The sequence below is a fragment of the Rhodnius prolixus genome, unplaced genomic scaffold (assembly GCF_049639745.1).
Source record: "Rhodnius prolixus isolate KJV_2025 unplaced genomic scaffold, Rpr scaffold_11, whole genome shotgun sequence".
Lineage (NCBI taxonomy): Eukaryota > Metazoa > Arthropoda > Insecta > Hemiptera > Reduviidae > Rhodnius > Rhodnius prolixus.
This window is the reverse complement of record NW_027411625.1, coordinates 11,571,453-11,637,751: the sequence shown is the minus strand read 5'-3', so window position 1 is coordinate 11,637,751 and position 66,299 is coordinate 11,571,453. Positions and strand designations below refer to the sequence as shown.

The window sequence follows — 66,299 nt, the reverse complement described above, 5'->3', positions numbered from 1 at the left end:
TAATTACAATAATTATTGTTTAGGGCAGGCACTTAAATTCAACGGATTTTTTATTATTATTTTTTTTAATGCAACTCTGTTTGAGAGAAGTTATATCTTACGTTTGTAGCTTGCGACTCATAATTCTTTCAGGTGAGACTCGAGTCTATAAAGTGAAATATATACAAAATAAAAAATACAATAGCAAAAAAACTGAAGTAACATGAGAAATAGACAAAATTTAAATTTTTATTAACTAAATAAGGTTTTTTTTTTAATGCAACCTTTTGGGTTAAGATATTACTCAAAGATATAGGCTCGCGTCTCAAAATTTATTCCGAATTGCGCTTATCTGAAAATAAATAGTGAGGTTCTTTCATTCATAATAAATTAAAAAATTGCGAAAGTTGAATGAATTATTTTTCTAGGAGAATGTGCAAAATTAAAAATTTCATCAATTTTTTTTTTTTTTAGATGAGGCCACAATTGCTACCTATTGGATTTGAGTCATTATGAATCAGGTTTGTAGCTGAAGTCTCATGATTCCATAAAATGATGACTCGAGTCGTAAACATGGCAGTTTAAATAGAAGTGTTAATTGAACATATAAATAATTATTAAGGTATATTTAATTCATTCGTACACATTTTTCTAAAGAAGAATGAAATTTAAACAAATTGTTTTGAATGTTCGAACGAAATTTCTTAATGGTCAAAACTAAAAAAATTACATCAACATATCAATGTATTGATACATTTATCGGTCACTTCTTTAACTTTTTTTTTTGTGAGAGGAAATTCGTTTTAAGTACTAATGGTGGGATTTGAAATGAAGTAGTGAAACCAGTAGACAATAACTGCTTTTTCAAAAACCAAAATTGCTTTGAATCACGAAAAAGAGCACTTAAAAACGTTACACTATTTCCTCAGATTGGAAATTCGAAAACTCGACAAGCCCAGTGACAATCAAATTCAGGTATTTATTATAGTATCCTACTTTATTGAGAACTGTTTAAATGAAATTGGTACGTCTACATTTTGTAAGCGATAATTAGGAAGACAGCACAAAATAGGATGATTCAACATCAACCAATGAATTTGTGATGGTATTTATGAATAAACTTGTGTTTAGCATTTCCAGTATTTTTTATACATTCAGGTGAGACTCGAGTCAATAAAGTGAAATATAATATATATATTACATATTATATTATATATTATATAAAATAAAAAATACAATAGCAAAAAAACTGAAGTAACATGAGAAATAGACAAAATGATTTTTTAACATTGAAAATGTTTTATGAGAGGGTGATTTGGTAATAAAGGTAACGTAACAACATGACATGTAACTGTTGATTTGGCAGGGAAACAAAGTTTTAAACCGTAAATGTATTACGCCAGGTCCAATAGGTAAAAACCGACATATAAAACCGTCGAACGATAAGGGGGTTGTTGAGGAGCGTTCGTAGTATATATATCTGTAGATAGTATAGTACACACCCGCACAAAATGTACGTCTTGGATCAAAGTATATTAAAGAGTATAATTTAACTGTATTATTTCTTTTTAGTTCCATGGTTCATAAAAAAAAAAACGATGCTTGACATTGATTTTTTTAGTCAATGAATTGTTCTTAGTCCCATAATAATCTTTTTGTCTTTCTTTTACACCCTAACGGGCATTTTGACTCTTTATGAGCATTATCGGTTGCATGAACTATAGAGCGGGAGTGTCAAACTGGCGGCCCGCGGGCTGCATGCGGCCCCCGAGAAAACTGAAATAAAACCAAAATAGAAAAATCTGTGATGAAGAGAATAGCGCTTAGGGGAGATCGAGGCAATACCATACCCAAAATTCCCTCAGTAACCTTTATCTATTGAAAACGAATATACACGTGGACAATCCAAAAGTGTGCTGCACAAACTATCTGTTATTCTGGGAGAAGGTACTTGTGGTGGCAACTATTTCCGTCCATGAAATTAAATAAAACGAAATACAAAACAAACTTAACTGATAAACAACTACCTGCTTTAATGAAGTATTTTCTCAGTCTTTGAATTCAGATATCAGAAAACTAGTATGAAGAAAGTGCTGGCAAGTTTCTGGTAAAAAAGAATAATTTTAGATTTATAAATACTTTAAATAAAATAAATGTTTAAATAAAAGCAATCATATAGTTATAATTATCCTGACTTCAGAATATAAATTTAAGTAAATTTGTATATGTGATGTGGCCCGCTTGAATCTTGCCAGTTGTACCAAATTGAGTTTGAAACCCCTGCTGTATCATATTAGAGTGCAAAATATAACATTATCCTTTTCTTTCAGAAAATTTCTGACACGCGAAATGCGAAAAATTTATTAAGTATTTTGTTCATTAAAAAAACAACCTAACATACAAATATTTCACCTCAACATTCGTTTGTTACATATAAAATATGGGTGCCAGGTAGCCGCAAATTACAGGAAAGTGCCTCAAAGCTAGAAGCATTGTGTTCCTGGGTACAATTTCCAATCCAGGCTCTGGATGCTATTAAATGTTTTATTGTATGAAATTCATAATGTAGTATTTTTCCGACTCGCCTCGATACACCCCAGATTAGTTAGATGTAAAGACCGCCCGAAAAAATAACATATTACTTTAGATACGATAAATTAATTAGTCTTGCATTACATTACTTTTTAAATTATTTTCTTGATAATTAAAAAATGTAATTAAAGTATTTCTTATTTTTAGTAATTCATATCAAGCCTCTACATTTGTTTCTGTGGTTACGATCTGCAATGTTTTAATTTTCTTATATCTGTGAATTTCAGCCACTTGATTTTTATTTATTTCACTTCTATTTTTGACTTTCTTTCAATTTTATTTTGTGATGAATCATGACTAAGCGTTTGGGTTTAGGTTGGGTTTTATAATTCATTCAAGTGTGGCTGGCTAGGGTCCAAGCATCTGCTGGCTGCATAAATATTCGGGACCTCATTATAAGGAGAGGGTTTAATCAAGTTATTTTAAAATCCTGAAGCCAAATTTTTGGAGAAATAGGCGTAATTCAAAATTTCATCTCTAACTAACTAACATTGTATAAAACCACTTGAATGCAATAAATTTATTAATGCGACTTATATAATTTGAGACAAGGTGACTTATTCACTTTGCTAGCACATATTTATAAAATGTAATTAGCTCTTCAAATATACATGGCCATTACAATATACTTGTAGAACAGATAATGCTATATATTTTTTAACTGCTGTGATATTAATAGTTTGAAAATTAAGAAAATAATATCAATAATAATAATTACTGTGCTTAACACTACTGCTGCCAAACCCGCTCATAGTTTATCAGCGAACTCTGAACTGAAAACAAATTCATTCAGTCTATTATGAATGAGTTCAGCCTTCCACTTGTAATTCAGAAACTAGTCCAGCTTGTAGAAACACTCCATGCGAAATACCATTTTAAATTTTGGCCGACATTAGGTTTAGGCTAAAATTTGACCTTGTGAACCTTATAATGGAGTAAGTTCCGTTTTTTGTTCCTTGTATTATACGAATCTTAATACACGAATTTTAATTTGTATATTACAAGGATGTTAATTCTTCTTTATGTTTATTTTTTATTTCAGAGAACGCTTATAAATAAATATTAATGCCAGAGACATTATATTCAATTCTCGAAAAAGTAGCCAATTGTTGCCCCGAGATCGTCGGTTTTTTGAATTAGTTGCAACTCCCCAAAATTCAATACCGCAGGTCATTCTAGCTTAGAATAAGTCATAATGGCTTTTTTAATACATTAAGAGCAACTTCTTCTGTTAATTTTTTTTTTTTTTATAAGGCAAATAACTTGACAGTTTACCAGCTAATTCAGAAAAAAATAATTAATATATATACTTTTTAATAAACAATTTTTAAGATGAATGTTACGGTGATCTCTTAAATGTATGAGCCGTTCACTACACAAATCGATTAATTCCACTTTTTGAAATATCTTAAATTTAAGTGTCAAAGCACTTGGTTCACACACGTAACTTTTTATTTTTATAGTAAATTTCCCAAATAATAAACATTAACATCAATAAACGTCACCATTTTTTTGGTCATTGAATTATAAATAATTTATTTCAGAAGCCATTTTGATCAATTCTGTGCTCTAAAATAAATCGTTGCTATAATTCAACTCAAAGCTAGTAGCGGGCGCTGAATGAATAAAGTAAATTTATTTGTATTTACGTTATAAACGGAATTTTTAAAAACCATACTGTTTCATTTCTCCATTTTTTTTTTTTATGGAGTTAATCGAGTTGTACAGTGAAAGGCTCATATAATGGGCGAGAGAATGTACAAAAAGTAAGTTTTCAGATTTTGCGAATCTGAAAGTTTAGAAGAAATAGGAAAACGATAATAATTTGCACTCGACGTTGAAGTTTATACAGGGTGACCAGAGTTATATGCTCCACCCACTTTTTTTTTTAACGGCGGGAAATTTCGAAAAAATAAAAAACACGTATTTAATCATTTTTAGTCTAGTTTATTTTCAGAGATAGACCCATTTTTTTTAAACCCCTGTATCTCGAGATACAGCATCTAACTTTTGTTTTTCAAATGGAACGTTATATTTTTTGTTGCATATTTTTATAGTTTTTGAGCCCCTAAAAAAAACAAAAAAATTTTTTTTTAAATCAGTTAGGTTTTTCAAAAGTTATGGTAATTTAAAATCTGAAAAACAAATTTCAGTTTATTGTCAAAATTACGTTATTTTTTTTAAAGAATCTGTTCAAACTGGGCACAATCAACGGATAGGCAAGTTAAAACTTTGGACTCCCACGCTTTGCTTTTAGCAGCACTTATGGTGGCGAAGTCAAGATATAGGCAGGCTAGAGTTATTCGACGTTCAGGTTGTTTTTTCTACAAACGTTTGGTGTGGAGTTTTAGGAAATCAACTAATCAGTCCATACTTCTACAGAGAGAACTTAACTGGTGCAAGGTATCTAACTTTTTTTAAGAGACATTTTGCCAGTTCTGCTTGAAGATGTTCATCTACAACGTCGGCTAGATATGTATTTTCAACAAGATGGTTGCCCGAAGAAGGCAATTATAATGCGTGAGTGGTTCGAGGTTACCTGGACACAAATTTCGATGAAAAGTGCTTAGGGACTCATTGTCCGATTCAATGGCCACCTCTATCTCCGGACTTAACCCCAATGGACTATTTTTTGTGGGGATATCTAAAAAATAAAGTGTACAGTAACCTTAATCCCGTGGCTTCAGTCGATGATCTGAAACGTCGAATAACTCTAGCCTGCCTAGATCTTGACTTCGCCACCATAAGTGCTGCTACAAGCAAAGCGTGGGAGTCCAGAGTTTTGGCTTGCCTATCCGTTAATTGTGCCCAGTTTGAAAAGATTCTTTAAAAAAAAATAACGTAATTTTGACAATAAACTGAAATTTGGTTTTCATATTTTAAATTACCATAACTTTTGAAAAACTTGACCGATTTCAAAATTTTTTTTTTGCTATTTTTAGGAGCTCAAATACTATAAAAATATGCAAGAAAAAATACAACGTTCCATTTGAAAAACAAAAGTTGGATGCTGTATCTCGAGATACAGGAGTTTAAAAAAATGGGTCAATCACTGAAAATAAACTAGACTAAAAATGATTAAATACGTGTTTTTTATTTTTTCGAAATTTCCCGCCGTTAAAAAAAAAAGTGGGTGGAGCATATAACTCTGGTCACCCTGTATACCACTAATGATGATCATAAATAGTCGAAATGTCTGTTAGGATGTAAAATAAAAATAAAAATGTTAATATGAGGCTAATTATTTTTTAGAAGAACAAATAAAATTAAAAAAGCTGCAAGGAAAATTTTGGACAGAAAAAAAAATATTGTGATGTTGAAAAATGGTAGGCGTCAAATGGCTTCACTAGAATGAGCCCAAAATAGCCAGTGGCAATTATAGTTAGAATTAAATTCGACTAACTCACCTAGAATGTGTTTCGGAACATCTTCGAGTGCAAAGTAATTCTGTTTTGAAAGTAAGGACTGAGGCATTAGTAAATCCCACTTAGACAAAATATATTATTTCATGTTTAAATTAATTAGAAAAAATTTTAACAGTAGAGAGAGAAAAAATGAAAATAACTGCAATTAATTCTTCTGTGATGGAGATCTGTAACAATAAAACAGTCTAAAGTTAGAATTAATTGAAAAATAAAAAGGACAGTCTCAAGAGTTCTAAACTGGATGATGATTTCAAGCCCTAGGACAGATGATTTCAAGGTTATGGGCCAACCGAAGCACATAATTCCGAATGTGACTTCCCAAAGGATTGTAAATAGGGATGAACGAAAAAAAAGACAGTTTTTCTAACTAAAAGAAATTTCAAGCCTCAAGTATCTTTAGGCTGTTATTGATTATGTATAGCAGAGGTCATTAATCCAGTTTGGAAGCACTGAAAGCGGAAATCCACGAAGCATATTTGGAGTGCTCGTCAGTAAGATTAATAATAACTTTTTTTTTTTATTTGTCTACATTAAGTAATACGCAGGCATACAACTGTCCGGTAGGTATGTTATAAAAGGGGTGACCGTAAAAACTGCATAAAAGTAGGTTGAAAAAACACCTAACTTTGACAATTTCTTGCTCTTTTTCTGCATAATATAAAATTCTCAAATCTACTTTAGAATATAGGACATACGAGTTTTCTCGTTTCAATCAAATAGATTTCGAGAAAAACGTTGCCAAAAATCGGCTAATACTAAAACTGAGTTTGTTTTATTAAAAAATACCAAAACCAACCATATTAATTCAAAAAACCTGGTCTAAAAATAAAAAAACAAACTTAATTTGGAGAGATAAGTTTATCTAAATTAGTTTTAAAGTAAATCCGGAAAACTGAAGAAACCCTTCGGAAATTTTCACTTCCTGCCATGCCATTTTTTTCGAACTAGGATTTTTAAGAAATCCTAACAGCCTTTATAATAGTTACAGATTATAAGTCTGTATACTGAGTATTAACGAAAATGGAACGAACAGTTTTCAAGCGAAATCCTTCAGAATATGTTCGTACTTCGGTTATGCCACTTTCTTTAAACTTGCGAATTTTAGCAATTCACTTTAATCTTTCTTAAAATATATACATTCAATAATATAAACTACGAGTGGAAAATGTAACCGTAACCTTTCAATCAGAATGAATTGCCCAGGAAAAATATTCAAATAAATGTTATTGATCTACATATATACTATAAGAATAAAATATTTAACAAAAATCTCAGAAATTTGAAAAAGCCATTCAGTATGTGCTACTACCAATTGACGGCTTTCCATATTTCGGAGGCAATCCTTGATGAAACCCGGAATATAAAATTTGGTCTCTCTGTAAAAATACGTCTTTTGTCGTTCGCCACACTCGCCCACACAGATTATTACTAAAATACACTCATAAATAAAAATTATTTTATTGGACTCATTAGGTCTCAAACCGTTATTTCCGATGAAACACGATATTGAAAAACTGAGGTGATCACAGAATTCCCTCTTAAACTAAAAATTGGAGAAAAAAAGAAAATGATACCCGAAGAAGTGCATTGACTACTTCTTCAGGAATCCCAGCCTAACCACACGGACAAAGCTCAATACTGGAACGCCTTACACTCACCCAATACACTGAGGGTCTGATGTGTGGGACTATTCGGGTTTAGCGAACTTACAGGCAAACTCTAGCAAGGCCCAAAATTAGGTGTCACAGGACCCGTGGTGAAGAAATGATGTCAAAAAGGAAGCTTCCGAGGCACCAGACGCTCGCTCAGAGTAAGTAGTCATCCTTATCTAAAGCAAGCTTGGAAGGAAGTGAACTTCCCCAGAAAGCGTGCTCAGTTACCACGTTCTGTGGGAGGGTATGTCATTTCTTCATTTCTTTGGAGGAGAGGGTTTACAGGCCCTTGGGAGTGGTTATTTCAATCTACTTACTGTCCTTTTTTCCTAGATCTCTTCGTTCCCTTGGAATTTCCCTAGAAAGCCTAAAAAATTACAGGTTTAAGTTCACTCCCTAGAACGCTCCAAACTTCGTAATTAGAAGTATCATTGGAATATCGGTGAGAGCTTTGTAGAAAGAGTGCTTTGGACACAACTTCAAGGGCTTCCCTAAAAAGCCTGATAGTTCCCAGTTGTTGGATAGAATATGATCTTTCTAGAATCCTTTTGGGTAAGTATCCTTCAGTATATGTAGAGTTTACATTTGAGGCAAGGGTACAGTTGGCCAAGGGAGTAGCTTTTGCCTCCTATCGCTCTTCATGAATTTTCCTGGAGAACCTAGTTGAGTTGTTTCATAACCTAAAGGTCCTACAGGGTGTGTGGTCTAACCTAGAACCAGTGGGGCTACATAGATTTATTTCGTGGAAATGGAGGTTGTTTTACTCTATAATAGACATTTTACTTATACATCCCGCTAATAATTATGGCAACAGTGTCTCGCTAAGACCCCAGGAAAGATGCAGTTTTTTTTTAGTTTTCTAAAGCAGACTAATAGTTTACCTGGAAGGTGATCGAGACCGCGATCTAGAAGTGGATGGTGATCGCCTTTTATTTTGTGAATAGGTTTCTCTATTGATGAGGTCCCTGTGAGTTTGTTTAACGGACTCGCTGTCATCGCCCCAACCACTCAGGTCGTACTTGGACAGGTCATCGTCACCGTCTTCCTCCTCACCATCCTGCCACAACAATTTCGCGACACTTTAATGAATCCCGCACATTCTAGTCAATATTGCCCTTAAAAAATGCTAACTTACCTCTTCATCGTCAGATTTATCGCCATTGTCCGGATTAGCATCTTTCGTTTTGGGTGAACACTCTTCATTGCCCGTCGAATCGCTTTCAGTATTTTTTGTCTTTCTTTTTTTTCTCCTGCCAAACTGTGGATCATCAAAATATCAAATTTTTAAAGTAATGGTTACACAAATATAAGGAATGCACATTTAAACTATCTCCAGTTACAAGGGTGTATGTTAACATGTCTTTACGTTAATTTTTTTGTTTAGTTTAATGGTTCATGTTTGTGATATGGTACTATTTCACGTAATACTGATTATTCGAAATTCACTATTTAATATTTAAGCAAACTGCTCTCAAAGTGAAGTGAACCACTTTCCAAAATTCAGATTCAACCCATAAAAACTTAAATATTCACCAATTGCACGACTTCTGGGTTTAAAATAAAGACGCCTGTACGAGGGTTAAATAAATATTTTAGAAATGTAAAAAAAAAAAAATTCTTGTACATTTTTTAAAAGACACTGTTCTTATTCGATTTCAGACTTTTTTTGGGAGGGTATTGGGCCTCCTCTGCTTCGAATTAAAGATTCAACTAAGTATTTCATACTTCTTATAAGACTCAATAGTAACGTTGGGGCAAAGAAGCTCATTAATGCATTTGCAAGTGCATCCAAGTTATCTGGACAAGGATAACGCATGTTCAATTGGCGTTGGAGTTCAACCTAAACGTGCTCTATCGGATTCATGTCGGGGGAACAAGCGGGCCAAGTTCATACGCGCGATTTTTCGTTCCTCTAAATAACGTTCAACCAGACCTCTATGAGGTCGAGCACTATTGTGCACGAGAATGAAGCTAAGTTAGATTGCTCGAAATCCTAGCCCAGACCTTTATTGAACCTCCTCCATAAGAACGTAATGGTTTAGTCATACCTGCGTTAAAAGGTTTTGTTCTCTCCACACTCTAAAACGTCGATCACAAAGACAGAAAACCAATTTCGCTTCATCAGTAAATGGATCCCAATCCTCATCAGTCCTATCAACATTTTCACGAATCCACTTGAGACGCTCTGCTTTATGTTGCCTTGTTTAAACAAACCTCCTCGCTGTTCTTCTGGCCCTCAAACCGACTTCATGGAGGAGTTTCTTACTGTCTGCGTCGAAATGCGGACCCCTGTGCGTTCTCAAAAGAGCTTTGTACTTGTCGAACTGTTGCACCTCGTTGCCTAGTGATCTGAATTTGTAAATATCGGTCCTGCTGAAGGGCAGTTTTTCGAACTCGGCCTCCTACCGACATGAGGGCATTGAACGGTGTACCTAAGGGTCTACCAGTTCGCTGGCACCGTGCTCTTCTATTATTGAATAAGAACATCCAAACCATCGGCCAGCATCACGGTAAGAATGACTTAACTCTTAAAGAGCCACTGCCCTCCCTACTTCTTCAACAGTAAACTAAATGAATAACGACAGTGAAAGAGAAATATTTACTTATTTAAGGGATGATTAGTAGTTAATAAACATTACAAATCATCCAAGGAAAAGAAAAGTGGATACAAGAAGTAAAGAATTAATATCTGCAATTTTATAAGTGGTCCATTTTAATTTGTGAGAAGTTTATGTTAGCTAACCCATTCGCAATAATATTTGTGCTGTTTTGAGATCATTAGTAGAGAAACAATCAGTTTCAGTCTCAGACAGTCTGGTGGCCTTACAGGCTACTAGTTGGATTCAATGAATTCTGCTCAAGACTATTGTGGGATTGCTTAGAAACCATGATGAGAATTGTAGTTAAAATTAAGTTCATTCCCAACTGGATTCCCGCTTATTCGGGATATAGGGGCAATCAAGCGGCAAATCGTAGGCCCAGGATTTTTATTTTATTGCCGGAACATATAAAGAATACAAAACGCTAAACTGTTACAATTCCTAAATATAAAATAATGAAACAAATTTTTAAATGAATGAAACATAATTCGCCCACTGAATTTCTCTGAATTTTAACCAACGACAAAAACACTACTCACTTCAGTTCGAAAATACAAATTTTTAAAAAATAAACTCGAATTTTTTAAATTCCAACTGTCTAACACTTATTGGAATTTCATTAAAAATTCTTACTGAAGCAACATTCAGAAGCAATTCTGTTTTCTTTAACCTTGTCGCAGGTAAGCGAATTCTTTCTTTGCTACTAATGTTGTATTGGTGCTGATTTCCTAGAGTTACTGCTTGTTTACTTCTTTTTTGACTTAGAGTCAACTTGTATATAAATACAGAGAAGCCAGGATCTTAATCTGCAATTGTGGAAAAAGCGGTTTCCCGCTTTCGTAAAGTTTTTTTAAGCGCAGTTTGTAACAGCTCTTTTTTGAAGATGCATCAGATGTAAATCCCCATAACTCTACTCTATTGGTCATTCTTGAGTGGAATAGTGCGAAGTAAGCTATTCTTGATACTTTTAAAGGAATTTCATTTCTCAATTTTTTCAATAGGTTAACTGCTTTACTTAGCTCATTATTCGGACAATCAGTATGATTTTTCCAAGAGAGCTGACGGTCCAATATAACCCCTAGAAACAGTACCGTCACCATGCCCTCCTTCATTACAGATGCTGAATGTTCGTTCGTTGTCTTTCTTTCATTTAGTTTCAGCTTATTTTTTCCCAACCACTCTTTCAAACAATTTTTATTTGAGTTGTATGTTGTCGTGATAAGGCCCTTCCTTTCGCGGTGTGTCGTCTGCATACAAAATATTTCTGTTAGGAAGATCTATTCCCATGTCATTAATATACGGGGTGTTCATTTTAAGATGGCTCAAATGCATTTCATGATTAAACGGTTGATCTGAGCAAAAAGCCGTAGGGGAAAAATTTGTTGCCCGCCATCTCTAGTTTCAGAATATGACTTGATTTTTTATTTCTGCATACGCGCATCCAAAAGTACAGAGGCACCTTTGAAGCCATTGTACATGCTGCGTAAAGTGCATTACGGATAAATTACGGAGTAAGTTCGAAGCTTTAAATGTAAGATATTGAACATTTAAATATGTGACTGGAGATTTCCTATTTTTTTGGTAATTAAACTCCAGTTCTCCAAAAAGTACCATAAAAGTATTAAACCTTCTTGTTTGTAACAGAAGTAAAATTATTTGTTAACTCTTTTGATAATGAATGTCTAAAGCTCTTAACATTTGATTATTGCTTAGAAAATCACTCGGAAAGCTACTTATTTCCCGATATTAAGAAAACTACTAGCTTTACTACCTTGACAATATTTTCGGTAGAAGGGGGATGAAAAAATACACAAAACTGACCTATCGGTGCTCTTCTTACTCTTGGATAATAAATTAAAAAATTGAAATATGATTAATAAATTTCATATTATGAAATGGCCTAGCACCTTTAATTTTGAAGATATCGAATTCGGTTTCCGGGTACTTTTATAACTTTTTATAATCTTTAAAGCTGTGTATTTGAAAATGGGGGTTACCCTTACCCAAACCCTTACTTTTGGACGCGCGTCTGCCGCGTACGCGATCAGGAATCTAAAAATCAAGTCACATATTCTGAAACTCGAGGGGACAGTCAATCAATTTTTCCTCAGATCAACCGTTTAGCCATGAAATGCATTTGAGCCGTCTTAAAATGAACACCCTGTATATTAAAAATACAAGTGATCCCAATACAGATTTTTTCGGGAAACCACGCTTCATTTCTTTTATTTCGGAGTTTTCATGATTGCAATGTACGTACTGCCTTCTAGAAGTTACGTATGCTTGAAAAAGTTTTATGTAGTTTCTTTGATTCCGTATTTTTCTAATTTCATGGAACATCATATCGAAGGCTTAGGTAATTAAAACTGACTTTACATCTTTTTTTATTTTCATAGCTTGCAATATTTCTTCTAAAAGTTTAAAAACCGCATCAACAGCACTATAACCTTCTCTGTAACCGAACTGTAAGTCTATAATCAAATTGTTCTCTTCTAGCTGAGTTAACAGCTAACGAGCCACTACTTTTTCTACTATTTTTGATAAGACAGGCACCAAAGCTACTGGACGATAATTGTTGGGATCGTTTAAGTTTCCTTTTTTGATGTACAGGAATCACTTTAGCTATCTTCAATACTGTAGAAGAACAACCTTCTATTATGAAACGGTTCATAACATTACTGAGTAGTGATATATCAAAGTGTACAGTTTTCTTAATAAAGAAATTAGAAAACCCAAAGTGATCTTCACTCTTGTTTTCTCTCATTCCCTTCACTTCCAGTACAGCGTCTTCACTGACTACGTCAATTTAAAATGTACTTGTGCGCGCCGACATGTTGTGACACATTATTGTGTGAGCTGCTACCCAGCACTAAAGAAGAGACTTGTAGGTCCACAAAGTGAGTACTAAACATTTCGGCACTTATAGACGCACAAAGCCTCTTGTCTCCACTGATCAACTTCCATGCCGCTTTGTTTGTTTTCTGAATTAGTCAGTAAATTCCCATAATTATTTTTTGTAGCTTTTTTAGATTTTTCCCTATATGATTTTTTTAATTTACGGTACCTGTCAGAGTGGCCGCCAGTGTTCTCAGATTTGCCTAATTGAAACATCAGTCTCCTTAATTCATCAGTATACCAGACGTTCTCCAACTTTTTCACTCCGGTAGCTCTTCACTCTCGGAAAACTGTAATTTTAGCAGTTATTTAATGTAGACAAAAATAGATAAAAATCTTCTTTTGAGTTACCTGTACTTAATAGTAAATCTCAGTTAATCTAGCTCATTTGGAAAATAAATACTTTAAAATATTCCTCTTTCATTTTAACGGGACTCGAACCACATTGCATTGTAAGTGTTACGATTATACCAAACTACTTAAAATCACCTTGGAATCCCAATTAGCACCAGAGTATCCTTCAATATACAGGAATGTCTTTACAATTTTTGTTTTTTTTGTAAAGGGAGGTTCTTCGGAGGCCATAAATTCAAATTAATCTGCTTTCACCTCCTCTTTCGTTCTAAAATTATCACCCAGAAAAAATGAGCCATGGATTGGAATAAGTGATAGGATAGGACAGAATGAGTAAGTGATGGGATTGAAACGGGGCAGATCCATATTAAACAAAAAATTTTCAAACGAATGTTGGGCTGGTGGGTTCAATTGCTGAATATGGATGAGGTCTAAATTATGTTTTGACAGATTGGCTTCTTTCTTAAATAATAATTCTATTAAAACACCTTCCAACTGGTTTTCTCAATTGAAAATTTATTTGAAAAGTGTTGATTACGATCATGTGCTCGAAGCTTGTCCACGGTTATTTACTATAAACAGGATAAAATTCAAGCCTTTAAAAATAGTTTAGTTAGTATTGATATTCAGGCTATCTTTAACTCTTCCAATAATAACTATAATAGATTAATACGTCCACTTAGTGATTTGGATAATTATTTACAGTTTTATTGCAATTTTAAGAAGTTGCCAGTATTGGCGCAGTTACGTTTGCCTTCTAAAAAGTATCTTCGCTTAATTGTACTTACAGTATCAGTTTTTTTCCTGATAAATACTGTAAATTATGTACTAGCCATCAATTCGATGATATAAATCTTTTCCTGATTGAATTTTCCACTTCATCTTCATATATACCACAATTTTTGTGTAAATATAGTAACTGCAATAATTCTTATTTAGATTTGGTTAAAGAAATTTTGAGTCGTAATAGCATGGAACAGATTAATGGCATTTTTCTTTTTGTTGTAAAGAGCCTCAACATAAGATCAAATTATTTCTTAAATTACCAATTATTATTTTTTGATTTTTTTCTTTTCTTATTTGCTTTTTGTTTTATTATTATTTTTAATTTAATTTCGTTCTTGTATGTTTGAGAAATACATACATACATAATTATATAAATATAAATATAAATATATATATATATATATATGCATAAAAAAAGGTAAAAGAAAGAAAACATTTAGTTAAAATGTAATTTACTTATTTTTGATTAGATGGTAATAATAATAATAATAATAATTAATTTTAATAATATATGTAATAAGAAAACTGTAATTTTAGTAGTTATTTAATGTAGACAAAAACAGATAAAAAACTTCTTCTGTGTTATCTGTACTTAATAGTAAATCTCAGTTAATCTAGTTCATTTGAAAAATAAATACTTTAAAATGTTCCTCTTTCATTTTAACTGGACTCGAACCACATTGCATTGTAAGAGTTACGATTATACCGCACCACTTAAAATCACCTTGGAATCCCAATTAGCACCAGAATATCCTTCAATATACAGAAATGGCTTTACAATTATTTTTTTTGTAAAGGGAGGTTCTTCGGAGGCCATGAATTCAAAACAATCTGCTTTCACCTCCTTTTCCGTTCTAAAATTATCACCCAGAAAAATTGAGCCATGGTTTGGAATAAGTGATAGACCAAAGAAGCGTGGTCTGGGCCACAAGAAGTGTGAGAAATAGGTTAAAACTCCAGCTCATTAATTTTGAGACAGTTTGACGCGAAGTGTGGGATCTTGACTACCATGCTTAAAAAAAATGGTGCTTCTTATCTGAATGCGGAAAATACGATGGGTTTGGTGTATTTTAAACATATTTGAGGAAGGATCGTGCCTTAAGTGTATGTGTGATCCTGGCAGCTCTTTATAGATTGATTTTCCCCACAACGCACGAAATAATCGAGAGACCACGAATATGATAATTTAGAAGTTTTATGCAATAAAAAAATCCTCGCTACAAAAATAGATTTAATATTATCAACAAGGAATGGGATCTGGAGCAGATAATATGGGATTAAATATTAATAAACTTATTAAAACTGTTCGACTGTGATGTTTTTGAAAGCGTTTGAATAAATGTTTCATTAAATAATAAAACAATAGTGAAAACAGTTTACATTAATAAAATCTCGACACTATCTCCTCTCTCACATCAGACTAGTTCACCATGTTCAAATTGTTGAAAAGAAAATTAGTGTTTTAACTAAATAGGAGAAAATATTATTTTGCAATATTAATAACTTAATTAATAATTAATAATAGGAAATAACATTCCAAAACTATCTTGAAAAAATATTGTATTTGCATGTGAATTCGCATAAAGTGCCGAAACGCTGGCAATTGTAAATTACGTACAACACTAAGTCTCTTCAAATTTTCATTTAATTTAAATGATTTCCACAAAAAAAAAAAAAAAAGGAAAAAAGAACGCTGCAAGTTCGACGCTATTTTGAACAAGAAAAAAAATTGCAGGCAGATACCGGGCGCTTTTTTTGTATTATTTTTAATTTTGGCATTGACATTTTATCATACAGCCACATATAATTAAATATTTATGTGTCACAGAGCTGGTAGAGCCGAATTATTCTTCACACATTCACCAAAGATTCCAACCTATCACATTCATACCAATAAATACTCGCTTGCCAATAAATACATCTTATGTGGAATACTTGATATTCCTCGCACCCTTTTATACCTAACTCAAAACATAAACCCAAGATGCATTCAATGTATGAACAGAGAATACAAACAGAAACTACATGCAGGATGGGTTGGTACACCCGACGCTCCAACCAACCCTAAGAACTTAAACCTGTCTCATTCATTCACCTTTCATAACCTCTCATATTAAACGCAAGTATACTGTTTGATCAGCTCTAACAAACCGATCAATACACTAGCATAACCAGTTCAAAATGTATGACGCTCTTGTATCCACATACGTACACGAAAACACTTTTTTCTTAAAACACTTCTTGGCGGCAAGGATATATAATTATATATATATATATATATATATATATATATATATATATATATATATATATATACGATATTAAAACTAATTCTTGTATCCAGGCAAAAGATTGGGTAGTTCATTTTAAAACTTTATTGAATCCTCCATTAAATGCCTCTCGGATAAATTACGCTGAACCATTAATTGAAAATGATATCCTGGATGATCCCTTTCTGGAATCGGAACTACTTGCTGTACTTAAAAGGGCAAAGGACAATAAGGCCCCAGGGTCTGACCGGATCCCTTTTGAATTTTTTAAACACGCTCCTCAGGGTTTTATAAAAAAATTAGTTACTGTGTTTAATAAAATTTTGGAAGCAGGAACTGTTCCAAACAGGTTCAAAGACTCTATAATATTCCCTATTCATAAAAAAGGTTGCACTAATGAAACATCAAATTATAGAGGAATATCGTTCTGCAACACTGTCAGTAAATTATACACTGGTCTGTTGCTGGCCCGACTTGAACTGTGGGAACAACAGCATAATAAACTGGGCGAGTTTCAGGCGGGGTTTCGGAAGACATATTCAACTGTGGACAATATATTCACTCTAATGAGCATTATTAAGATTGTGCTGAGTCATAAGCGGCAGAAGCTGTTTGCGTTTTTTATTGATTTCTCGGCGGCGTTTGATCGCATAGATCGCTTTGCTCTTTTTTATAAGTTGTCCCGATTGGGTGTGTCGTCCAAAATCACAAGTATTCTGAAAAGTTACTACACGGATACTAGTGCGACAGTCTGGTGTGGTGGGGGAGTTTCTGAAAACTTTCGGACAGGCATGGGAGTTAAACAGGGCTGTCTGCTTAGTCCCCTCCTATTTTCCTTCTTTCTAAACGATTTGTCAGACTGTATGAAAGGTGGCATCACTATACAAGGCACCAAGATCAATATGCTCGCGTACGCGGACGATATTGTTATTTTCTCCACGGACCGATTGGAACTTCAGGCCATAATACGATCGTTCGAGAATTATTGTCAAACGTGGAATTTGGTGGTTAACTTGAGTAAGTCGCAGATAGTGGTTTTTAGGAATGGAGGCAGACCGGGTAGCAATGAAAAGTGGTACTTTGAAAATCAGAAAATAAAAGTGTCTAACTCATACAAATATTTAGGTATGACTTTGATTCCAACTTGTCATTAAACGCTCACTTTAAGGAAAGAATTGAACATTCTAAGTTAACGCCTTTAATAAAATACTCTTTAACAAAAATATTGCTTTTTCTTCAAAGTTGCATATCTTTAATGCAGTTTCAAGGTCAATTATCTGTTATGCCGCACAACTGTGGGGAAATAAAATGTACCAGGTTCTGGAAATATGCCTCCGAAGTTTTGTCAAGAAATGCTTCAATCTACCGTTGAATACGCCTGATTTCATTATATATCTAGAGACAGAAATTCTACCTATATTTTTGTACACCATTAAAATACATTTGAAATATGTTCATAGATGTTTTCAGCTTGCACCAACCAGATACCCATGTATACTTGTGAATGAAATAATTAAAAGGAAAGTATTTTGGTATAATGACTGGCAACAATTATGCAAAATGTATGATATAGATTTTGATTCATTTGTAAAAAAAGAATTTAATATAAATGATATAACTGATAAAATGCAAAGCAAAATAGTAAATTCTTTTAAGTTAAAATCAGTAAATAGTCAAAATCATACATTGTATAAATATTTGGAGAAAACCAATTATATTTATAGCAGTATTGACAGCCAGGCGGCAGGTTGGATCATTAAAACTAGGGGAGAATTGTTGTACCTGAATAGATACCGTATGGGTGACTCCATAAAACTCTGTTCTTTGTGCAATAGAAGGGATAATGAAGATGTGTACCATTTCGTCTGTATTTGCCCTATACTAAGAGAGTTTCGCCTACGGTACTTTGGTGCAGAAAAATTATCTTATGTTGAATTTCTGGAGTATCTTAACGGTAAAGATTGGCGCCCATTGATAAATTACTGTAAATCAGCGTGGAATTACAGATATGAGCTCATTCAAGAATTTAATTACACTTGATTATTATCTTGTCATCTTAGTTTTTTTAATATTGCTCTTATTATAGTTTATAATTGTATGTAATTCTATTTGCAAGAATTTTTTTGTTTGTTTATTTCTTCTTTTTTGTTTTGTTTTTTAATTAATGTATACATTTATTTAATTTGAATTATGGCAACTCCTCGGACGGTCCATGAGACCACGAGTAAGCCGGTTGAAATTTTTATTTATAATTTATGTAAATTGAAAATGTATTTTCTTCAATAAACCTATTATTATTATTATTATATATACGATATCGTATATATAAAACTGGATGGCTGGTCTATTTTATTCTTTTTTTATGTTAGATTTGCGGAAATAAATCCATGCTTGATGGAACGAAAAACAGCTCGGGTTTTACAGACTCTAAGGCGAGTGGATTGCTGGGGACTTGGAATGCTTTTGGCTCACGGTGGATTTTAGTAGAGTGGGAAACGCCTAATTCATAAGCAAAACTAGAAATAATGAGTAGCTCATTAGAGTGATGGCTTTATAGTTTTGTTTCTTATAGTATGATGTCAAAATTCAGAGTTAAAGAGACTTTTAGCACACCCCAGTATGGTTCTACGCTGATTAAACTTTCCAAAAACTCAAAAAAGTTACTTACTTCATCATATTCACTATCTGAATCATCCCTTTTAATATACTCCACCACGCCACGGTCATTGTAGCCACCACCATAACCTGTCCGTTCCTCAATTTCACCAAATTTTGGGGCATTGCACATGTTACATTGTTGTCTTCTTGCCCAATTTACATTACCACATCTAGAAGAAGCAAAGAGAATCAATATTTCTCCATAACGTATAATAGTTCTTTATCATAAATCTAAAAACCTATAAAAAACTAATCATAAGGTTTTAATGCATAGCTTGTCCGTTTGTGTGAACCCAAGCAATAACCACAACATCATTATATCGATCTAGCAGATAATCCACTCCAAATCATAATAGGTTCTTGGAAACTTTGCAAGTAAGTCAAAAATCTTAGGAACAAAGACTTCTAGAAAACTAAAGTCCAAACGTATCATTTGTAAACTAAAATTACAATAATAATAAATTTAATTGATCTTTCATTAGCATTCATTAAAATAAAAAAGTAAAATAACCGCACGCCCATATTTCCAGGAGAGCCTCAACATCGAACTACCAAATTAGGTGTCATGGACGGGGGCGGAAGCACATACTTTACTAATAACATTTTTTATAACAAGTAAAAAGAAGCTGCACGTCAGGAATCGAACTGGAGACCTCACACTTATTAAACCACGCTCCATAACCACTACACTAACCCTATCAGACTGCGTTGCATTTGTTACGTTTGCAAAAGGAAGCTTCAGGCACTTGAGAGCAGAAGACCTTAAAAAAAAAGCGTTTCTTTTACCAAAACTACAAGAAATACATTGGCTTCTCCTCTTGATAGAAAAGAATTAAGCAGGGGTTCCCAACCTGGGGTACTCGCACTCCCTGTGGGTGGAGACGATATTCCAGGGGGTGCGAGAAAAGTATAGGTAAATAAAAGGATATTATTATTATTCAAATATTTTTCATATTTTTATTTCTCTAGCACATATTTTAATGAAATTATTATTTTTTGTAAAGTATACTTTGTTAAATACTCCATTTGTATGATTTTTTTATGTTATATTTATCCTTGAGCAAAATATAAATTTTTAGGGGTGTGAGGTTCGAGAGAAATTTCTTTAGGGGTACGGAGCAAAAAAAGGTTGGGAACCACTGACCTAGAGCAATAGAGCAAACTGTTTTTTAAAAGTAGAAATGGCCTCACTGATCCTGTTTGACTGCGTTGCAATCGCTAAGTTTCATTATATGACTTTTTGGCATTCTGAGACCAGCGAGATCTTATCTCAAAAAAACAACTAATGGGTAAGCTCTTTTAAATATGGGAGGTTTTACTGTAGGTATTTGTTGGCATAAGACAAGAATAAGCCTCTTCGGTTGAGTGCTATGGGAAATAAGAATAGCCTTGAGTTCTAATCTAATAAAATCTACAAAAGCTCTACTAAAATACTAGAGTTCATTTCAAACATGTTAAGCATTCTCTAACCGTTTCTAGTTTCAAGAACCATCTCTAAAGTTGTAGGAACTTACACAAATATTATATCCAGCGCAATCATAAAATTTTTTAGTAACAATGGAGATAAATAAAATTATTTGATCTCTCTGAAGGAAAAAAACGCTCTACTGTATTTCAAAGCAGATTGACCTCACAAATAATCTCATCCAGTTTGTGAGACATTGCAAGGTTAGGACTAAACACCCATTTCAGAGCTGTCACAGAATGAGAAGGTGATCTGCTGGTTCTACAGCGCTGGAAAGTATCGTTGATTTATTGGTCGATGCGAGCATGTTTTTATGTTTCTGATCGGTTTCCGATTTTCAGCCACCAAAATATCGTTGATTAAACAGTTATGAATCGAGCATTTGACTTCTACTATATTTCTGTCACTCTCATTTGCTGACAGAGTGTGATCATATTTTTACGTTAACTGGTGATGATAGATGAAAATCCGAATTCCTTTAGAAATTATAAAAACTACGGGCTATGACGGATAAAATCAACGATTTGACCGTATACTCTAAACCTGAGCAGAGTGAGCTCACTAACTAAATCTCCACTATCTAATAAACTAAACCAGTTTGAGGAAACTTTAAGCTAGATTATCACTTTTTTTAGAGCTGACTACTTTGAGGGCAGCCACAAAACCAGAATTGTAACTCTAACCGGTGCCCTGTTTCAAGGTTTCACCAGAAGAGATTTTTCAAGCGTATACAGGCAGTCGTGGTAGAAGCCAGTCCTAGCCTAGAATTCGATCTAATAGTAGTGATTATTATATACTTGTTACATTGCCAGTCGTCCGCGCTGAACAATCCTCGACTCTTGTCAGCCAGTGCCTTGCCAATTTCTTGACCGAGTTTCTTCTTACCGGCGCCATCGGTTCTGTCTGTTAAAAATCGTCCATGATTAGAGAGTTTTAATGACAGAAAATTTAAGGGTGAGCCAAAAAATGTACTTCTAAGCATTGAATAGGTGTCTTGGGTCTCCGACACCTACAGCACCCGAGTAGCTTTTCTAGACTCAAACACTCTTACTACAATTACATGCACAAATTTAAAAGTTACAAACCAACCTTTATGACAACGGTTGCATTTGTTACGTCTTGCGAAATTAATATTAGCACAACTGAAACATAAAGCGAATATTAATAATAAACTCTATTAAAGTATCTGTCAAAGTTCCGTTTAAAATTAAAACCAATTTTCTCCTCTATAAAAATGGAACAATAATTCAGTAAGAACTAATTTTTCATTTCCCAACAGGCGGAAAAATATTACACACAATAAAACAATGGTACTTTTAACCAAAATAGTCGGACGAACATTTTGACTGGAGATATAAAAAAGGATACAAGCGGTTCCTTATTTCCAAAAAATAAAAAGGTCTTTTGAAAAATTTTGTGCATGAATGCAATTGCTTCAGCTATATTTAACAAAAAAAAAACCCAGGAATTTTATAGTCAATATATCGATAATATACTCTCATAGAGGGTGACAGAAACATAGAGGGTGGTCAAAATTCTTCAACCGAAAGTAGATTTTCCTGAAAGGATATTTCAGTTATGCGAGATTTTCTAAGATATTCATTAAATAAGTACACTCGTAACCATCATGCAGATCAACTAACTCATTTGATATTTTCCAAGAAAATTCGATAAAAGCATTTCTGGGAGAAAGCAGCTGGTGTGACTCTACAAAGTACCTTGAGTGTAAAGTATGGTTTTACTACTTAATACTTTGAAGGAGAGTAAAATTCCAGTGTTAAAGAAAATTAGATATTTGCTTTAGACGCAAAAAAAATCTCTTTAGTTTTGTCTGTAAACATAATTTTTAATGATGTTTCGATCAAAAGCGATTATTTCCAACTTTGTAACATTTTATTACAAAACTATAAACTTCCAACAGTTAATATCAAAAAAAAAAAAAAAAAAAAAAAAAAAAACAACCTCTATAAGGTCAATATATAGAAATATTATAGTAGAATGGTTAAATAAAACAAAATACCTGCACGGAAAACCTGCAATTTTTCTTAAATATAATTTATTTTATCTTGTGCTATACAAATTTACTACTTTAAAGAATTACAAAAAACATGACTCATTGTAATTATCAAGATCTAACTTGCCAAAAACCAGTTTGTCTCAGATCCGGGAAATTTTCTAAATGTTCCAAATAAAACATGTTTTACTTTTTATCAACTCCATGTAATAATTATAATAATATTAATAATAAGGGAGGAGATTAGCTATGCAGTTAGCGTAATGGATTCCCACACGGAGGTCCTGGGTTCGAATTCAGCTGCTGGCCCTTAGATTTCCTCTTCCTAGGAGCTGCTTACAGCTCACTGTCCGGTGATGGACAGTGTTTTCTGTAACAAGAGAATAAAAACTGTCCGGAGGCCGGCAGTGCACTGAAAATAGCTACGGTTGCCAATAACCTCAGATGTTGACGCGCCTTAAATCATTAAAGACAAAATAAATAAAATAATAATAATAATACTGTCGATGAACCGAAAATAATAATAATAATTCTTTATTTAAATATTTACATTATTGCAAATATGTTTCTTTTTACATAGTTGACAGACAAATACTCAAGTTCCATAGACCGCCTACGGGGTTACCCCTACCTAACGTCATTCTTTATTATATTAGGAGAAATTAACGAAAAAAAGGAAATAAAATGAAATTGACTCTATTAGGACCAAAACTGAAAAATTAATCAAAATTAAAACAAATGAAGCAAAATAAGCCTGACTTTAACTTAATTAAATAAAGTCATAAACAAAAATAATAAAAATTTGTATCAAAAATATTAGAAGTAAAATAAAATCTTTGACTAAAATAGTTTTTTTTGTTGTAAAATGCAGTTTAAATGAAACGAAATTAACACTATTCTTAATAAAATTTGAACCTAAACAAAAATAGAAAAAACAGAACAAAGCAAACAAAATTTATGAACGAACTTGTTTGAACATCAAATTATATTTGTTTTAGTACTTTGTTTCTATTTAGTATTAAGATCCAGTCAGCTAAATTTAACGAAGTATTGTTGCATTTAATAATTCAATTCCATGACCAAAACGTACCTATAACGCCAGACTTCTTCACAGTAGCAAACCAGACTTTCAAACATTTTCCATTTAAATAATCAAAAAATTCAATATCTGTCAGAGACTTTTTACTAAAGTGACTAATTCAAAATTCTCTAAAAATGGGGCATACTGCTACAAAATGAAGAACATCTTCTTATCTGTGGTCTAAGGTACACAACGATTATAACTTAATTTCATTTTTGAATGTTATTTATTACGATATATGTCGCAGTTCCCCTCCATTGCAGCTCCTCCATTTAATTAAATTACAGACAAGATCGCTCCTGTACACTAGTTGCAGTTGGGGATTTAGCTTTTGGTTAGAATATCCCTTTGACTATTTTGCGCAGAGGTATTGAACTTGTTGATCAAGCTAGCTTTTATTGTTTCTAAAATTGATCTAATTTTCAATTTCTCATCAATTACAAAGATATTGTATGTCAAGCACAATTTCTCCAGCTAAATACACAATTTTTTGGATATAATTTCCTTTAATAAAATAATATGGTACCTGTGAGATGGGAGAGGTAACAAAATCTGGCGTGTTAGAAATAGAAATAGAAAAGAAATTTATTATTCTGGGACAATTGTCCCCTAAGAATAAATACAGGAACAAATAGAGGCCTTAACAGTTTGGCCTGTGATTATACAGAAATTAAATAAATAAATAAGTATTTACAAAAGTGAAAATATAATAAGTGAAAATGAAAGTAAAAATAAAATAATAAAACAGCAGAAATTAAGGAAATAAATTAAAACAATTAGAATTTCGGAGGAAGCTGAATAGAAAGTAGATTACTGATTAGACGGGATTTAAAAATGGATAGGGTAGGAGCATGGCGGACAGATGAAGGCAAGGAGTTCCAGAGAGAGGTAGCACGTATCAGGAAGGACTTGTCAAAGGATGAGGTACGGTGAGAGGGAATATAGAGATCAGATGAGCGAGATCTAGTGTTACGGGAATGGATGGAGGATTTAAACTTAAGGAGTTGAAAAATATAGGAAGGCCTTTGAGACTGGATGACTTGAAAAAGGAAAGAAGCCAAAAAATATTGGCGGCGATAGACAGGAAAAAGCCACTTCAACTCATCGTAGCAGTGCGAAATGCGAGAGTCTCTGGAAATGCTGAAAATAAATCTTATGAAGCAGTTCATGAGGCGCTTAAGCTTAGCTTCAATATCACCAGAAAGACCGCCATACACTAAACAACCATAGTCGAAATGGGGGAATATAAGAGAGGAAACTAGGAGTTGCCGGGTCTTAATTGGAAAAAGGTGACGGGAACTATTAAACTGCTTAAGGATATGGATGGAACGACGAGAGATTTGGGAAACATGGTTTTTCCAGGATAGGTTTTGATCGAAAGTGATACCAAGGTTTTTCACAGAGGAACAATATTTTATTGGGGTATTGTAAAGGAAAAGATTAGGAAGAGGAGCCAATGAGTTAAGGAGTGGGTTGGAGCCAATAACTATAGCTTTGGTCTTTTCTACATTCAGGGTAAGCTTATTGTTCGTGACCCATGCTGAGATATTATTGAGGCCTTCTTGAAGTTTAAATACAGCTTCAAACAAATCCGACGGGGAAAAGGATAGGTAAATCTGAAAATCATCAGCATAGAGGTGATACTGGGAATGAGAGATGGAAAGAGGAAGGTCATTGATGTAAATTGTGAAGAGGGTGGGAGATAGGGAAGAACCTTATTCACTTTTGTTAATGGGCGAAATAAACACCTATTTTATAAAAAAAAATTAGCAGCACCTCAACCTCATTGTACCAATGCATCCCCACACCTGTGTTCCATAACACACAATAGCCCTACTCACAGCGTGGAATATCTACATTTTATTTTATTTTGCGAAAGGCACCTTTTTATTAATAATAAAGTATTAAATGAGTTCAGGGCATATTCTGCTGTCGAAATGTTTTCTTTCTAATGTTACTCTCACGACAGCCTCGATGTTAAATTATCAATTTCACAAATAATTAATATGCACGTCATTTCATTAAACTTTCTTAGAAAAACTTTTACATGGCTAACAATAGAAGAAAACCTAAGTAGGTTAAGAGCTATCATGCCTAAAATTTTAGAGTTAAAAATATACAAACGTTTAAATACTTTTTGTATACTAATTCTGCGGCCTAATGCAATCAGCACTAACACACTAAGAGAATCATACGAATTACCCATGAACCAGAACAAGAATTCTTGAACTCAATTATGCTCAGACCCCCATTGAACTATTATATACCAACTATTTTTATTGACTTAAGTGCAAGATATTTTGAATGCAAAAAATATTGTATAAATTTAAACAACTTGTAAAAGTTCAAAAGCCACAATAGTAAATTTAATATTGAGATTGAATTTCATACTCATAATTTTTTTTTTTTTCAACACAAAATTTTACTATGCAAGTTTAAAGTAGTTATTATAAATTAAAATAAATCTAAGAATAAAGACTAAGAGTAAGATTTATAAACAAAAAGTGATTTCTATAACTCATTAAAACATTCTACGAATGTTTTTTGAGACTCGAACAGCATTATAACTTCAATTTATTCATATACATACATAAAAAAAAATAGTACGAAAACTCACATGATTCTAACTTACAATTCGAAATTTATGGAACAATAAGCATTTTGGCTGCAGTGTCATAGCGAACCGTTTCCGCCCTGAGTACCAATAATAATAAAATTCATAACTTTCTAAGTTGAACTGAAAATAGTTATTTCTGGTTAACTCTTTACAGTTCGTAAATCTTATAACTACACTCAGATGACACTTTAGTGAGAAGTCATCCTCCCTCATATAAGGCTTAAAACCAATTGTCATACAGAAACGTCTCAAATTACAGATTTACTTGTATGTAACGAAATACAAAGAAAATCTCAAGTACCACTTCCAAACAAATCTCAAAAATTTGATAATCCGCACAGCATGGAGGGATTCCCAAATGAGAAATTTTCTTTTAACTCACGAGTTTTACCATCATATTCCAAACTGTACGAAAATGATATTGAGCGTTACTCTGAAAGGCACTTTAAACAAAGCTTAGCCAACCACTTCTTCCAAAAGTGCCTTTATTAGAGTGATCTTGGAAAAGTGTTCTATAAACGCTGTAGATCTGCAAGATATGCGCAATACGTGCAGCAATTAAAGAAAATCATTGAAACCGTTTTCGAAAACAAAATAAAAAATGAGGAATAAACTCAGTTAATTTCGATTGAGGGATATTGATCGCTATCGCTAACACTGTTCACGTACCACTGGAGTGCCCAATCGAAATATAATTAAAAACAAGTTTTTTGGACCCGATTCTGTGAAAACTAGATTGGAAATTAGGCCCGATACCAATACTTTTTCCTGTAGTAAATAGTAAACCTACAAATTGGCATCGGTTTACCCCTCTACTGAACGAAAGGGCAATATTTTGAATAATAATATTACCTGGTTGTTTTTTTAACACAAAATTTCAATAAGATTTTTGTTTTTCACACCACTAAAAAAAATGGCTTAGAGGTATGATAGAAGAAATGGTGCGATAAGGGAGCTTAAACGAATCTACTTCGTAAACAGAAAAAAACTGGAAAGGATATGTTAATTGGTGCAATTTCACAGGATGGAAGGAGAAAGTGCGAACCGTAAACCGTGTGAAGGGCATCCTGGCAACAGTAGATCCAGAGGTATTTCCAGACTGACATAGTTAAAAAGTAAAGGCTGATCTTCATCCTTCCAATGAAGAAGGTATGTCGCAAATAGAAATGGGTAAAAAGAAACAGGGCACTATTTACAAACGGTACCTACAGATGTAGCCCCCTACAATTGGAGCACCTTATTTATTAAATAAATGGCAACATACTCACTGTGGATCACAGCAAACCCAGTCACCATCGGACATCTTAAAACGATTGCCTGTAGAGTCCATTGTTTTTCAAGCTTTTTTTTTTTTAAGAAAAGTCTATTTTAACTTAATTACAAACACCTACAAAATAATGAATGATCAATAATATACTTCGCGTAAAATTTATATTTATTCTAAGATATTTATTCAGAAAAAAAAGAGAAACAGAAAATTACTTAAATCTATACAGTACTAAAACGAAGTTAGCACACAAACAATTAATTCCGTTACTGTTCCCACATTTTCAAATAAGTTGTTTTCTTGTCGTCCGATAGAATAGCACGTAGTTTTTTGATAGTTATTCTAAAATATAGAATTAAACCAGAACGAAATTAATGTGACACATAGAAACGCTACCCTACAAAAATGTATCAATCTGTACTGCATTTTGCATTTGCATTAGCCACAAATCGATTGAAAGTCACAAAATGTTTCTTTATATCGATATGTTATGATCGAACTACTTTTTCTTGCTGAAATCGGAAAGGTCAACCACAAATTTCTCTTTCTCTTGGGGTGGGATGGAAATGGTAGTATCCATTTTTCGGATTCTCGGTAGTAACTCTTCTTTAATAGTTTTAACTTCATTTTCCTTTTGCTAACTTTTCCCATAATCTCTGCTACTCGATCAAATTAATTATGGTCTTAGTTTACCACTAATTTAACTGCATATATTAAATACAATATTTATATTAAGTTTCTTCAGTATAACTAATATTCGGTAGAAAAAGTTTGTAAAATACTTATGAGTTTAAAATTTAGTAAGAATCCAATTAGCACAACTCAATATATTTATAAAATTCAAAATATCTCAAACAGAAGAACAAAGGCTCAGATGTTCCTCTCAAAACATACGCTCTCTCGTCTACAACACGCCTCTACACTACACTTACTGCTCTCCAAAATGCAAAGCAGTGTATCCAAATAGTCAGGAGTTGGCAATTGCAAGTCATGAAGGGAAAATCATTTGGGTTTTATGAGGATCTGCCCCTCAGTTGGAATGAAGGTGATTCTTAACCTGCCACTTCTCCACCTTGTTGACTAAGAGAAAATGGAACAGTGAATGTGCTGTAGAAAAGAGAATCCGCGTATGATACGCGGATGGGTCAGGAATCTTAGAAATATCTTCCAGGTGGAGAGCTGCATAAGTCAATACAGGTCAAACTAGGCCCTTATATAACAATATTTTGTTGGCAACACAGTGAGGAGTTTCTATTTAGCATGTGGGAAGTGAATGTAAGAGATCTGTCCAGAATGTCTCCCAGGTATTTGACCGAGGGAGATTCACAGTACTGTTTGTCAAGACTATTTTGCGGCGTATATTGGGTTTTCTTTTTGTAAAATGCATTGGTTACGTTTTTTTAAACTTTTTTTTTTAGACACTGGTCGAGTGTCTATTCGCCATGTTGACGCATATAGTGTCGTGTCATCCAGCAATCAAGGACAACAGTACTTTTTCTTCTAGAGGCAAATAACTTTAAAAGATAATGAGAAATTCTGTTTGGGGTGTGGTTTTATACCAGTCTTACCATATGTTTTAGAAGTGCTAGGTACCAGACGTGTAAAAGCGCTCTTAATATCCATTAAGTGCAAGCAATTATGCTTTCGTTCTTTTAATTTTTCAGTAATGCGATCAATCAATCGTGTCAATCACTCTGTAGTAGAGTGTTTCTTCAGAAGCCCAAACTGTTTATTAATTAGAGAATTATTTTGCTCCAAGTGTTCATTGATTGTGTGGAGAATTGTTTTTTAGCTACTTTACTGAGCATATTTAGTAAACTGATAGGTCTGTAACTGTTTACCGTCCTTACCAGACTTGCGGAAGACTACAATTTTGAAGTGTTTCAATTGTTTAAGGAAATGCAGTTGTGTCATGACATTAGTACTCAAAATTTAAATAATGAGGCAGTTTTGTAAAATTTATCATCCTAAATCACACAGGTGGTGCTGATCTACAATGTTCATACTTCTCTCTATTTTGAAGAGAGTTGCAGTCTATAAATTTGCTAAAATAGATGGATTTCCGTGCGATAGAAATCGAGATATTGCGACTAATCATTTATGCAATGTGAAAGATTAGTAATATTAGTAAAATTGATTGTTAAGTATCTTTTTAAGTACTGCTTCTAATATGTACATATTTCTCTCAATTGTAAAGATCTTTGTAAAGTAAAGTAAACGCTTATTTTTCAGGCAGGCTCCAATTATGAATTAGGTGACGCGGACTGGGGGCGGAAGTCATCCATAACCTTCTTGTTGCCAACTTCAAATATCTGTGGTGTGGGGACTACAATATGATCAACAATCACTTTTATGTGTAACGATTTCAGTGTTTTAGGGCAATAGATGTAACTTAAAAACATACTTTAACATTCTGAATTGGACGAGGTGAAGTTAAGATGTAGTAGGGTAACTGCTGTTTATCTTTTTGATATTAATTTATGAAAGAACCAACATCCATTGATAGCTAAAAAGTGAAGCAAAATTCTATTTTATTAAAAAATTAATTGGCATAAACAATTGTATTGTAATGTAATGTGGAGTAAGAGAAAGTCGTGTTGTCAGCAAATCAACTGTTGAAGCGTAGTTGGTGAAGATTACGGTAAACGCAAGTGCATTCAGAGAAAAAATGTGGTGCACTCACCAGACTCAGTTTTTTGTTTTGTTTTTCCAATGAAGCATTGGCATCTTGGATCAGTGTCCTCGTGTTGCAAACAGTGAACGGTAATCGCTTTTCTTTTTTTTACAGGCGGGTTTAATGGCTGTTAGATTGGGTGGAAAAAGAACAATCAATGGTACAAATTTTAATTTTCAAAATCAAAGTCTTCTGAGATACAAGCTTCACTGGGTGTAAGTATGGCACAAAGTCTATTTACATCTGAATTTTTTATTTTAAATTTTACATAAAAGAATTAATGAATACTGCACAAAATGTAATCAATAAACTTAATCTAGCAAATATAACCCGGTGCGCATCACCTTTACATTGACTATCAGTGACATTCGACAGCAATGATTGGTAGAGATTAATTTGATCGTAATATTTGTTTTCTTCGATATCGACTAATCCGATGCTTGTATCCTGAAATAGAAAAAACCACAACAAGAATCAAATAAAGGGAATTTGCTAGATTCTTATTCTAGGTGTACTCCTGAGATATTTGTCGAGTAATACAAGTAAGAGCTTCAACATATTAAAGTATAAACTCGTATCTCTAACTAATACAATGACCACAGAGCTTATCCCTTACCTTTTTGCTTAGTATTGATTTTACTTGTAAATTAAAACGGTAAACAAGTAGAATTGCTTAACATTAATTTTGCTAGAAGCACTGTAAACTACAAGGAAGCTTCTTACTGACCTTAAACAATACTTCCTCATTTTTGAAAGGATCAAACATTTTAAAGATGTTGTTATCCTCGCCAATTGCAACTGTGCCGAATGCCTTATTAAGCTCTAGAAACAGTTCGGATATGTCAGTATTGTCTACAGTTTTCTTGAAATCAGCTCTTCCTACAACCTACAATGAGAGTACTGAATTTAAGTTAACCTAAATCAAGTATGCATTAATTTTAAAGTGATTTTTTTTTTTAGTATACACTGTCTAACTTTAAATAGACTGTTCAATTACAGTGTACAACCGGTGAAACTACACTTTGTTTTACTTGAAATCCAAAGATAAGATTCCTTTAACAGTGTACTTACTGCCTGGCATTGGTTTTAAAAAGTACTGGTATTCAGAATTCCGGAATAAAAACAAATTTAGGGCTACCTTCTATGGCGTCACGAGGCTTATGGATTGAATTTCTAGACAATAAATTCCAAGCAAAAGTACAGGTACACTTACTGCAGAACTGGCAGTTTGTATAAAGGACGTGTCAGAGTTGTTCATTTTTATACCATAGGAAACGTAAAAAAGAAGTTTACGATATTGGAGCATAAGAAGTACTGAAATTACTGAGACAGGTAGTTAAATAGTTGGATCGTGCTTTGTGATTAAGCGGCATTTTGTTGGTATTATTATTTTTTTAATGTTTTCGTATGGTTTCTGCCAAAATCTCTTAACAGGAATTAGATATTTCAGTGAAAGAAATGTGATATTTTTAAAATGTTAAGATACAAAACTGCACCTCTGCATTAATTCCCTCTGCAAGTGCACAGTTATCGTCCACAGTCGCCAATCCCACTGCAATAGTGCCATTTCTGCACAGAACATTGAACAGACTTGGATTGATGGTTTCATCAAAAGTTTTTACATCAACACCTGTAAAAAATGTACGTGTATTATCTTAAATTTGATTGACACTACCAGAATGTAACAAAAAGCTGTCCTTTTTTTTTTATTTTTTGCGCAAGCATACATACTGCTGTTTACCTACAATTCCTTGTTAGCTATCCCTTTAACATGCAATTTTATACTTCCATCTGCTCATGAAAAATTTATTGAGGGTGATATAGCCCGAAAAATAAAAGTTTAGGCTAGAACGTCGTCTGTTCTTAAATTTAAGCAATTTAGGCACCGGCAGCAGCAGCGGATTCTCTCACACCAACGCCAGAAAATTAAGTGAATTAGGTGTTTCCACAACAAACATAAACCACCACCCGCAAGTATCCAGCATGCTTCAAAGAAGCATTCAAAAACAAGCTCCGCAAACTAACTGCATGCCAATTTTTTAAAAATGCCGTGAAAAAAGGGATATGGTGCTGGAACCTGGATAATGTCGTTCTTTTTGTGCTATTTGATGTCAGCCTATATTAGAAGTTATAGAGGAGCTCAGTGTGGTTACGATCATTTCCTTGTAAAAGCGAAGTACCGGCAGAAGTTGGTGATAAAAACAAGTGAAAAAATATTGGGACAGACGAGGTTTAATGTCGGTAGGCTAAAGATAGACGAAGTAAAAGAAAGATTTAAGAGAGAGGTGGAAGGCAAGCTACTTGCATCAAACGAGACTTTGGCAATCTAGGACAGATAGAGTAGATTTAGGAATATCATTAATACATCAGCCGAGGAAGTTGTAGGGAGAATGAAAAGAGAAAAAGAAATGATTGGTACGACCAAGAGTGTACAACGGCAGTTAAAGAGAGAAATGAAGCTCCAAAGAAATTATTGCAGTCGAACGCCGAAGAATATTCTAGAAAAAGAAAAGCTAAAAAAAACTGTGCAGGAGGAAAAAGAGACGAAAGGAGAGAGTAAAATTAAGAGAATTGGGGGATGATTTTTAAGCAAAGAGAACCAGGAAGTTTTATAAGGGTATTAAAAATCAGAGCGGGTTTTCAAGCCGAGGGTGGTTTATTGCCGAGATGAGCGAGTTCGGTACAATGAAAAGATGCCAAGCGAATGGAGTAAGGCAATCCTGTGTCCGATCTACAAAAAAGGGGACAAAGCTAGATTGCAAGAATCAGAGGTATAGCCCAGCTCCCAGTGATCTAGAAGGAACTATTCTTTGCCATCAACAAACGTCTGGTAAAATGGGCATAAAATTTCCTTGGTGAATACCAGTGTGGTTTCAGACCAAGAAGATCCACTGTCGACAATTTATTGTCCTACGAATTTAATGTGAAACCATTTATAACCGATTAATGCAACCATAGTCTATGCAGACGATGTTGATCACAGCTCGGATCAAAGCGGCCATAGACGGAGCTTTTCAAGAACTGGAAGAAGCTTGTAAGAAACGCGGTCTGGAAATCAAAAAGGTAAAGACCAAATACAATATATGCAAACCTCGAGAGCCCAGTCATGTGGAGGACAAATCCAATTGAGTAATCACAGCTTGCAACGTGCAGTGATTTTAAATATCTAGTCACTCATTACACACAACAATGATATAACTACAAAAATCAAGGCGAGAATAGCGGCAGGAAATAAATGCCTATTCGATGTTCAAAAGGTTTTGCGGTTCAAGAATTGGCCCCGCAAGGCTAAGATAATAATTATTAGACCCAGCGTCACTTATGCCAGCGAAAAGTGAGTGCTTAGCAAAGAAAATGAAAAGATTCTCGAGGTTTGGGAAAGAAAAATATCCAGAAAGATCTTGGTCCCGAAGTGCGTGAATGGCGACTGGAAAATAAGAAAGAATCAAGAACTGATGGAATTGTTTGGAGAACCAGACATAGTCGCCCAAATAAAATAAAGAAGGGAAGATTGAGATGGTTGGGACAGTGGACACGTTGGATGCCGCGGGGTGTCCAGAAAACTATTAAATAAAAATCCTGGAAGTAGAATTCGAGGGTGCCCTCGTCTTAGATGGCTGGATGACGTAAAGGAAGACCTCTGTCGGGTTAGAGTGAGACTCCAATGGCGCCTTAAGGCCGCAGACCGTGACAAATGGGTAAACTTGTTGAGAAGGTACAGGTCCTACTATAAGGACTGTTGCGCCAAGTAGCAACTGATGTCTGTCTTCACTCACTTAATAAAGCGCTTTTGCCGAAAAATGTCCGTTATTTGTTTAATAAAAAAATGCAGTTTCAAGAAGAAAACGAAAGGTCACAATATCACTTCAACGACCTCCATAAAATTAGAATTTTGAATTTCTTCCTAACCCAGTTTACCAGACACCCTATGAAAGTAAAGGTTTATTTTGCCAGCAGTAAGCATAATTGGTAGTAAGCGAACCTGTATCTGAATTATAAGGTGACAAAAATTCACAGACTTTTCTAATAAGACAACTTGATGCAATTTATAAATATTTTACCTGACAGTAAAGCCTTGAAGTTTACAAAAGCAATATCACCACCATTTTCAGATAGGCATTTCAGGGCTTGTCGATTCTTCTGTACAAGATTACCATATGTAGGGCATGGATCTGTATAATCACACATGTGAGTAATAGGTTATATATAGTCCGCTGATGTTATCATCTACGTATTTCTTAAGATACATAGATCTAATATATATATATATATATATATATATATATAAAAGATCTCACCACACAACATTTGATGCTTACACAGATCTTACCTGAACTGTTCGACTGTGGACATAGAGCGCACATTGAAGAAGGCCTCGCACTTGTGCCGTAAACCTCTAGATTAGACTTAAATGCTCCAGGCACGCAACTACTGCCAAAGAAATTTTCTGGACAAGTGTTTCCAAGAAGGTTGTACTTTTTGGCAATGTTTATAAATGATATCCAGCCTGTAACAGTTAAAATGAAGTAAATCAGATTTGAAAATTGTCGAGTTTGACTATTCTTCTAATTTGTAATGAAACAACAAGTGACCTTATTACACTGAAGACCATTGCAGTGTGAACTCACGAACAAATCTCCAGTAAGTAATAAAGTTAACCAGATTGAAGAACACTGTTGAGCTAGGCTATCAAAAATAAAGTGATATTTTACCTAGACCATTATACTCTGGGAAGCATGCCTTCTTGTTTCTGAGATCTCTGAATGTCCGAATGTTTGTATTTTCCGCCTTTAGTACGGCCATGATCTGATAGTAACCGTCCAGAGTGTTGTCTTCAAACACCACCGTTGATAGATTATACTTACTGAAACAGGAAATTCTAGAGTGAGAAACAGACGACTAATTCTGATTGACATATTTAGTTCTGTAATGGTACAAATACTGTTCTGGAGAAAGTGATTCTCAGCTGCAGTCCAGAAGGAAGTGAATGAAACCTACTTTATATGGAACAAAACCTGTTGGGACATTTGTTCGTCTCTAGCACCAACTGGAAATGCCATTTGACGTCGACGTGGGTAGGATTTCGGCAAAGAAAATCTTTGTCTTATCACTACTCTAAAAACATATATTTATGCATAGCCATTTCTGCAGTAAGTGCACAGTACTTATGCTTGGATTGAATAAGTTGGAAAGTATTTGTGGGAGATAAGAATGTGAAAGTAATGACCATTTTTTAGTCAGGCGGGCTTTATGTTCAATACCTTTCAGGTTTCGTGGACATTCAGGTATCGAGGGAGGTTTAATAAGGCGCGGCTTTAAGCACTATTATCTAAATCTTCTTTATATCTAGCCTTGTACGGAAACAGCCCTCTAAGCGGGTCTTTACACCAGATCAGCTTTGCAGCAAGAGCACCGATATTTCTCGCACTGTTTCCAGTAAATCCTTATAAAGTCACGTAAAGGTCTCACTCTGAACAGGTCTTTTTTCTACAATTACTTTTTTAAAACCCAACAACAGGCAGTAAGCTTCCCCCCCCCAATGCCACACATCATTGGCGTTCTGCCATTAGATGTCTCGCAGCCCAATATATTTTAGCTCTTGAAGAGAGCTCGTCAGTATATGTCGCAGTCAAATGGGACAGGGCTTCGCACTCAAAAAGATGATCTCCTGTCATGGGCCCGTCCCCGCAAAGCACACAGTTCGGGTTGTCAGCTACCCCGATCCTGATTAAGTGTGCCCACAGGTAATCATGTCAAGTGATCAAACAAAAACAGGCCACCGCTTCGCTCTGAGGCAGGTTATTTGGAAGCACATTGTCCCTCAAGATAGCCCATCGTTTGCCCTCTGATAGTGTGGTGTGCAACTCCGCTGTTCTCTTTTTGGCTTTTGTCCGGCAAATTCGCCTTGTGGTCTCAAGGAATGGACCCTTCAGGCTGTGTCATATTTGCTGTTAGCTTAGCGAGTCTGTCAGCTTCCTCATTCCCGCTAATGGCTGGGGATCCATTGTCAAACCACCCTCACATTTTTCTCGATGAGGTCGTTAATTATTTTACGACATCGAATATATCGTAAGAGTCGGTCGCAGCCCAAGTAGTCACCTGCCACTATCGCGCAGTCACCTGTTGCACAGTGCGTCTTCATCAGTAAGCTATACACTGCCTTGTTCCAAGAAGTGAAGTAAAGGTATTATTTAAATATTGTACGATAGAGTCATTCATACCCACATAAATACTCACAGCGTACCAAAAAAATGCATGTATCATTGGTACCTCCTAGCAATATGTCCATATTCCGTATAAATGCTAATAACGTCTTCCTTATTCTCAGAAATCCTATTCAGACAATTATGCACAGTATGTCCTCTATGGCAGGAAATAATGGGTTTCAAACCGTAACTTGCTGCAGCCAGTGACAGCCAATTACATTTCTCATGCTCTATTGCACCTATTGTACACCACCTGACCTTGTTGCGACATTCTGCTGTGCTGCCTTTTACATCAACCCCACCTGTACAAAAATCAACACATAGTCAAACTTAAAGGAAGATATAAGTAGGTTGGCCATCGCTGTAACAAGAGCAATGTGAAAACGGAATGGCGCATGAACTTAAATCCACCTCGAGAATGCAAAAATTGCCAACTTGCCTTTTCAAAAATTCATTTGACACGCGCTTCTTCAAAAGAATAAGATACGTAAAGGGAGTGGATTCACTGGCCACAATTCGAGACAGCTGGTCCCCAGGCAAACGCATTTCCGGTTGTGAGCAAGATTACTTACCCCTATCGACGTAATCTCGTAGTGCACTTGGCAGTTCTTTTCGGTCAAAGCTATACATTTTGTTTGAGCCAATGAGTAACGTTTGCAAATGTTCCAACCAAGCAGTTCCTGGCACCCGTGCATCTGCAGTCAGCCAATTCGCCACCAGTTGCTTTAACTCTGTTGCTATATCACTGGAATACAAAGATACACATTAGAAATTGACAAAGTTGGGTATTTTTCAACGAAACGTTTTTTTGTGCAGTTTTTGACGAACAACCCCTACACAACTGTCCTAAGTTTTAATTTTAAGTTGTTAGAAAGTACTGGGCGATTCTACCAGTTAGTGCGTGGATGGGCACAATCTTCAGTGAGCTATATTCTCTAAATAAATGTCTACGCCTTTTAGGAAAAACAGCCTACACATTAGTTTGTTGAGATGGCCAACGTTTTGCAAAGAAATGGGTATATCCAGCTTTTAATTCTGTTCTAGTTAGATACGACAAAGACTCTACCTCAAATGAAAGCATGAAACGCTCGCCTGAGTTTAAGCTATTTCAAAGATGTACATACACTACCTCTAACTAAAAGATGTCGAGTATTTCTGATAAGAAAGGAATTATTTAGATCTTACCTTCTAGATACGATGACATTCCAAGGTTGTCTGCCCCAAACACAAGGATTTTCCGCCGAGATCTCCATGGTAGTTTGATTCTTGCACAGGTAGACATAATCGTTTGCATTGTTTTTGAATGTCCTATCTTTTAACTGGAAAAAGTTTAAATCTACATGTTTTAATTTATTTTTACTATTAGCTAATCAGCACAAAGTAGGCAAAAAGAGATATGTATCCCTTTAATAGTTAGAGGTTTCCGACCTACTGGCATACTTGCCAGCAAACTACAAAAAAGGTAAAAACAAGATGTAGGATAGTCGAAAATGAACTTACATCTCAATAAAACTTCTTTTTTTTAATATTATTATTAGTTTTTAACACTCCATTAATTTCGGAATGCTAAGGAATATAGCTCTGCACTAAAAAAGATCCAGCAGCCTTTCTGTTCCATTCAGTGCCAAACTGAACCCAACAATGTAACTGTCAACTTACCCCAAAATACTTTTTGACCTGCTCCAACGGAACGTAGGCTACCTCACCGGAATTTCTGGTAAGACATTTCAGCGCAGCTTCTGGTGAGTTGCTGCTGTCCAGATTGTATGTGCATTTACTTTTAGAATCACAAAGACTACAAAGGTTTTGGTATAGTCCTTCTGTGAACAGAAGGTAATAGAGATAAGTATTACGCATGAGACGTCTACAGCTTTCCAAAAGAACTCCATAAAACTACAAAAATATGCCAAAGTTTTTATGTTTTATATACTACAATTTTATATACATAAGTTTCTAGATATACTTGTAAACTGAAAACTGAACTGAAACTTGAGCACTGAAAAAAGCTCTGAGCGTTTCATACCTTAGATATTGACGCGCCTTAAATAAAAAAAAAAAACTTTTATTTTTTTTGGCTTACAGTAATCGAAACTGTAATTTTAAAACTAAATTGCTTGACAGATTTTGGTACGCTGCGTTTTATAAATTCACTATTTCGCAATAGATATTTCATAAAAGTGGTTGATTGATAAGAATGCAGAGTAAATTAGCAATTAAAGTCTTTTAAGCAATGCCACAGAGCGCTCGTTAGTAGCAATCGAGTCTCTATATACTTTTTAAACTATTTTTTCATTCCTTTTGTATGTGAAAAAATTTGTTTAAAAATCGCAAATAGTACAACCCTCGTGGAAATAACCTACACGATTGAATAGCATATGGAAGTAGGCATGTTGGTTTTTAAAAGGTGAATGGAAAATTTGTACCTAAACAGATTCAGAAACAGTAGTTCTGAAATGGGAAGAAAGGAAATATAACTCTGTTGTTAAAAGAAATGAATTATCATTAACTCTGCGAAGTAATGTCATATTTGCTGGGGTAGAGTAATTAAATAATTATACAAATATCAGACTACTGAAGAATTAATTAGAGAAAGAGCGCGCGCACACCCACACACACAAATTCGCTAACGGCAGGGTAGAGAAGTAAGAAGAGTTAGCACCTGTAGAAGAGGGGGGAACGGCGGAGTAAGTCTCTCTTATTCTCAAGAGAGTATCCAAGAAGTGTTATAAGGCACTCTGGTTCGAGTAAGCGAACGCGTTGCAAAGCTGGAGACCGAACTATTTATTGCCAATCGCCACCTTGGCAGTTAGCTACTACTCAACTTACGGAAAAAAGGTATCTTGCGTGCTAACCTAAACTGTGAATTCTGGGCCCAAGACAACGAAATAAACACCTTCGCGAGAGATTAACTGGACATCCCTTACACCTTAAAATCTTGATATACATGTTTGTGTGTGTGTGTACTTGTTTTCAAATAATAAAGGCTCAATATAAAGTTTTGTTTTATAATTGATATTTTCTTAAATGAAATTTATAATTAATTAAGTTTAATTTCTTTTCATTAAAGGAAGGGGTTGGCTCTGTGGTTAAGGTATACTGCTTTCCTACGAGGAGATCCCGAGTTCGAATCCAGCTGCTGGTCCTTTTGTCTTGCTAGGAGCTTCTTACAGCTCACTGACCTGTGATGGACAGAGTTATCCGTAACGATTGAACAGATTCTTGAGTCCGGTTTTAGTACTGAAAAAAGCTCTGAGCGTTATTAACCTTAGATATTGACGCGCCTTAAATAAAAAAAAAAAGTTTTTTATTTTTTTTGGCTTATATTAATTGAAACTGTTATTTTAAAACATAAATTGCTTGACAGATTTTAGTACGCTGCGTTTTATAAATTCACTATTTCGCAATAGATATTTCATAAAATTTGTAGAAGTGCATAAGCAGTCTAAATCACTTCCATAATAACCAAAATACAAACTTAAAGCAGACATAAAACACAAAAACAATAATAATATTGATAATTTGAGTACTATAGTGCAACGACTATAACCTTCAAGAAGCGAAGTAGAATCTCAGTATTCGTTTGTAGGACTGTTTGTTAAACTTAGGCTCATTAGAAAGTGTCACTACTGTTCATAACCTACAAATGATGAATAACCACTATTATTCATCAAGAAGATAATTCCTCTCTTCTCGGCTTGTATATAAAAACAATATATTGCATTGAGGCACCAAGCTAGACGAGCGGTTAGAGGCGAGGCCCGCAAAGCTAATATGTGTTGTGGTACTGGGTTCGATTACCGATCTAAACCTAAGATTTATTTAATAGTTGATATGAGAAATTTACAGTAAAGTAGGTTTGCTAGTCGTCTCCATCCTCGACGCCCAACTGGACGTGAAGTCCGCCTCAAAAAAAAAAGGCATTACTTTAAATTACTTATACATTGAATTGATTGTGGCAACAGCTTTTTATTAAATCAGGTCCTCAAAACGTAATTTCTCTAAATGCACGAATGAAGAAAGTGATAATTAACATAATTGTTGAAAAAGAAAATAACCATGAAGTACTGTAGCCTAAACAGAGCTCGTTTGAATCGGAAATGTAGTTGAATCTATTTATACAATGAAAACTAAACGTAGGATTTAGAATTTAGGCTTAAGATTTCTTATGTATTGAATTGATTTATATATTGAATAAATAAGATTACTTATATATTGAATATTTACCTCAAAAGAATCCCCGTCATTAAGTACATGTTTTTTTTTACTTACTCAGTCTTTTATCTAAGGAGCGACTTTGTGCCCACGTTCCTGGTCTGCAGGAATCTCCAAAGAAGGCAGAAATTTGCGAAATTTCCTCCTCAACATGGCTGAACCATGGTTTGCAGTCAAAATGCAACATATACCTTTCAAAGTACTAAAAATAAAATACTAAGTAAAATACTGAAATAAATGTCTAATAAAAGAACCCTTATACAAAATTACAAAATAACTTTCAAATCTCTAACTGACCTTTAAAAAATGATCGGAGAGTCGATAACTGATGCCAACACCTGGATGGCAGTACCTCTTTCCTCGTAGGTCATTAAAATTCCCGGAAAATTCTTTGCGCATCAGAACAACCATACTCAGAGCAGAGCTTTCTGTGAGACAAATCAAGCTTTAACCTAAGAGATTATTATTACTATTTATAAAGGTGCCAGCACAGCAGGGACCTGAGCACAATTTGCCTTTAAAAAAAAAAGAATTTCGTAAAAAATAATCTGGTGAAGAAATTAAGTTTCTTGCACTTTAAAACTCATGAACTTAAGCATGGTGTAAATTGGAAAATAATGCCCCTAGCCAAACAGTCAAATCTCGACGAGCACCAGTATACTTGCTGCTGAACTCCTGAACAAGTTACCAGGTTTTGGTCCTCACCAAAACATCCCTCGATGTACCCTCTTCAGTTAGGGAAGGGGCTTTAGGCACAGGGAGTAGTTATCCCAATCTACCGGCTCCCTTCTCTGCCTAGGCTTCCGTAGAGGATCTGGATAGTTCCCAGGAGTTGAAGTGGGATACACCCTCCCTGGTAAGGATTCGGGATGGGTTGCCTGTCATCAGCGAATATTTATCCCAATCTACCGGCTCAGTGACTCCCACAAAGCAAAGGAAGTGGACAAAGAAGAAGGCTGTGTCGCCCTTTTCCCAAGTGAAAAGTGAAAGATTTCGGTATTTTATTCGGAGCCTGAAGTATCAGTCCAAAATTAACAGTGAGCTTCTTCTGAAGCAAGGGGTTGAGCCAAAAGAGAAGATTTGGGCGGAGCTTAGACTGCGTAAGAATAATCCATCACCAAATTTATAAGGCTTAAGCTAATGTATAGATGAAATGAATATTCTCCCATTAAATTTCTGTGACTATTTTTTCTTAAAGATTTATTACAATTTTTTGTTATATAAATATCGTACTTGATATTTATAATATAATTATTTATAGTTTTTGTAATATTTATACAGCTTTTCACTGTGGGCTAGCAACACGATCTATTTAGGCAGTATCCTATTTTATTTTAAATGTTTATGTTGGAATGTCTCTCTCTCTCGTTGCCGTTATCTTAGGCTTATCACATGACATTTCGAATTGGAGAAGTGGCAGAAGGAAAAGAGAAGTATATTAAAGAGGTTAATACTCACCGCTAGCTAATGCTTTTTCCCTGACTTCGCCGAGTACCTGCATGTCTGTGCCATTCTCCCGGGCCAACAGTAAAGCTTCCTCAGCGCTGAGCAGTGCGAAATCCGCATCACCAGAGCGTATTTTCAGCGCACATTGAACACTGAAATATAACACTGTCTATGTAGAACAATAGTTTGTACAAATGTAATGTTCAGTTAGCGTGTATAGAATTTTGACCCAAGACACGCAATTGACAATCTTATTCTTTACAAATTAATTCTTATTTATAATCATATTCTTTAGAATTTTTCTGCTTGACGAGTGCTGTACTTTCTAAATATACCTAACTAACAAATATCTCAACAGTATTTATTGCATTCACATATATTTTAACGCTTTGTTCTCTTTTTTGACTTTACAACTACACAATCCCGAACTTCTAAACCTTGGATATTAGACTGATCAGTTCTGATCAATTAGTCTGCGCAAGAAAAATAAAGTTGCCAGGACAAGTACGAAGACAGAAACCCTGGAAAGACAAGGAGCTGCATCAGATCCCTTTGGTGAGATAAGCAACAAACATCTACAAGAGGAGGAAGCCAAAAGAGCCTCCCTGGACTGAGACAGACGAAAATCTGTGACTTAGTTCGGTATCCATAAAGAAATAGGCTGCGTATGCTGATTAGTTTCAACACTGGTCATTGCCGACTCTGATACCTAAAGAAGCTTGGCTTAGGAATGACAGATTCTTTGGAGAAAAGAAAGAGGATCCATTGCACCTGACGGACTGCGGTTATGTCGTTTGAAGATATTTGGATGTCCGGGTACTTACTAGGTGTTGGAGGAGTACGTATGTAACCTTCATGAAATCTCCTTCCTCCAGATTTTGTGATTTCGCAGACAATTTGGAGAGTTTTGTAGCGTTAGCAGTCTCGTCCGGCACCAGTAGAGGGAAAAACTGATCTATTTCAAAGATAAAAGAAAAAAATGCAGTAAAATCGAACTCCGGCGTTTTGATGAACCTGACTTCAGGCTCAATTAAAGCTTTTAGTCCATGAATGTGGAGAGCATTTCAAATAAATAAAGTTGTGAAAAAAATACATAACTTATTTCATCCAAAATTACTAAAGTACAAATAGGATATTTAAAGAAATATCTTGTATTTCAAACAACACCCCACTGGACACACATACTGGAGTCAATAAAGTTCGTTGCGATTACAAAAAAAGAGTAAACTTTATTATTTGTGAAAGAAAAAAAATATTACACAGCTTACTTTACTTAGTTTAAATTAAAATTATTAGAATCTCTTTAACAAAGTTGTAAGCGCGTAAGGCTTACACCCGATGCGGAGAGGGGAAGATGACGCGAACGCAATTTAAAATCAATATGTGCTCGAGGTTGGCACTGCAACAAAGTATCACAAATAAGGTAAGTGAAATACTTAGAAGAAATATAAAAAAGGGAAGGTAAAGACAGCACTTACCTTTGAGGTACTGGACGTGAAGGTACTCAGTCTCATCTAGTTGGTGAAGGGGCGCTGTTGAAGGGATGGCAAAGGAAGAAAACGGAAGAAAGGTGTGTGCTTGTCTGAGTGTGTATTGAGCGTGTTTCCAGCACAGAATTGCGTAGCGGGAAGAAAGGGGCCGATTAGGCGGAAACAGACCAGAAGTGGTCCGGAGGAGGTTTCTAGGAAGCGAGGAGGGGTAGCGGTACAAGGTGAGGCGAAGCAGGTATTGAGCCCAGAGATGCCAGAGGCGACCGTGATGATGTGTTGAAGCGGAAGTGCGGTAACAGTGCATGAAGCGAACAGCTGGAGCGTGCAGGCAGAGCAGTGCTGTTGAGAGGTATAATATGCAGAACGGCGGAAGCGTACTAGATGCGCTGTAAAGCAGATCCAGAAGCACAAACAAACTTACTCGATCAGTGTCAAAGGCGTACTGACCGACAGCAGACGGAAAGACCCCACGGTTAAGAGTGAGTAGAGAAGAGGAAGGTTCGATAGCGTGGGAACCTTAGGAATAAACATAACTACAAAAGAATAGAAAATATAATATTTAGCGACGACAAGAAAGGAAAGGATTAGCGAAGTAACGCGTAGTGCGAGAAAGGACGGCACGCGGCTTAACAAAAGTAATTTACTCAAAGTTATAAATTGCAAACGACTTTATGGACGCCCGTAACAGTAGATACGATACTATATCCTTACCTATCCCCCACGTGCACGCAGCTAACATTACTGTTTCCAACCTCTAAGGAATTGCACTTGTACTTGTCCATCCATGAAAACGCGCACAGTTTGTCTGAAAAAAAAAGAATCTGGTGAATCTCTGAGGACTTTCTATAGCTGTATTATTGCAGTTCCAACCGCAAGTCTGTTATCTATGTACGTAAGTAGATCCTTGGTTTGAGGTTTCGACCATTGTGCTCGATGAGAAATCAAAAGACAAAGCGTCATGCCAAATTAACGAATTACTCTCTGCTTTTTTGCGGATCTTAGAATAACAGGTTTAAAAACTATTGTATGACGTTTGTTGAGTATGCACCAGATTCTGTCTATTTACAAATCCAAAGAATAAGTAGTGACGCGCTGCAGAATAGACCCGAACTTTAGTAAGTGAAGAGAGACGGACATCCTGTTAAATTCATTTTATTCACTAAAAACCATAATCTTGTACACTTGTACTTGTTTTTTGAGCCATACTGACCATACACATCAACATTTGACAGACCCGATCACACACCGCACGCACATATACAGATAATTTGTAAAAAAAAATTACTTTTTCGTATTCAGAGGACCTTAAAACGAATATTTCTGAGAAAACTCCAATAGAAATGCTCTACCGAAGGGTTAGTTGCTACTTCTCTAACTATCGTAAACAAGAATTGCTGCTATAAATGTTCGGGTTTCATATTTCACCTAAATATTAAAATAAAAAAAGTAAGTAAATAAAAAAGTTTAAAAATGTTGTTTTAAAACATTGTCAGTAAATTGAGTGAATAGAACATGTCAAAAACGAAAAATTGTAAAAAAGCGATAACTTCGAGTTCTTCCAGGAGTCTTGAATGTTACTGAGAATGTGATAACTATTACATAAAATCCAAAAAATTGAGTATAAGGCTTGATTAAACGACAAAACGTACAAAAATTAGCAAGTATCCAACATTTCATTCATATTTCAGCTATTTAGAAACGTACGAAAAAGTTTATGAGTTTTATTCAAATTTTATAACAATAATATCATTTAAGTAATTTGACTGCATTAAATTTTCATTAATATTGTTCAGAATTCATTCCTTATGCTGGCCATTCCAATCATATTTTTTTGTTAAAATAATGGTAAAATGGGTATTACATCTACATAAATAGTAATAAATAGGCACTTTTTCTTGTACGTGCATTTCGAATAACATAAAAATATCAAATTTATTTACGTATAATATAGAATTCCTTATAGAAGTTTTTTCCAAACTAGTCATATTATTAGCCAAATGTCCAGTTGTTTATAATTTTCATACGGTAATTGCTATTTAACAGAGGGAAGAATGTGCTGTTTTTGATCCTGATCTTCATGCTGACTTGAAGAAGAGTTTCTAACTCTATCGTTCTGCGATATTTGAACGCGAATCATTCTAAATTGGCCTTAACACTCTTAACATCAGTTTCAGTTCTGTATTTCTTGCTTAGCGCTACTTTCTCTCTCTTCAGTTCCTCTCGTGGAGTGGGTGGTGTATCTGAGAGCAATCGTTTCTTTGTTCAAGCCAGCCGAGAATCAAGCTCCTTTATTATTAATTGATCATATTTTATGAATGCAAATTTACTATCATCCCCAGGCATCTCTAAACTATGGCATCAATTTCCTACTTATTTCAAGCACCTCCTTTAGAAAATCATCTGCTATGAACGTGTCAGTTTCTTTTAACTTGAAGGCATTTTCCATGACCAACGATTTCATACGAAATGTAGTGAAACCTAAAATTATCGGCCTATCTTTTATTGCTTATCTTTCGTAGCCGTCTGACAAAATCTGAGTCAGTAACATCTATACTAGGCTCCAAATGTTCTTTAATGAAATTAAAACAAAATTTTTCTAACTCCCAATAAGTAGAATATTCTAGCGAGACTCCAACTAAGACCTCATTCCGTTCCAGTATCTCACCATCAATTTGCTTTACTTTGGTCTCCACAGCTTTAACTTTCATGTGTCAATAACATTAATGTGTTCTTTAATTTCCTCGTCTTAAGACGGGAGTCTTTCAGATCCTATTTTAATTCCAAGCGCAATTTTCACTACAGTCACTAAATCACCACTCATTTTATGTAAACATACGCTTAGTGAGTAAGATAAGGCAAAGAAATAAGTTTGAATAGAAATTCTGTTCTAATGCGAACACTTGCTATTAGTCGTTGTGTTTGTAAACAGCCAGTTGACAAACAACTAAAGATGAATGTATGAAGAAAGCAGGAATGACAATAGAGCTGTCTCCCCACCAAATAGCTCCTTATCCAGTGTTCCTCACCTCCTCACCAGCAGTCATCATCAAAAGGCCGTACAGTTCAGTGCCACACTAATAGTGATAGGAGGTCTTAACTACATACAAAGTGAACTCTGCCCTGGTTTAATTTTTTGAGAAGGTTACGTCTCAGTGGCATTCAAGCATATAACGTAGACAGCTGTCGGTAATAGTAGCCCATTATAAGTCTACAAATGTGCGCCATACTCGTAAGTTAACGTGTGAAGATTTTTCGTACAGACGGAGGGTTTTATGACAGCTGTCCAGGAACAAGTTATCCACAACAAGAATTACGAGAGGTACATAATTAAGGTAGTTAGAACGCAGAATGGTAGATTTAGACTATGTCGTTAAAAGTCAGAAACTATAGAGCACATAATGAATTCGTGCGATCAGTTGGCAAAATCAGATTACCTTCATCGGTAAAGCCAGGTAGCCAAAATCATCCATCACAAGTTGGCAATTAAAGAGAAAGTGCCTTATAACCTTGAGTGCGACAGAAATAAATTGTACTACGACTGAATGGTGATCACTGGCAGAATACCTAGTATCTGTATCATTGCTGACCCAGCACTAAAAACCTGTTTCAAATTGTAGGAGAATGTACACTGTTTGAAATAAAAAGCCTTTGGGAACGAAATATCATCCAACTGCAAAAAGTGATGATCACGCATGCCGTATTCTCCGCAAATTTCTCAGAGACCAATGATGATTTACTTGGATGGTACTTGTGTATGTTCTTATCTACCACGATTATGTAAGATTGGAAAATAAATAATATGTTAATACGCTCTATTACCATTCATAAGAAGAAAAGTCTCTCCTAAAGGAGGAAAGAGAGATGTGTTCAATCTATCAATATCAGTATTTACATCATATGACACAATTTCATGATGGCACAACATAATTTCTAATAAAAATTTACTTGAAACTTTTATCTTCAATTGAACTCTTTAACTTTAGCACACCTCTGTCAAAATATATTTTATTCGACTTTGGCATATCTTTATTTGTCTCACGAATGCCCTACATTTCATCTTTCAATGGTATTGCTGATCGACCTCTTCTACTTTTTTTATTTTATTTTATTTATTTGCCTTCTGTGCGTGTAGATTAGCCATCTCTTCTACTTTGCTGTCCTTCGGAATCCACTCTGACATTATTTTGACTCAGCACTGGTCATTCAATCTGGCAACATCTCATCGCCACTTGATCACGCACGCTTCTTTCGTCACATCAATTTTTCCTAGAATTTCTGCATTCGTTATCTAGTCACTTCTATTCACCGCAAGCAATTCTAGTAACGTGATTAATATTTCTCTATCGGAAATGGCATTTTTACTTAAGATAGTTTTCACGTTTTTGAGATTTCTTCGCAAATGGCCCTAACCATATTTAAAACTAGATAAACTGAATATGTAACTTGCATAAGATAATAATAATAATAATAATAATAATAATATACATTTATTTTAGAAGATATAGTACATAATATTTTTTAACATTGTACAAAAGGCATGGCTAACGCCGTCTGCCAGAGTTTGGTTACAAGATAAAAGAAAGAAAAAACTTAATAAATTATATGGAAATAAACTTAATGGCACAAAAAAAAAAAATAATACAACAATAAAAAAAATAAATAGAACACTGTGAGTGAAAATTAAAAGTAAATTTTTTTAAATCAAATTAATTGTAATTAAAAAAGTAATATTTTCAAAATCAAAAAATTAATAATTGAATTCTCTAATGAGACTGTATCTATAATTCCAAGCCTGCCTGGCAAAACTAATCAAATCACTGCAAATATGCTGATTCCCCAAAGCATCAATGACATATTGAGCATCTAAGAATTTCACACCGAGGCTCCTCAGTCGAAATTCCGAAAGGATTGGGCACTCGCAGAGGAAGTGATGCAAGTCCTCCCTGCTTTTCAAATTGCATAATGCACACTTCTCTTTTTGGGCAGCTTTATCAATCCATGGCACATAGTTCAGATAAAGCATTTCACCTCTAATTTTAAACCACCACCTCAGACTTGACATGCCCAACTGGGTGGTAGAGCCAACTTTAAAGATCCCAAGCCGTCCTCTAGTCTCAAGCAGTGTCCTATAAAGGACAAAACGCTCGGATTTCATAGCGCGGCCCACAGATTCGTCCAGACAAGCCTCTTTCATCCAACGCAACAGTTCAGAAAAATTAGCTTCCCAACCCGACATGTTATCTCGCGAAAAATCAAACATAAGATACATTTTAGATAAAAATTCAATTTTTTGGTATTTCTGAAGTTGGGGCTTTTAATTAGTTTTCTCCTAAAGTAGTGTTTCTCAATCGCTAATCCGCTGCAAAATATCTTAAATTTGTTAAAATAGTTTTAAAAAAATATCTGAATGAAAACAGACTATCTTTCTTGCTTTGTTACTGGTTCGTTAGCGGCGGAGTGATGCGCCCAAACTTCTCCCACGCTTCTCCGGCTCTAGTGTTATTAAAAGCTAGTTTTTATCTTTTGAGATAAGTGTATAGACTAAAATTACAGCTAGCCAAGTTTGACTGATGCGTGGGACTCTATGGCGGTCGTTGACTAACCTAGTTTTGAACTCCTACCATCCCCCTAGTCTCTGTTGGTCATGGCAAATGCCGAACCTCCAACTCTTTCTTCGTAAGGGTTAATTGGGTATAGGTTAACCAGTACTAGTTTGATTGCCCATGCTTCCGTTTTAATCTGGCCTTATTAGGGTCGGTGGGCTCAGAAAATACATCCATAGCATGGGACTAGTTAGCTCAGATCCTTCGGGCAGATTGTGGGGAGAGGAAGAAGAAACGGCTTCTCATATTCTTTTTGACTACGATGTAGTTTGACACTTTGAAGCTGAAGGAGATAAAAACTCTGTTGGGGAAACGTTGGACCTTACGACAAGTAGAAGTTCCTCCTACAAAGGGTCGGCATAGCAAACCTCTTTTGACCGCGGTGCCTGGGGAACGAACCAATTCTTAATCTTGCCACTTTTAAAAACAAATATTGGAATATACAGTACGCAGCAGGCACAACGTTTTTGAAATATAGTACAGAACTCGATTTGTTTCATTTTAAGATGGTCAAATTTTTTCTTCTAATAGTTGATTAACTGCCTACAAAAGGCAATTAAGGTTAAACTTAATGGTTGTTATAACTCAGAGCATCGAGAAAACAAATGCAAGAATGATATATTTCCATTGCATTACTGGCTTGCTCATTGGAGCATCATTTCCATAATTGTGCCTGAATTGAGTGACGCAACCGAAACCAAGTCCTTCTTCACGTCTTATTTTTCTCATAGATGAATTCCATACAAGAAAAAAACAATGTATATTAATATTTATGGACCAACTCATGAAATCTTTCTGAAATTTTAACAGACCGCGGGGGGGGGGGGGGGAAGATGATATCGTTGTCAAAGTACCATTTAGTTCAGTGTACTGTCCTATTATTACCAGGAGATTAAAAATTAAATGAGATATTAAACTAAATTCTGTGTACGAAGGAAATTGCATTGCCGGAAGTATTAATGTTTGAAACGATTTTATTTTTAGCTTCTTGACCCTGGCTGCTCAGAAAGATATCTCGCATTTTTTTTGAAATTATTCGTATGAAAATTGTTTTTAAAGTAAAATGGGATTGCTTAGACACGCTTTCCATGGTCTACCATCTATTTAGGCGCGAATAATATATATAACAAAAACAATTGGACGAGAAAATCGTAAGCGTGTTCGCACAAGATTTGGTGTACGTATATCAAGACTTTCTGTGTATTACGCGGTCACTGAAACTCAAAAATGGAAACCGCAGGAAGTTGGAATTTCGTGTTTGGTTTAGACGTCTTGATGGGAATCGCCAACTGGAATTGCTACTTGATTAAGTCAATTTTTTAGTTTTGTTTGATTGTGCGATCTAATACTTTGTATAATAAGAATTAAATGTGTAACCAAAATTCTAAATTAGAGAAAAAAATCTATTGTCCCGGAAGCACTTAAATTAATCGATTTTTCAGTTATTAGTGTTTTTCTTTTCAAAAATTGTTCTAATAATTGAACTTTACATCACATCCCAGGGCTATTAGTTTTAGTGGAGACATTTTTTTTGGCCAATCATTTTTTATTCACTCAAACCGTATTGGGATTCGTACATCTAATTTTTTATTCTGGCTGCCCAGTTAAGAAGCGTTCTAAGGAAGGGGCAAGGTTCTCCTCGTGAAGTGCCAGCCACTTAAGAATTGGAAGATATACTATTCAATACGGTTAATTCGAGTTTTCTTACTTGTCTTGCCAGTCACCTAAGGATTTAATTGAAACTCAGGTACAATACGTTCTAAGTGGTTTGTAAGTATGCCTTAACATGCATTGATCATGTGTTGTCTTTTAAATTTTTCTTCTTTCGACGACTTTTTTGTTCTTTGTACGCTCTACAAGACCGTGTGCGCAAATGTAGATCCAAACATTTGTAGTTATTTTTTTAATTGCTAATAAAACTTCGTTATTATTATTGTTATTTTTAGAACAAAATTCTGTTTCAAGAAATAACACTATATAATTCTGTATAACATTAAATAACGGGAAGTACTATGATATATATATACATAGTTACTCTACATGTATACTACATATATATATAGTGTACATGTAGTACTATGTATATATATACAATATATAGTATATATTCATATATATACTACATAGCATGCACAAATAGCTATATAAAAAATGGGACAAACCTTTATTATTATTTTTGTCTTTATTTATTTATTAATAGTATAAAAATATCAACTTGCACAATGGATTAAAAATCGGGGGATATTTATTCAAGTAGGGACAAAAATTTAAAAATCTGGGATTGTCCCGGATTATGTCTGGTTATGTTATAAAAAAAATTAATAAAATAAACTTACAAGCTGCATAGATCTGCTGGAATAATAATAGACTGAAGACAATCACAGTCCATGAGTTTGCCATCTCAAGTTAATTGCACTGAATACCTAGTATTCTATTAAGTAAGGCTAATGTTTAAGTACAGATTATATGTTTGCTAATAATAATATTTTACGAGAGTTCCTTTGCTAATGTTAAAGATATCAATCTTAGGTAAGTGAGATATGGTATCCCTTGCAATGAGTGTACCAGCCTTATCTGCTATGAGTTTGTACTGTTTACTCTAGATTAAATATAGTAACGGCCAAACCTCGCCCATAATCCAGCATTACTTAGAAATGTATAACCTTCTCCATCAGTAACAAACTGTTACAGCGAATTCATTGTTCATTTAACAATGTAAGGGGAGTTGCTAAGAGCGTAACTTGGATATTATTTTAATGTGGGCTGTAATCACGGTCGACTCTTACGACAGTGAATTTCATTATCATTTGCAGTATCAGAAGTGGTCTTAAAGTATATAAAATTGAAATGTAACATAAAAAACCTGTGTGATTAGTCACGACTTCACATTTCTAATGGTTCCGACTCACATCGTTTTCTTCTAACATCAAATATTTGAAACATTTATTTTGATTATGCTGATTTTATGCAATATTCAAAACCTTTATTACAATAAAATAACTCTAGATGAACGTATACTGCCACACACATCGCCCTAGAACTAACCTACAAAAAAATTCAAAAAAAAAAAAAAAGAAATAAAAGTAGTGAATCTATACGTATGTATTATAAATATGAAATTCAGGAAAAATGTCAGTAACAGTTTCAAGAAAATCTCAAAACAAGTGAAAAATCCATTTAGCTATTGGATTCCTCCGGTTAAGGAATTTTCGGAATATTAACAACATTAAATCCCACTTTATCATTTACAAGTGATAGGATCGTAAATTTCCCAGATATTACAATAGAGGGAAGTCTAAACACCCTTATACCAGAAGTGCTTTTCATCGAATTTTCCTGAAGAAAATTTACGAATGAAAATTTTAGATCTACATGTGCGAAACGATAGGTTGAAAGGAAAGTTTTAGTCGTTTCCAAAGATACATAAAAGTAATACTTCTGTCGAGACATTTCCATCACCAAAACATTATCGGGACTGCCAATCGTACCTGCTTAATCAGGACCAGTGGGCTAAAAGTGTGTACACAACAGGCTTAGAAGTCATATGGGCCTGTTCGGTCTGGTCGGTGGTAGTCATTGCTATGATTTGCTTGACTGGAAGCGACACTCCCCTGTCTGTAATCTATTAGAGGAGGGTGGTTACGCTTTCCATTAAAAAACCATTCTAGTGATATGTATGAAGCTATCACTTTATAAGATATTTTTTTAACAAAAACTTACGGTTTAAAAAGTTAAGGGTTGATTGAACTCTAAAAAGCACACAAATCAGCAACTACCGATCATTTCATTAATATCATTTTAGTAATTTTACCGTATTAACATTTCATTAATATTTGTTTAGAATTTATTAGATATAACAGATATTTATGCTGGCTATTTTCATATACAAAAGATTTATTCAAGAGCACACCATTTAACTTAGATTGTCTGTAATATCTATTAATCTATAATAATCAAACTATTAGTCACAGATTAAAAAGAAAAACGTTATAAAAAATTAAAACAAATATGAGGCTACTAAATTCAAAAACTTTAAAAAAAAAAAATGCTTACACCAACATACATCAATGATTTTGTTTATTTTATTTATTTATTTTTTAAATAAAAATCGTTGGTTTAAGTTCATTCACCGATTAAATTGATTGTTTCTTTATGTAGTAGTCAAGCGTTAATAATAATAGGTAATCTGCGTTAATATTAAATATATTTATTTATAAACTATAGTTTACTTCAACTACATTCTTAATCTAGGTTCTTTCCACAATGTTGTATATATGTAATATAAAGAAGATAAAGATATGCATATTTTTAGGAGAGCCAATAAATTATTAAAGTATTTTACTACAAATACTCAATTAAAAGTAAATTACAATAGAGAAATCAATAATTATTGTTGAATAATTTACTTGTTATAAAGTATGTATTATTTGTGCTTTCGAATACATCTATCAGACGAGTTGAAGATTAAATTTTGTTTTAACTCCGTGATTCAAATTTCAACAGTAATCAATTCTACCTTTGTCTTTTTCTACTTCAAATGTGTATGTTAGATACAGAATAAAGGGCCTGACAGAAATCAATCAGAAAAATAATTTGGATTGAGTTATAATGTATTGTCTATTTATTTATGAAGATGTAATGTAAATTGTATTTTCATTAATGAAATGACCAGCATAATGGTCTGTGAGACCTGATAAATTCTAAAAAATATGAATGAAAAGTTAATACAGCAAAATTACTCAAATGATATCAATGAAGTATTACGAAATGTAGGGTATTTGCTGATTGGTGTACCTTTTAGCCATTAATCAATCCTTATACTTAACTTTTTCAGTTGAAAGTTTTTGTTAAAGAGATTTTAGACCCTTTTGGATAGATTTTCCTTTTTATCTATTCTACAAAGTTACATCACCTGATTTTCAGATACAGATTTTCTTAACGTTAGGAATAAGCAAACATTCATTATTTCCTGATATGGTATTAAGTTGGAACCGTAAATACCACTGGAAGATCATTATAAGAACGCTTATAGTCGCGGTCCCCAAACAATCCACAAATACAATTTTCATAGGAAGTTGTTTAGAATAAAATTGAAACTATTTGTACATCAATAGTAAAATTAAACTGACTTATCAGTTCTTTCTATTAACAAGAATAAACTGCGATATAAGTACTTCTTACTAAAAAAGCAAAGAGAAATTAAACATGAAATACGCACGAATGCAACACTTCCATTTAATAGTTGTAGAGTAGAATGGCCCTTTAATGTCGCGCAGAAAAGCTTGAACCACTTTTCCGTACCAAATAAAATCAACATCGGGTGAAGATTATTGAAAATAACTAAAAAGAGGGCATACATAAATGGGGTAATCTCACTTTCAAATCTAGTACATCCACAAAAACTGCATCCACATAGAATTTCGAACCGAATGACAATTCATTTAAGTAACATGGATTACCAGTCAATAATTTGATGATCGGTCAAATATTTACAATAGTTGAAATTTTTTTGGGTCATGGTTTGCTGTGAAATGGGGCCCTTATAACACCCACAGTAAACAACAGAATATTCGTATGAAATTTTGAGTTCATACGCACTCTGTTTTACTGAGTAGTATGCTATAGTTTTCTTGAGTACAGATCCATTACTTGAGAAGATATTGAGTGTTGAAATTTTTTTGGGTCATGGTTTTGCTGTGAAATTGGGCCCTTATAATTCCCACTGTAAACAACAAATTATTCGTATGAAATTACGTGATCTTACACACTCTATTTTACTGAGTAGTATGCTATAGTTTTCTTGAGTACAGATCTATTAGTTGAAAAGATACTGAGTGTTGTAATTTTTTTGGGTCATGGTTTTGCTGTGAAACTGGGCCCTTATAATTCCCACTTTAAACAACAGATTATTCGTATGAAATTACGTGATCTTACACACTCTATTTTACTGAGTAGTATGCTATAGTTTTCTTGAGTACAGATTCATTAGTTGAAAAGATATTGAGAGTTGAAATGTTTTTAAGTCATAGCTTTGCTATGAAATGGGGCCCTTTATAACTCCCACAGTAGACAACAGATTATTCGTATGAACATTTGTGCTCTTACACATTCTATTTTACTGAGTAGTATGCTACAGTTTTCTTGAGTACAGATCCTTTAGTTGAGAAGATATTGATCGTTGAAATTTTTTTGGGTCATGGTTTTGCTGTGAAATTGGGCCCTTATAATTCCAACTGTAAACAACAGATTATTCGTATGAAATTACGTACTCTTACACATTCTATTTTACTGAGTAGTATGCTACAGTTTTCTTGAGTACAGATCCATTAGTTGAAATGATATTGAGAGTTGAAATGTTTTTGGGTCATAGTTTTGCTATGAAATGGGGCCATTTATAACTCCCACAGTAAACAACAGATTATTCGTAGGAACATTTGTGATTTTACACACTCCGTTTTACTGAAGAGTATGCTATAGTTTTCATGAGTACAGATTCATTAGTTGAGAAGATATCGAGAGTTGAAATTTTTTTAAGTCATGGTTTTGCTGTAAAAAATTGGGCCCTTATAATTCCCTCTGTAAACAACAGACTATTCGTATGAAATTACTTGCTCTTACAAACTCTATTTTACTGAGTAGTATGCTGTAGTTTTCTTGAGTACAGATCCATTAGTTTAGAAGATATTAAGAGTTGAAATTTTTCTGGGTCATGGTTTTGCTGTGAAATTGGGCCCTTATAATTCCAACTGTAAACAACAGATTATTCGTATGAAATTACGTACTCTTACACATTCTATTTTACTGAGTAGTATGCTATAGTTTTCTTTAGTACAGATTCATTAGTTGAAAAGATATTGAGAGTTGAAATGTTTTTCGGTCATGGTTTGGCTGTGAAATAGGGCCCTTATAATTCCCATTGTAAACAACAGATTATTCGTATGAAATTACGTGCTCTTAAACACTCTATTTTACTGAGTAGTATACTACAGTTTTCTTGAGTAAAGAACCATTAGTTGAGAAGATATCGAGAGTTGAAATTTTTTTGGGTCATGGTATTGCTGTAAAAAATTGGGCCCTTATAATTCCCTCTGTAAACAACAGATTATTCGTATAAAATTACTTGCTCTTACACACACTATTTTACTGAATAGTATGCTATAGTTTTCTTGAGTACTGATCCATTAGTTTAGAAGATATTGAGAGTTGAAATTTTTCTGGGTCATGTTTTTGCTGTGAAATTGGGCCCTTATAACTCCAACTGTAAACAACAGATTATTCGTATGAAATTAGGTGCTCTTACACATTCTATTTTACTGAGTAGTATGCTATAGTTTTCATGAGTACAGATTCATTAGTTGAGAAGATATTGAGAGTTGAAATTTTTTTGGGTCATGGTTTTGCTGTGAAATTGGACCCTTATAAATCCAACTGTAAACAACAGATTATTCGTATGAAATTTTGTGCTCATACACACTCTATTTTACTGAGTAGTATGCTACAGTTTTCTTGAGTAAAGAACCATTAGTTGAACAGATATCGAGAGTTGAAATTTTTTTGGGTCATGGTTTTGCTGTAAAAAATTGGGCCCTTATAATTCCCTCTGTGAACAACAAATTATTCGTATAAAATTACTTGCTCTTACACACACTAGTATACTGAGTAGTATGCTATAGTTTTCTTGAGTAGAGATCCATTAGTTTAGAAGATATTGAGAGATGAAATTTTTCTGGGTCATGGTTTTGCTGTGAAATTGGCCCCTTATAATTCCAACTGTAAACAACTGATTATTCGTATGAAATTACGTGCTCTTACACATTCTATTTTACTGAGTAGTATGCTATAGTTTTCCTTAGTACAGATTCATTAGTTGAAAAGATATTGAGAGTTGAAATTTTTTTGGGTCATGGTTTTGCTGTGAAATAGGGCCCTTATAAATCCCATTGTAAACAACAGATTATTCGTATGAAATTACGTGCTCTTACATACTCTATTTTACTGAGTAGTATGCTATAGTTTTCTTGAGTACAGATCCATTAGTTTAGAAGATATTGAGAGTTGAAATTTTTCTGGGTCATGGTTATGCTGTGAAATTGGGCCCTTGAAACTCCCACAGTAAACAACAGATTATTCGTATGAAATTTTGTGTTCATACGCACTCTGTTTTACTGAGTAGTATTCTATAGTTTTTATGAGTACAGATCCTTTAGTTGAGAAGATATTGATTGTTGAAATTTTTTTGGGTCATGGTTTTGCTGTGAAATTGGGCTCTTATAATTACAACTGTAAACAACAGATTATTCGTATAAAATTACGTGCTCTTACACACTCTATTTTACTGAGTAGTATGCTATAGTTTTCTTGAGTACAGATTCATTAGTTGAAAAGATATTGAGAGTTGAAATTTTTCTGGGTCATGGTTATGCTGTGAAATGGGGCCCTTTATAAATCCGACAGTAAACAACAGATTATTCGTATGAAATTACGTGCTCTTACGCACTCTGTTTTACTGAGTAGTATGCTATAGTTTTCTTGAGTACAGATCCATTAGTTTAGAAGATATTGAGAGTTGAAATTTTTCTGGGTCATGGTTATGCTGTGAAATTGGGCCCTTGAAACTCCCACAGTAAACAACAGATTATTCGTATGAAATTTTGTGTTCATACGCACTCGGTTTTACTGAGTAGTATGCTATAGTTTTTATGAGGACAGATCCTTTAGTTGAGAAGATATTGATGGTTGAAATTTTTTTGGGTTATGGTTTTGCTGTGAAATGGGGCCCTTTATAACTCCCACAGTAAACAACAGATTATTCGTATGAAATTTTGTGTTCATACGCACTCGGTTTTACTGAGTAGTATGCTATAGTTTTTATGAGGACAGATCCTTTAGTTGAGAAGATATTGATTGTGGAAATTTTTTTGGGTCATGGTTTTGCTGTGAAATTGGGCCCTTATAATTCCAACTGTAAACAACAGATTATTCGTATAAAATTACGTGCTCTTACACACTCTATTTTACTGAGTAGTATGCTATAGTTTTCTTGAGAACAGATTCATTAGTTGAAAAGATATTGAGAGTTGAAATGTTTTTGGGTCATAGTTTTGCTATGAAATGGGGCCATTTATAACTCCCACTGTAAACAACAGATTATTCGTATGAACATTTGTGATTTTACACACTCCGTTTTACTGAATAGTATGCTATAGTTTTCATGAGTACTGATTCATTAGTTGAGAAGATATTGAGAGTTGAAATTTTTTTGGGTCATGGTTATGCTGTGAAATTGGGCCCTTTATAAATCCCACAGTAAACAACAGATTATTCGTATGAAATTACGTGCTCTTACGCACTCTGTTTTACTGAGTAGTATGCTATAGTTTTCTTTAGTACAGATTCATTAGTTGAAAAGATATTGAGAGTTGAAATTTTTTTGGGTCATGGTTTTGCTGTGAAATAGGGCCCTTATAAATCCCATTGTAAACCACAGATTGTTCGTATGAAATTACGTGCTCTTACATACTCTATTTTACTGAGTAGTATGCTATAGTTTTCTTGAGTACAGATCCATTAGTTTAGAAGATATTGATAGTTGAAATTTTTCTGGGTCATGGTTATGCTGTGAAATTGGGCCCTTGAAACTCCCACAGTAAACAACAGATTATTCGTATGATATTTTGTATTCATACGCACTCTGTTTTACTGAGTAGTATGCTATAGTTTTTATGAGTACAGATCCTTTAGTTGAGAAGATATTGATTGTTGAAATTTTTTTGGGTCATGGTTATGCTGTGAAATTGGGCCCTTATAATTCCAACTGTAAACAACAGATTATTCGTATGAAATTTTGTGCTCTTACACACTCTATTTTCCTGAGTAGTATGCTACAGTTTTCTTGAGTATAGAACGATTAGTTGAGAAGATATCGAGAGTTGAAATTTTTCTGGGTCATGGTTATGCTGTGAAATTGGGCCCTTGAAACTCCCACAGTAAACAACAGATTATTCGTATGAAATTTTGTGTTCTTACGCACTCTGTTTTACTGAGTTGTATGCTATAGTTTTCTTGAGTACAGATCCATTAGTTTAGAAGATATTGAGAGTTGAAATTTTTCTGGGTCATGGTTATGCTGTGAAATTGGGCCCTTGAAACTCCCACAGTAAACAACCGATTATTCGTATGAAATTTTGTGTTCATACGCACTTTGTTTTACTGAGTAGTATGCTATAGTTTTTATGAGTACAGATCCTTTAGTTGAGAAGATATTGATTGTGGAAATTTTTTTGGGTCATGGTTTTGCTGTGAAATTGGGCCCTTATAATTCCAACTGTAAACAACAGATTATTCGTATAAAATTACGTGGTCTTACACACTCTATTTTACTGAGTAGTATGCTATAGTTTTCTTGAGTACAGATTCATTAGTTGAAAAGATATTGAGAGTTGAAATGTTTTTGGGTCATAGTTTTGCTATGAAATGGGGCCATTTATAACTCCCACTGTAAACAACAGATTATTCGTATGATCATTTGTGATTTTACACACTCCGTTTTACTGAATAGTATGCTATAGTTTTCATGAGTACTGATTCATTAGTTGAGAAGATATTGAGAGTTGAAATTTTTTTGGGTCATGGTTATGCTGTGAAATTGGGCCCTTATAATTCCAACTGTAAACAACAGATTATTCGTATGAAATTTTGTGCTCTTACACACTCTATTTTCTTGAGTAGTATGCTACAGTTTTCTAGAGTAAAGAACCATTAGTTGAGAAGATATCGAGAGTTGAAATTTTTCTGGGTCATGGTTATGCTGTGAAATGGGGCCCTTTATAAATCCCACAGTAAACAACAGATTATTCGTATGAAATTACGTGCTCTTACGCACTCTGTTTTACTGAGTAGTATGCTATAGTTTTCTTTAGTACAGATTCATTAGTTGAAAAGATATTGAGAGTTGAAATTTTTTTGGGTCATGGTTTTGCTGTGAAATAGGGCCCTTATAAATCCCATTGTAAACCACAGATTGTTCGTATGAAATTACGTGCTCTTACACACTCTATTTTACTGAGTAGTATACTACAGTTTTCTTGAGTAAAGAACCATTAGTTGAGAAGATATCTAGAGTTGAAATTTTTTTGAGTCAATGTATTGCTGTAAAAAATTGGGCCTTTATAATTCCCTCTTTAAACAACAGATTATTCGTATGAAATTTTGTGCTCTTACACACTCTATTTTCCTGAGTAGTATGCTACAGTTTTCTTGAGTATAGAACCATTAGTTGAGAAGATATCGAGAGTTGAAATTTTTCTGGGTCATGGTTATGCTGTGAAATTGGGCCCTTGAAACTCCCACAGTAAACAACAGATTATTCGTATGAAATTTTGTGTTCTTACGCACTCTGTTTTACTGAGTAGTATGCTATAGTTTTCTTGAGTACAGATCCATTAGTTTAGAAGATATTGAGAGTTGAAATTTTTCTGGGTCATGGTTATGCTGTGAAATTGGGCCCTTGAAACTTCCACAGTAAACAACAGATTATTCGTATGAAATTTTATGTTCATACGCACTCTGTTTTTCTGAGTAGTATGCTATAGTTTTTATGAGTATAGATCCTTTAGTTGAGAAGATATTGATTGTTGAAATTTTTTTGGGTCATGGTTTTGCTGTGAAATTGGGCCATTATAATTCCAACTGTAAACAACAGATTATTCGTATAAAATTACGTGCTCTTACACACTCTATTTTACTGAGTAGTGTGCTATAGTTTTCTTGAGTACAGATTCATTAGTTGAAAAGATATTGAGAGTTGAAATGTTTTTGGGTCATAGTTTTGCTATGAAATGGGGCCATTTATAACTCCCACTGTAAACAACAGATTATTCGTATGAACATTTGTGATTTTACACACTCCGTTTTACTGAATAGTATGCTATAGTTTTCATGAGTACTGATTCATTAGTTGAGAAGATATTGAGAGTTGAAATTTTTTTGGGTCATGATTATGCTGTGAAATTGGGCCCTTATAATTCCAACTGTAAACAACAGATTATTCGTATGAAATTTTGTGCTCTTACACACTCTATTTTCTTGAGTAGTATGCTACAGTTTTCTAGAGTATGAACCATTAGTTGAGAAGATATCGAGAGTTGAAATTTTTCTTGGTCATGGTTATGCTGTGAAATGGGGCCCTTTATAAATCCGACAGTAAACAACAGATTATTCGTATGAAATTACGTGCTCTTACGCACTCTGTTTTACTGAGTAGTATGCTATAGTTTTCTTGAGTACAGATCCATTAGTTTAGAAGATATTGAGAGTTGAAATTTTTCTGGGTCATGGTTATGCTGTGAAATTGGGCCCTTGAAACTTCCACAGTAAACAACAGATTATTCGTATGAAATTTTGTGTTAATACGCACTCTGTTTTACTGAGTAGTATGCTTTAGTTTTTATGAGGACAGATTCATTAGTTGAAAAGATATTGAGAGTTGAAATTTTTTTGGGTCATGGTTTTGCTGTGAAATTGGGCCCTTATAATTCCAACTGTAAACAACAGATTATTCGTATGAAATTTTATGCTCTTACACACACTATTTTGCTGAGTAGTATGCTATAGTTTTCTTGAGTACAGATCCATTAGTTAAGAAGATATTGAGAGTTGAAATTTTTCTGGGTCATGGTTTTGCTGTGAAATAGGGCCCTTATAAATCGCATTGTAAACAACAGATTATTCGTATGAAATTACGTGCTCTTACACACTCTATTTTACTGAGTAGTATGCTATAGTTTACTTGAGTACAGATTCATTAGTTGAAAAGATATTGAGAGTTGAAATGTTTTTGGGTCATAGTTTTGCTATGAAATGGGGCCCTTTATAACTCCCACAGTAAACAACAGATTATTCGTATAACATTTGTGCTCTTACGCACTCTGTTTTACTGAGTAGTACGCTATAGTTTTCTTGAGTACAGATCCATTAGTTGAGAAGATATTGAGTGTTGAAATTTTTTTGGGTCATGGTTTTGCCGTGAAATTGGGCCCTTATAATTCCCTTGTAAACAACAAATTATTCGTATGAAATTTTTTGCTCTTACACACTATATTTTACTGAGTAGTATGCTACAGTTTTCTTGAGTAAAGAACCATTAGTTGAGAAGATATCGAGAGTTGAAATTTTTTTTGGGTCATCCTTTGCTGTGAAATTGGGCCCTTATATTTCCCACTGTAAACAACAGATTATTCGTATGAAATTACGTGCTCATACACACACTATTTTACTGAGTAGTATGCTACAGTTTTCTTGAGTACAGATCCTTTAGTTGAGAAGATATTGATTGTTGAAATTTTTTTTGGTCATGGTTTTGCTGTGAAATTGGGTCCTTATAATTCCAACTGTAAACAACAAATTATTCGTATGAAATTACGTGCTCTTACACATTCTATTTTACTGAGTAGTATGCTAGGGTTTTCTTTAGTACAGATTCATTAGTTGTAAAGATATTGAGAGTTGAAATGTTTTTGGGTCATAGTTTTCCTATGAAATGGGGCCCTTATAATTCCCTTGTAAACAACAGATTATTCGTATGAAATTTTGTGCTCTTACACACTCTATTTTACTGAGTAGTATGCTATAGTTCTTATGAGTACAGATCCTATAGTTGAGAATATATTGAGAGTTGAAATTTTTTTGGGTCATAGTTTTGCTATGAAATGGGGCCCTTTATAACTCCCACAGTAAACAACAGATTATTCGTATGAAATTACGTGCTCTTACGCACTCTGTTTTACTGAGTATTATGCTATAGTTTTCTTGAGTACAGATTCATTAGTTGAAAAGATATTGAGGGTTGAAATGTTTTTGGGTCATAGTTTTGATATTAAATGGGGCCATTTATAACTCCCACAGTAAACAACAGATTATTCGTATGAAATTACGTGCTCTTACATACTATATTTTACTGAGTAGTATGCTATAGTTTTCTTGAGTACAGATCCATTAGTTTAGAAGATATTGAGAGTTGAAATTTTTCTGGGTCATGGTTTTGGTGTGAAATTGGGCCCTTATAATTCCAACTGTAAACAACAGATTATTCGTATAAAATTACGTGCTCTTACACACTCTATTTTACTGAGTAGTATACTACAGTTTTCTTGAGTAAAGAACCATTAGTTGAGAAGATATCTAGAGTTGAAATTTTTTTGAGTCATTGTATTGCTGTAAAAAATTGGGCCTTTATAATTCCCTCTTTAAACAACAGATTATTCGTATAAAATTACTTGCTCTTACACACACTATTTTACTGAGTAGTATGCTATAGTTTTCTTGAGTACAGATCCATTAGTTTAGAAGATATTGAGAGTTGAAATTTTTCTGGGTCATGGTTATGCTGTGAAATTGGGCCCTTGAAACTCCCACAGTAAACAACAGATTATGTTCATACGCACTCTTTTTTACTGAGTAGTATGCTATAATTCTTATGAGTACAGATCCTATAGTTGAGAAGATATTGATTGTTGAAATTTTTTTGGGTCGTGGTTTTGCTGTAAAAAATTGGGCCCTTATAATTCCCTCTGTAAACAACAGATTATTCGTATAAAATTAGTTGCTCTTACACACTCTATTTTACTGAGTAGTATGCTGTAGTTTTCTTGAGTACGGATCCATTAGTTTAGAAGATATTGAGAGTTGAAATTTTTCTGGGTCATGGTTTTGCTGTGAAATTGGGCCCTAATAATTCCAACTGTAAACAACAGATTATACGTATGAAATTACGTGCTCTTACACATTCTATTTTACTGAGTAGTATGCTATAGTTTTCATAAGTACAGATTCATTAGTTGAAAAGATATTGAGAGTTGAAATGTTTTTCGGTCATGGTTTGGCTGTGAAATAGGGCCCTTATATTTCCCATTGTAAACAACAGATTATTCGTATGAAATTACGTGCTCTTACACATTCTATTTTACTGAGTAGTATGCTATAGTTTTCCTTAGTACAGATTCATTAGTTGAAAAGATATTGAGAGTTGAAATTTTTTTGGGTCATGGTTTTGCTGTGAAATAGGGCCCTTATAATTCCAACTGTAAACAACAGATTATTCGTATGAAATTTTATGCTCTTACACACACTATTTTGCTGAGTAGTATGCTATTGTTTTCTTGAGTACAGATCCATTAGTTTAGAAGATATTGAGAGTTGAAATTTTTCTGGGTCATGGTTTTGCTGTGAAATAGGGCCCTTATAAATCGCATTGTAAACAACAGATTATTCGTATGAAATTACGTGCTCTTACACACTCTATTTTACTGAGTAGTATGCTATAGTTTACTTGAGTACAGATTCATTAGTTGAAAAGATATTGAGAGTTGAAATGTTTTTGGGTCATAGTTTTGCTATGAAATGGGGCCCTTTGTAACTCCCACAGTAAACAACAGATTATTCGTATAACATTTGTGCTCTTACGCACTCTGTTTTACTGAGTAGTACGCTATAGTTTTCTTGAGTACAGATCCATTAGTTGAGAAGATATTGAGTGTTGAAATTTTTTTGGGTCATGGTTTTGCCGTGAAATTGGGCCCTTATAATTCCCTTGTAAACAACAAATTATTCGTATGAAATTTTTTGCTCTTACACACTCTATTTTACTGAGTAGTATGCTACAGTTTTCTTGAGTAAAGAACCATTAGTTGAGAAGATATCGAGAGTTGAAATTTTTTTTGGGTCATCCTTTGCTGTGAAATTGGGCCCTTATATTTCCCACTGTAAACAACAGATTATTCGTATGAAATTACGTGCTCATACACACACTATTTTACTGAGTAGTATGCTATAGTTTTCTTGATTACAGATCCATTAGTTGAGAAGATATTGAGAGTTGAAATTTTTCTGGGTCATGGTTTTGCTGTAAAATATGGCCCTTATAACTCCCACAGTAAACAACAGATTATTCGTATGAACATTTGTGCTCTTACACACTCTATTTTACTAAGTAGTATGCTACAGTTTTCTTGAGTACAGATCCTTTAGTTGAGAAGATATTGATTGTTGAAATTTTTTTTGGTCATGGTTTTGCTGTGAAATTGGGTCCTTATAATTCCAACTGTAAACAACAAATTATTCGTATGAAATTACGTGCTCTTACACATTCTATTTTACTGAGTAGTATGCTAGGGTTTTCTTTAGTACAGATTCATTAGTTGTAAAGATATTGAGAGTTGAAATGTTTTTGGGTCATAGTTTTCCTATGAAATGGGGCCCTTATAATTCCCTTGTAAACAACAGATTATTCGTATGAAATTTTGTGCTCTTACACACTCTATTTTACTGAGTAGTATGCTATAGTTCTTATGAGTACAGATCCTATAGTTGAGAATATTGTAACGAAGTTGACCTGGGCGGAGAAGAAAGGCCTAGATTGTTCTAGAGGTTGAACGACCAAAGTCAGTAACAGGCCGCCACTGCATAAACAAAAGGGGCGGTATCTAATTGTGGCAGAAAAGAAAGGCCTAGATTGTTCTAGGGGTTAAGCGACTAAAGCCGGTAACAGGCCACCACTGTGTAGACAAAAGGGCCGGTCTTTACTTGAACTAGAAAGGCAAGGGCTAGATTGTTCAAGGAGTTAGTGACCTGTGTAAAAGCCAGCTAAGAGAAAGGCCTCAGTTGGGGTGGTGGCATATGTGTTTCCCAGCCTGTGATTGACAGGTGAGAGTGAGACAGACGGTGTTGGAGAGAGACGGAGAATGGGAGGAGGCGGCTCACAGCTGAGGTGGTGGCAGTATGTTTTCTCCAGCCAATGAACGTCAGGAGGGCGTGGAAACTTATGCTCAGAGAGTTGGAGGAGGGCAGTCCCAGTTGGAGGGAGGCACGCAGTTAAAAGGAGGCCGACACAGCTGGAGAAGTCAGTGTTAATCAAGTTTTTAATCGAGTTTTTAAGAAGAGTTTCAATTCAGTTTTTAAGCAGTTTTAAGCAAGTTTTAAGGAGTTATTAGAGTTTATAGTTATTAGTCAAGTTTATGA

At 34.3% G+C, this 66,299-nt stretch overlaps 2 protein-coding genes across 4 annotated transcripts; both read right to left on the bottom strand.

Moving 5' to 3' along the window:
- Positions 1–5,779: 5,779 nt before the first annotated feature.
- LOC141459265 (zinc finger Ran-binding domain-containing protein 2) lies at positions 5,780–28,084 on the bottom strand. 2 transcript variants are annotated; one of them, XM_074138116.1, is made up of 8 exons: positions 27,871–28,084; positions 27,657–27,775; positions 21,766–21,818; positions 21,474–21,579; positions 19,222–19,381; positions 8,784–8,906; positions 8,530–8,705; positions 5,780–6,163 (listed from the first exon to the last, which is right to left on the bottom strand). In XM_074138116.1, the coding sequence occupies exons 2-8, from the start codon at positions 27,716–27,718 to the stop codon at positions 6,142–6,144; spliced, it is 702 nt and encodes a 233-aa protein (XP_073994217.1). In that variant the 5' UTR covers positions 27,719–27,775; positions 27,871–28,084; the 3' UTR covers positions 5,780–6,141. The 2 variants fall into 2 exon arrangements, with proteins under 2 accessions (XP_073994217.1, XP_073994218.1); XM_074138117.1 differs by lacking the exon at positions 21,766–21,818 and having other exon boundaries at positions 27,871–28,008.
- A 2,399-nt stretch (positions 28,085–30,483) lies between these two features.
- On the bottom strand, positions 30,484–51,926 carry LOC141459263 (transferrin-like). Of its 2 annotated transcripts, XM_074138113.1 has the most exons (15): positions 51,623–51,926; positions 44,395–44,488; positions 42,206–42,345; positions 41,045–41,175; positions 40,805–40,949; positions 38,195–38,355; positions 37,721–37,854; positions 37,108–37,280; positions 36,600–36,837; positions 35,042–35,193; positions 34,660–34,836; positions 34,391–34,501; positions 31,826–31,959; positions 31,057–31,215; positions 30,484–30,776 (listed from the first exon to the last, which is right to left on the bottom strand). In XM_074138113.1, the coding sequence occupies exons 1-15, from the start codon at positions 51,684–51,686 to the stop codon at positions 30,594–30,596; spliced, it is 2,196 nt and encodes a 731-aa protein (XP_073994214.1). In that variant the 5' UTR covers positions 51,687–51,926; the 3' UTR covers positions 30,484–30,593. The 2 variants fall into 2 exon arrangements, with proteins under 2 accessions (XP_073994214.1, XP_073994215.1); XM_074138114.1 differs by lacking the exon at positions 44,395–44,488 and having other exon boundaries at positions 51,623–51,812.
- Positions 51,927–66,299: the final 14,373 nt, after the last annotated feature.

What these genes read in the sequence shown, in the direction of transcription:
- LOC141459265 (XM_074138116.1), bottom strand. Translation starts at nt 27,718, where the DNA reads ATGGACTCTACAGGCAATCGTTTTAAGATGTCCGATGGTGACTGGGTT. An exon ending in GACGACTGGCAATGTAACAA is followed by an intron (nt 19,382 to 21,473) that starts GTATATAATAAT and finishes TGCTTCTTCTAG; the next exon opens with ATGTGGTAATGTAAATTGGG. An exon ending in ATAAATCTGACGATGAAGAG is followed by an intron (nt 8,706 to 8,783) that starts GTAAGTTAGCAT and finishes TTGTTGTGGCAG; the next exon opens with GATGGTGAGGAGGAAGACGG.
- LOC141459263 (XM_074138113.1), bottom strand. Translation starts at nt 51,686, where the DNA reads ATGGCAAACTCATGGACTGTGATTGTCTTCAGTCTATTATTATTCCAG. An exon ending in AGGTCAAAAAGTATTTTGGG is followed by an intron (nt 37,855 to 38,194) that starts GTAAGTTGACAG and finishes AACTTTTTCCAG; the next exon opens with TTAAAAGATAGGACATTCAA. An exon ending in ATGAGGAAGTATTGTTTAAG is followed by an intron (nt 30,777 to 31,056) that starts GTCAGTAAGAAG and finishes TTTCTATTTCAG; the next exon opens with GATACAAGCATCGGATTAGT.